We start from the raw sequence: 72,089 nt of genomic DNA on the forward strand, positions 1-72,089 counted from the left end.
GCGGTTAATCCAGAGAACCAGGAAATGTTCTGGGGAACTGGATTTGAATCACACCACAGGGGATGGTGGAATTTATATACAAATCAATCTGGAATTAAGAGTCTTATAGTGACTACAAACTCATTCCCACTTGTGAGGAAACACCCATCTGGGTCAGTAATGTCCTTATGGACAGTAAATGTCATCCTTACAGGGACTGCCCTCCATGTGACTCCTGATGAATTCCTGGTGAAAGGCTTTTTCCTGCTTTTCAGATGCTGCCTGACCTGCTGTGCTTTTCCAGCACCACTCTCATCTTGACTCTAATCTCCAGCATCTGCAGTACCCACTTCTGCCGACATGTAACTCCAGACCCACCGCGGTATGGTTTGGTTGCTCTCTGGGCAACTATGGATGGGCAATAAATGCTGGCCTGGCCAGTGATACACTCATTCTATCAATGAACAAAATAAATGTACAATTGTTGAGGTAAATGTTCCCCTTTGAGGTAATTCCCCTCAAACTGAAATTATAATTTTGAGCTGCTCTGATTTCTGTTTTATTACAGCCTTTCAAAAAACATTATTACCGTTATCACTGACCTGGAGAAGGAAGAGCAAGGATCAGCATTCTGATCAGCACAAGAATCATCTCAGCAGGTCTTGTGAACAGAGAACCATTGAAACTGTTTTATGTGGTTCCCCCCCTCCCCAAAGACCAGAGCTTAGCTTGTGTGTGTGTGTCTGTGTGTGTGTGTCTGTGTGTGTGTGTGTGTCTATGTCTGTGTGTGTGTCTCTGTGTGTGTCTGTGTGTGTGTGTGTCTGTGACTGGGTGTGTGTATATGTGTGTGTGTCTTTGTGTGCATGTATGTGTATGTGTATGTGTGTATCTGTGTGTTTGTGTGTGGGAGGGTGGTGGTGTGCATGTGTCTGTGTGTGTGTGTGTCGTTGTGTGCGTGTATGTGTATATGTGTGTCTGTGTGTTTGTGTGTGGGAGGGTGGTGGTGTGCATGTGTCTGTGTGTGTGTGTGTCTTTGTGTGCGTGTATGTGTATGTGTGTGTCTGTGTGTTTGTATGTGTGGGGGGGTGGTGGTTTGAGTGTGTCTGTGGGTGTGTTGGTGTGTGTGTCTGTGTCTGTAAGCCAGGGGATTACTCCAGTTTAACTGGAGAGTGTAGGAGGGCATGTCACAAGCAGCAACAGACACACCTAAAACTGAGGTGTTAGTCTGGAGAAGTGACCATACAGGTGTACTTGTGTACCAAACAGGACAAGCAGCAAGTGATGCCACAACCAATGGGTTTCCATGTAGGGAGCTGACCAGGCTCTTTAAATTATTATCTGAGCGATGGAGATGGAAATCCACCTTTAAATTATTATCTGAGCGATGGAGATGGAAATCCACCTTTAAATTATTATCTGAGCGATGGAGATGGAAATCTTCTCCTCAGTCACTGACCCTGGATGGATTCTTGGTCAATAACCATTTCCGATTCCCTGAATCATCTGGCTGAGTAACTGGCTCGGCCCGGTCCTTGCTGCCTCGAGCTGTTCACGGCCAGTCTGTCTGCTGCTTCGGTATGGGTCAAGGAAAACAGTCCAGTTGGGTGTCACACGTCTCAAATGACTCCCAGTAGCTGGGCTGCGGTGGGGAACCTGAGGGTCGGGTTCATGCTCTGGGGAGAGGGGTACAATTTTCACCATGGCAACTTGTAAAATTTACATTTAATTATTAAATCTGGAATTGTAAACTCATCTCTGTGATGGTGACCATCTGAATTAACATCAATTGTTGTTTCAAGATAGAAACTGTTTCACTAATGTCCTTCAGGGAAGCAAATCTACCAACTTTACCCAATCTGCCCGACAGGTGACTTCAGATCCCCATTTCAAACCTCAGTTGTCCTTTTAGGAGCGATTGAATGCAATGAGTCTGACTCTGACCTGCTGCCCTCTGAAATGGCCAAGCAAGCATCTCACTTCAAGGGTGTTCAGGGATGGGCAACAAACGCTGGGCTTGCCTGTGTGACCCATGTGCCTTGCAAGGATATGAAAACTACCTAATCTGTTCTCACCGTCTTCTCACTCCCTGCACCCTCTAATATTTGCTCCTGCCTCACCTCAACTCTCTCCTATCGTCCAATATCCTTCCTGCTCCAATCACATCTCTCATGAATGTTTTGGACAGTCTGTGTGCTCCTACCCAGAATGAAACACATGACCAGAAGAAATTGGGGCAGAGGTAGACCATTCAGCCCCTCAAGCCTGCTCCAATATTCAGGAAGATCTTGGCTGATTTGTTTGTGCTTCATATTCCACATTTTCACCTCGATTCCCTGGATTCACAAGAATCTGTCCATCACTACCTTTAAAAATATTCCATGATCCTACCTCCACGGCTTCCTGAGGCAAAGAATTCCAACATCACACAACTGTCTGAGAAAACTGGACACCAACATTGGTGGTGGAGTGGACAGTGAAGAAGGTTATCTCAGAGTATAATGGGAACTTGATCAGTGGAATGATGGGCCGAGGAACGGCAGATGGAGTTTAATCGGAACAAATGTGAGGTGTAACATTTTGGAAAGGCAAATCAGGGTAGGACATACACCCTTAATGGTTAGGTTCTGGGGAGTGTTGCCAAGCAAAGAGACTTTAGAGTGCAGACTCACAGTTCCCGAATGATGGAGTTGCAAGTCGAGCTGGTTAGTGATGAAGGTATTTGGTATGCTTTCCATTATTGGGCAGTGCATTAGGGATAGGAGTTGGGATGTCATACTGTGGCTATATAGTGCACTGATTTGGCCAATTTTTTCATGCTGCATTCAGTTCTGGTCTCCCTGCTATAGGAAGGATGTAGGGAAACTTGAAGGGGTTCAGAAAAGATTTACAAGGTTGTTGTCAGGGATGGAGGGTTTGAGGTTTCGGAAGAGACTGAGGAGGCCGGGGCTGTTTTCCCTGGACTGTTCAAAGCTGAGGGGTGACCTGAGAGAAGTTAAAATCATGAAGGGCATGGATAGAGCTCCAGCATAGTGGAGTTCAAAACTAAAGGGCATAATTTTAAAGTGAGAGGGGAAAGATTTAAAAGGGGTAACCTTTTCCCACAAAGGGGATTGCGTGTATGTGATGAGCTGCCAGAGGAAGTGATGGAGGCTGGTACAATTGCAACATTTAAAAGGCATCTAGATGGGAATATGAACAGGAAGGGTTTAGCAGGATATGGATCAAATGCTGGCAGATGGGACCAGATTAATTTAGGATATCTGGCTGGTATGGAAGTGTTGGACTGAAGGGTCTATGGTCATGTTGTACATCTCTATGACTCTGAAAATATTTACGATATTATACATTTCAATCAAGTGATCCCTGTTGCGTGTAAATTACTACCAGCTTTGTTTAATTTGAATACATTTTAAGAAATCTTTGAGACAATTTAATATTGAACCAGCTTCTCAAAGTTTATTGCATATAGCAATCAAATAAGACTCCTTAAAAAACAAGTTAAGCCTCATGATTCAACTGAGCTAGTCCCTGATATTTGGTGGAATTTAGTCTACAATTCTAACCAATAGCGTCTGTCTCTGGATATCCAAGGTCCAATCCTTTTGCTGAATTCTTCTCTGGAGTTCTGCTACTGAAAAATTATGAAGATGAATTCTTACAGGATTTTACTTCATGTGGAGTTTCTGATGTGACATTATTGAGTATCCATTAGATCCTTTCATCCACAAAATCCATGAGTGATCAAGTCTGTAACTTGCCTTCTTATCAGGAGTAGCTTCCTTGTTCCTTGGTACATTTGGTGTTAACTATCTCCTGTCTCCAGGAACAACATGTTGATGTTGCTTTGACTCTTTCTTCCTGGGGATGGATAATTATCATGTTGCTTTTAACTCCTTGATAACAGTTCCTCCTTGTCTCTTTCATCTCAGGACCAGTTTATTCCAGAGAGAGTCATGGTTTATTCTTTCAACCCCCGAACCGTTATTAAAGTTTGAATTTTATCGTCTCACAGTCCCTCATTATTCTAAACTCCAGTGGAAACAAACCCAGCCTGTCCTCCCTCTCCTCATGAGACAACCTGCTTCTCAATCTCAGAAACCTCCTTTGAGCCAGCATCAATATCCTTCATTATGTACAGCATTTGAGATATGGTCACAGAAATACTCTGTATAATTGAAACAAAACATTTATACACTTATATCCAATTCCTCCTTTATTCTAGGATAGAATGCTGTTAACCTCCCTGATGACATGGTGCAAGTAAGGACTGCAGGACTTGATTCTCCTGCTCCTCGGATGCTGCCTGACCTGCTGTGCTTTTCCAGCATCAGACTCCTGACTCTGATTACAATGGTGCATCTGTTGACTAACCTTTTGTGACCTATCTCCCACCAAACCTCAGAATTCTGCAGTCCTTCTTATTTGAATAATTCTCTCCTTTTCCCCGTGTTTAGTGTGTCTGCCCTGCCCAATGTCTGTCCTCTGTGATCAATACAGGCGAATCCAACTCTCCTGTTCAATCCTTTCACCAGATTATGCCAACATTATCACATTGTCTGTGACACCTTGCAGTAATGAATTAGTTGCCTACCAATATACAAATAATGATGTGGAGATGCCGGTGTTGGTCTGGGGTGTACAAAGTTAAAAATCACACAACACCAGGTTATAGTCCAACAGGTTTAATTGGAAGCACACTAGCTTTCGGAGCGACACTCTTAATCACCTGATGAAGGAGCGTCGCTCCGAAAGCTAGTGTGCTTCCAATTAAACCTGTTGGACGATAACCTGGGGTTGTGTGATTTTTAACAATATAAAAATAGAGTGCTTCATCTGCTGTAAGGGGTTAGTGAGTTTGGAAGATTTGTAGCTCAGGCTGAGGACAGAGGACCCCTGTCCAAAGAAATGGGCACAGAGGCAAAGGCAACGGAAGAAGAGATCAACATCATGTCGTGTCTGAACGTTGGTGAGGTGGGAGTGCAAAGTGATTAAAGCTGAGACCTTTGCTGAATTCAGAACACACACAAACAATGAAATGATTCAAAAATACAGAGGCAAAAGCTTTTGAAGTTTGTGTCTTGGAAGAACAGGGAATGTGTCCAAACACTGTTCAGTTTCCTGACCGTGAGGATGCAGTCACTGCATTCCTGTTCGTTACTGCAGTTACATGGGATCACCACCAGCTCCAAGTTCCCTTCCAAGCCAAACACTCTGTCTATTCTATCCATGCCTCCCATAATGGTGTAAACATCGACCAGGTTCCCCCTCAGCCTCTGACTTTCAAGTGTAAATAAACCAAGGTTCTCTCATCTCTCCTTATAGCTCAGGGACCCGGAAGATGCAGATCAGGCTGTAAGTGAGTGCTTTATGTCAGTGTTCAGCAGGGAGAGGGATGATTTTGGTGTAGAAATCAGGGAGATAGTCTGTGAAATTGTTAAAGAAATTAACATAGACAGAGAGGAGCTGCTGAGTGGCATGGGTGGCTGAAAAGTCAATAAATCTCCAGGGCAGCATGAAATGGATCTCAGGTTATTGAGTGAGGCAGGGGAGAAAATAGCAGGGGCTTTGGAAATAATTTTCCATTCCTCTCCGGCTGCAGGAGAGGTGCTGGAGGACAGGAGGACAGGCAGTCTGGTACCATTGTTCAAGAAGGGAGCAAGGGATAAACCAGGAAACTTCAGGCTAGTCAGTCTAAATTCTGTGTCAAAACGTGTGGCAGGTCAGGCTGATGAAGGACTTATGTCTAAAACGTTGACCCTCCTGCTCCTCAGATGCTGCCTGAGCTGCTGTGCTTTTCCAGTGCCACACTGTTAAACTCTGACTCTCCAGCATGTGCAGTCCTCACTTTCTCTCAGTCTATACTCAGTGGGGTGGAAACTGTTCGAGGTAATTCTGAGGGACGGAATGGATCTGCATTTGGAGAGACAGGGATCAATCATGAACATGAATTTGTTCAGGAGAAGTCATGTCTTAACAACTTCCCTGAATTTTTTTAAAGAGGTGACCAGGTGTGTAGATGAGGAGAATGAATTTGATGTTGTCTTTTGAATGCAAAGACAGATAGATTTTTGAACAGTAAAGGAATTAAAGGTTATGGTGAGTGTGCAATAAATGAAGCTGAGTCCATGAAAGGATCAGCCATGATCTTATTGAATGATGAACCAGGCTCGGGGGGTCAGATAACCCTCTCCTGCTCCTATTCCTTTTGTTCTTGTGTCTTCTTGGACTTCGGCAAGACTTTTGATCAGGTTCCACATGGGAGAACGACAGCAAAGGTGAGAGCCCATGGGATCCAAGGAAATTTGGTAAGTTGGATGAACAATTTGCTGACTGGCAGGAAACAGAGGGTGATGGGCGAGGGGTGTTTTTGTGACTGGAAGTGTGTGTCCGGTGGGATCCCACAGGGGTCACTGTTGGGGCCCTTGCTATTTGCGGTTAGTCGTAAATGATTTAGACTTGAATGAAGAGGGGTTGATCAATATGGTCCCAGATGATAAACAAATAGTGGGCGGCATGGTGGCACAGTGGTTAGCACTGCTGCCTCACAGCACCAGAGACCCGGGTTCAATTCCCGCCTCAGGTGACTGAATGTGTGGAGTTCGCACGTTCTCCCCGTGTCTGCGTGGGTTTCCTCCGGGTGCTCCAGTTTCCTCCCACAGTCCAAAGATGTGCCGGTCAGTTGAATTGGCCATGCTAAATTGCCTGTAGTGTTAGGTAAGGGTAGATGTAGGGGTATGGGTGGGTTGCGCTTCGGCGGGGCGGTGTGGACTTGTTGGGCTGAAGGGCCTGTTTCGACACTGTAAGTAATCTCAGTAAACTAATCTAGAAAAATAGTTGGGGTAGTAAATATTAAGGAGGATAGCCTTAGCCAACAAGAGGATCTATACGGGCTGGTCAGATAGACTGATCAGGAGCAAACAGTATCCAACATGGATAAGTGTGAGGTGATACACTTGGGCAGGACGGAAAAGGGAAGGGAAGATATAATGAGCAATAGGACCCTGGGAAACACCAAGGATCAGAGCGACCTTGGTGTGCATGTACACCAGTCCCTTAATGTATCGGGACAGGTGGATAACATGGGTAAAAAACCCTATGGGATACTTCCCTTTATTAGTTGAAGCATAGAGCTTAATTCAGAGCAGTGAGGTTATGTTGGAACTGTATGAAAAATTGATTAGGTCACAGCTAAAGAATTGTGTGAAGTTCAGGAATCCACATTATGGTACAGAGCAGATTTGCCAGGATGTTACCTGGGCTGGAGAGTTTCAATTCTGAAGAGAATTTGGATAGATTGTTTTCTCCAGGGAGGAGGAGCTTGAGAGAAGACATGATTGAGATGCGTAAAATTATGAGGGACATAAATACAGTTGAAATGAAAATGGTTTCCCCGTGATGGAGTGTTCAGTGACCATGGGACATTAATTTAAGGTATGGGGCAGGGTGTTTGTTTTTATTCATTCATGAAACATGCATATCACTGGCTGGCCAGCATTCATTGCCCATTCCTTGTTGACCTCTTGAGAAGATGGCGATGGGCTGCCTTCTTGAACCATGATTTGGATGCACCAGTGTTGGACTGGGGTGGAAAAAGTTAAAAATCACACAGCACCACATTATAGCCCAACGTTATTTGGAAGCACTTGCTTTCGGAGCACTGCACCTCCGTCAGATGACTGTGGAGTACAAGATTGTAAGACGCAGAAGTGTTCTCTGACTGTCAGGAGTGTTCCCTTCCAGTCGGAGAGCACTTCAACTTGGATGAAAAACTCCAAAAAATTGGAGAATTTTGTGAACTTCTAAAAAACTTCACCATTTTGGATGACACCAGGAAGAGTGAGGCTTGATTTCCAAACTGCTACCTCAGGGAGGTGTAACGATCTCCATCTATATGTAATATGGGATTGACGCATGTGTGTGGTATATCAATACGTTCTATATACAGTTTCTGTATCTCTGTCAATGTCTTTCCCTTGATGTGGGTCAGCTTTTATTGCTTATTCCTTGAGCAGATTGTGCTGGATATCCAGCTGTGTGGAGGGTGTTTTTAATAATGGTTTTCTGGATCACTCAGGGAACATGAAGAAATGGAAACATTCACATTTATATCATGTTAATGAGGTTGATCCTCAATCCCTCTGACCTAGAAAGGCAGTAATTAAAATCACTGAGTCTTATTTTGCAGATTTTAAATTGTTCCAGACAATTTGTAAACTTCCAATTTAAGTTTAAAAAAACATTTATTCCTTTCAGTCTCTTTCTTCTGTCTTCATTTCACAACAAACAGCAATATGCAAACAAGCAGTTATTAGTTTTATTGACAAAAGGGTAACTAGGGAGAGAACAGGGCCCCTCAAAGATCAGCAAGGCGGCCTTTGTGTGGAGCCGCAGAAAAAAGGGGAGATACTAATTGAGTATTTTGCATCAGTATTTACTGTGAAAAAGAACATGGAAGATATAGAATGTAGGGAAATAGATGGTGACACCTTGTAAAATGTCCAGATTACAGAGGAGGAAGTGCTGGATGTCTTGAAAATGCATAAAGGGGGATAACTCCCCAGGACATTATCAGGTGTACTCTAGAACTATGTGGGAAGCTAGAGAAGTGATTGCTGGGCCTCTTGCTGAGATATTTGCATCATTGATAGTCATAGGTGAGGTGCCGGAAGACTGGAGATTGGCAAACATGGTGCCACTGTTTAAGAAGGGCGGTAAAGACAAGCCAGGGAACTATAGACCAGTGAGGTTGACCTCAGTGGTGGGCACGTTCTTGGAATCCTGAGGGACAGGATGTACATGTATTTGGAAAGGCAAAGACTGATTCGGGATAGTCAACATGGCTTTGTGCTTGGGAAATCATGTCTCACAAACTTGATTGAGCTTTTTGAATAAGTAACAAAGAGGATTGATGAGGGCAGAGCGGTAGATGTGATCTATATGGACTTCAGTAAGGCGTTCGACAAGGTTCCCCATGGGAGACTGGTGAGGAAGGTTAGATCTCATGGAAGACAGGGAGAGATACTCAATTGGATACAGAACTGGCTCAAAGGTAGAAGACAGAGGGTGGTGATGGAAGGTTGTTTTTCAGACTGGAGGCCTGTGACCAGTGGAGTGTCACAAGGATCGGTGCTGGGTCCTCTACTTTTTGTCATTTACATAAATGATTTGGATGTGAGCATAAGAGGTACAGTTAGTAAGTTTGCAGATAACACCAAAATTGGGGGTGTAGTGGACAGCGAAGAAGGTGACCTCAGATTACAACAGGATCTGGACCAAATGGGCCAATGGGCTGAGAAGTGGCAGATGGAGTTTAATTCAAATAAATGCGAGGTGCTGCATTTTGGGAAAGCAAATCTGAGCAGGAGTTATACACTGAATGGTAAGGTCCTGGGGAGTGTTGCTGAACAAAAAGACCTTAGAGTCCAGGTTCACAGCTCCTTGAAAGTGGAGTCAGAGGTAGATAGGATAGTGAAGAAGGTGTTTGGTATGCTTTCATTTATTGGTCAGAGCATTGAGTATTGGAGTTGGGAGGTCATGTTGCAGCTGTATAGGACATTGGTGAGGCCACTGTTGGAATGTAGCGTGCAATTCTGGTTACCTTCCTATCAGAAAGATGTTGTGAAACTTGAAAGGGTTCAGAAAAGATTTTCTAGGATGTTGCCATCCTGCTACTTTGATGCTGCCTGACCTGCTGAGCTTTTCCAGCAACACATTTTTCAGCTCTGGTCTCCAGCATCTGCAGTCCTCACTTTCTCCATGGTGAATCCTCAGGTAAAAACAGGCTCTCTGCCTGTATTCCTGATGAAGGGCTTTTGCCCGAAACCTCAGTTTTACTGCTCCTCGGATGCTGCCTGAACTGCTGTGCTTTTCCAGCACCACTCTAATCTAGACCCTGAATCCTCAACATGGAGGACAGAGCAGGTACCTGGAGACTTCAGCTCACCGCTGGCTGTGAGGAGCCTCCACGCTGCTCAGCACCAAACAGCGTCTCAGGGAATGATCCACAGGAATCATCCACACACACACCCATCATCCACAGACATTGGCATCCCAACATTTACCAACCCCTCTCCATCTTCACAGCAGCTCACCGATACATTGACGGGTCACTTTGGAAGCACAGACCCATATTGAGGACAATTAACATTGAAAGGTTACTGCAGGCAGAGGGACAGGCACGCAGCTCCTTGATTGGACCAGGCTCCATCTCGGGCTTTAATCACCAAGCCTTGTTTGCAGATAGACTACGTCCACAAATAATCCATGGTCAGCCACTAGTCGTCCCCATTAGCAGCTGTTTATTCTTCCAGGCTGACCTTTACCATTCCCTTTGTCTGTCCAGCTTTCTCTCTCTCTCTCTCTCTCTCTCTCTCTCTCTGGGTTCTATCTTCAGCTATCATTTACTCCTTCTCCTTCCCTCCACCCCTTCTTTGACAGACATACCAACCTTTTCCCAGCTGTAATCAGTTCTGAACAATGATCACTGGCCCTGAAACATTAACTCTGCTTTCTCTCCACAGATGCTGCACCCTTCAGTCTAACACCTGCAGCATGTGCCAGCTGCCCACACAAGCAAACACACTGCATGTCTATTCAACTCGATGGCCTTGTCAGAAACTGGGTGGGGGCTGGACCTCAGGCCAGTTAAATGAAGGGGTCAACTGCTCAGGCCAGGCACCATCAGCAAATCTGTCTGCCTGCAGTTCAGGGAGAGGGCGACAGTCAGTGCTGTGGGGCCAGCAGCTTCAGTCAGGAGAACCTCGTGTTGTTAGTCTGGGAGTGGTCAGGGGTCTGACCAGTCATGTTCCAGGGGCTGTCAGTCAAAGTCACTCAGAGATTTGGGGTGAATACGGTCCTGGGGACCGGTCCATTGATTGTTCAGGAGGCACAGTGGTGGAATCGTTCCTGAAAGGGATGGGGGAGTTGAGGCCTGGTGGGGAAAGGCAGAGGGACTTGTGGAGGTTGGGACAAGAATGATGATCGGCGAGGGCATCTCAAGGAGTATGGGGGGCGGGGTGGGGGGGGGAGCTAGACATATCGATGTGGGTATTGCAATGTCTCTTTATACTCGTTGTTTTAAAATTATCAATATAATGTCATTGTGGTGGAGATAGTACCCTCCCACCTGTCACATTTAGCATTTTGCACAGACACAGGAAGCTTCTTACAGTTGTCAGCCATCCACAGTTGAGTCAGGGAGACAGCCTTTCTCAGGGGCCCCTGGTACACCCAGCCGAGTGCAGCCTCCGATCTGTCCTGGCCCTGCTCGGGGCAGTCAGAGTCAGGATGGTCTCCATATAAGGGATGAGGAACCGAATAATCAGCAGCACACTCTCCATCTAGACTCTTTCTGCCCCTTTGCAGGCTGTTTTTCTCCTGGAATGAGAGAGAGCCAGGTAACAATGCTCAAAAAAACTTAGTGCTGCTTGGACTTACCAAAAAGACACAAGATACAGCCCAAAGCGTCAGGGGTCTGAGAAGGAAAGTATAGAAACTAAAGAAATAACATGCAAACCACACACAGGCTTCAGCATCCACAACTGATTTCTTTGTTCTATTAAGACCTAAAGTCAAACCAGACTCACTGAATTTGTATCTTTCTCCACCCGGATTAGTGATTAACTCAGCAGGGATCTGTGACCCTGGCTCACCCCTTATCCCCACAATGTGTGCTCAGGACGGACAGTCCAGGATAGCAGCCTCCATCTGTGTCCCCAGTCACTGTCCCTTCAGCAATACAGGGGGATCTGGGTTACCAGAGAGAAGGAGCGAAACTCTTCATCTGATCTTGTGCTCTTCCTGTCCTGAGATTGTTAGATGGGGACATTTATAAGGGATCTTTATTTTCCATTTCCTTTCAGTTTTGAAAGAGTAGGGATTGCCTCATTCTGTATCAGACCTTGTGATGTTCCTGCCCTGGGAGTGTTTGATGGAGATAATGTCAAGGGTGCTTTCCTTCAGGTTATTTTCAGTTTTAAAAAGTAGAAGGAACATGACTCTGTATCCGACCCTGTGCTGGGTGTGTTTAAACAGAATTATAAAACTTTATAATAAAGACACTGAGAGAAAACATTGAGGAAATGCTTGGCATATCTTGTCTCATTCGCTAAAGAGTGTTACCAGGAGGAGGAAGTACAACATTTAATATTGCAAATTTTATAACAGAATCAACTGTATTTTATCGAAAAAGAAGAATAAAATTTGATAGAGATCGCAAATACAATGAACAATAGAATTCAAGGAGTTCTCAGAGATAAACAAACCTGGGACATGACCAAAAGAGAACAGCTATTAACTTTGGAATACAACATTGAAAAATCCCAAGCCTAGAGAAAACAATGATTGCTAAAAGACAAAGGAAACCCAGGATTATCTATAGGAATGCCCATCATTGATCAGGTGTTTTACAGGAATGGTCCGATGGAGGGGAAAGGGAGGGCACAGCAACTATTTTGGGTATGATCATTGTAGAAAAACATTGTATGAAAAGACTGTTTTTGACTGCAAAAAATCAGAGTGTGTCATTGATCTCTCTTCTGGCCTGAGCTTCAGGTTCAGGGATCGATTGTGTTCTCATGTTGAAGCCAGATTCGGGGATGATCCTTTGGCCCTCTCCGTGCATTCACCAGTTTCTGATTGAATAAAAGTCAGAATTACAGGTCGGGGTGGACTGGGGGTGCCTGGCACGCGACAGCGTGAGACAAAGAGACACCAAGAGACTCGGGTGGGAGAATGCAAGATAAAGAGAGACCAAGAGTCTTCAGCAAGGGACAATGTGAAAACAAAGAGAGCAAGGGAGACCCTAAGGCATGAAGAAGTAACAAAGAGGATTGATGAGGGCAGAGCGGTAGATGTGATCTATATGGACTTCAGTAAGGCGTTCGACAAGGTTCCCCATGGGAGACTGATTAGCAAGGTTAGATCTCATGGAATACAGGGAGAACTCGCCATTTGGATTCAGAACTAACTCAAAGGTAGAAGACAGAGGGTGGTGGTAGAAGGTTGTTTTTCAGACTGGAGGCCTGTGACCAGTGGAGTGCCACAAGGATCGGTGCTGGGTCCACTACTTTTTGTCATTTACATCAATGATTTGGATGCGAACATAAGAGGTACAGTTAGTAAGTTTGTAGATGACACCAAAATTGGAGGTGTAGTGGACAGTGAAGAAGGTTACCTCAGATTACAACAGGATCTTGACCAGATGGGCCAATGGGCTGAGAAGTGGCAGATGGAGTTTAATTCAGATAAATGTGAGGTGCTGCATTTTGCGAAAGAAAATCTTAGCAGGACTTCTACACTTAATGGTAAGGTCCGAGGGAGTGCTGCTAAACAAAGAGACCTTGGAGTCTCCTTGTCATAGCTCCTTGAAAGTGGAGTCGCAGGTAGATAGGATAGTGAAGGAGCGTTTGGTATGCTTTCTTTTATTGGTCAGAGTATTGAGTACAGGAGTTGGGAGGTCATGTTGCGGCTGTACAGGACATTGGTTCAGCCACTGTTGGAATATTGCATGCAATTCTGGTCTCCTTCCTATTTGAAGGATGTTGTGAAACTTGAAAGGGTTCAGAAAAGATTTATAAGGATGTTGCCAGGATTGAAGGATTTGAGCTATAGAGAGAGGCTGAACAGGCTGGGGCTGTTTTCCCTGGAGCATCAGAGGTTGAGGGTGACCTTATCGAGGTTTACAAAATTATGAGGGACATGGATAGTATAAATAGACAAAGTCTTTTCCCTGGGGTCGGGGAGTCCAGAACCAGACAGCGTAGGTTTAGTGTGAGAGGGGAATGATATTAAAGAGATCTAAGGAGCAACGTTTTCACACAGAGGGTGGTACGTGTATGGAATGAGCTGCCAGACGAAACGGTGGAGGCTGGTACAATTGCAACATTTAAGAGGCATTTGGATGAGTGTATGAATAGGAAGGGTTGGGAGAGATATGGGCCAGGTGCTGGCAGGTGGGACTAGATTGGGTTGGGATATCTGGTTGGCATGGACGGGTTGGACCGAAGGGTCTGTTTCTCTGCTGTACATCTCTATGACTCTATGACTCCAAATGGAATCAGACACAGCCCGAGATAGAGTCGAGGACAATGGCAGAACAGAACTGAAAAGATAAACCCAGTGGGTTCCAGACCAGTCTGTGTTTGAGAAAAATAAAACCTTAATTAAAGATATGATAGAGGATACTTGGAATAAGGAGGGAACTGAATCAGAACAGGAAGCTTGTTGGCTGGGTCAAAGAAAGAGAAATCGACCAATGAGTTAATCAGCTTTGTGGGTCTGTTTAAGCAGAATACAAAAGAGGAACAGAATTAAGCTGAAATAGCTGCAGTGTTCATAACTGAAAAAGTGACAGAGGAAGACTGAATTTCTGCACCGGGCTGGTTCACTGAACCTTGGAGAAGGGTTAACTCTTTGTGGTTTGGTTTGAATGCACGAGTGTTGTTTGCAAAATGTTTTCTTGTGCAATTTATGTGTTTTTGTTTCTTGGAACTTTAGATCTGGGGATATGTTGAAGTTAGTTTGCATTTTGGAAATGTTGGGTGATTTAGAAGTGTGATATGTGCCATATGTGAGCCAGTCTGGTTAATATAATGTCCATTTAAGAAACTATCAGTGGTTGTGCATGGCAGAAGTCTGCCACAAAATGTTGATTAAAGAAGTTGGTTCGTCAGGCTTGGTAAAAGCTTTTGGAATTGGCTCCGTGCTGTGTTTGGACTTGGGTAAAATTTTCATTCCAGAAATTACCAATATTTGGGATTGCAGTTTCTTGCCAGAATGAACTTCCAAACACTGTTCTAACACATGAGTGAATCTTTAATTCCAGATGATAAGATTTGCTCATTGTAAAGGTACTTTGGTGTGAGACAATTAAAAAAAAATATGAAATGTGGAATCTTGGAAATACAATTCTCTTTGATCAAAATTCTGATGGTCTGTTCTAAAATCTGATAAAGCTGATAAAATAATTAGGAAAGGCAAATTTAACAAAGGAGGTGGGTTTTTCCTAAAGTGTAACATTTATTTTGGAGGAGGAGGAATGATGGATGATTTAATTACCTGCAAGAGATTGTGCCCCCCTCCCCTTTTTGCATCGTTGAAAACTAATTAACCCATTCTACTTCTCATTGAATGGATGGATACTTCCTTTAGGAATTTTGAATCCATGGATGATGTTATTTTATTGCTACTGGGTGAAGGGACCTGTAAATAGAGACTGGAGGATAAAAATATTAAGAAATTAACACAAGTTAAGAGAGTACTCAATTGGGCTAGGAAGGAGCTAGTACACAGTGGCTGAGTGGTATTATCGCTGGGTAAAATGGGCTTTGGGGAGGGAATCTGCTCAACACCAATATTGTCAGTACAGTCTCAATCAATGGGTGGGCATCAGATAGCTTCCCAGTCAGATCTGGAGTCAGGCAGGGCTGCCCCCTCTCTCTCCTGCCTTGTTTGTGCGCTGCATAGAGCCATTTGCCGAGTCCTGAAGATGCTGGGTATTTGGTTCGGGGGGACTGGGTCGTGCACCAAGTCTTGGAAGGAGCGTGTCAGCAAAGTGAGGCAGAAACTGGGCAGATGGAAGCTACGGTCACTCTCCATTGCAGGAAAAAACCTGGTCATCAGGTGTGAGGCACTGTCATTGCTGTTGTACGTGGCACAGGTCTGGCCTATTCCCAGAACCTGTGCCGCTGCAGTCACCCGGGCCATCTTCCAGTTTATATGGAGTTCAAAGATGGACCGGGTCCGAAGGGACTCGCTGTACAAAGATCTGGGCAACGGGGGAAATAATACACCCAATGCCATCCTCACTCTGATGGCCACCTTTGTGTGTGGCTGCATCAAGCTGTGCGTGGATCCCCGGTACGCAAACACCAAGTGTCACTACGTACTGAGATTCTACCTGTCCCCGGTGTTGTGAAGGATGGGCCTGGCCTCGCTGCCGCGGAACGCTCCGAGTAGTTGGACCGTTCCGTATCACCTGTCATTCGTGGAGAAGTTTATGAAGAAAAACACCTTTGACCACAAGTCCATCAGGAAGTGGTCAGCACGTAGTGTCCTTGAGACCCTTCAGGAAAAGGAGAGGGCGGATCCTATCGAGCGGTTCCCTGAGCAGACTGTCAAAGCCATTTGGCAGAATGCCTCATCGCCAGAACTTTCCAACAAGCACCAGGACATGGCTTGGCTGGTGGTGAGAAGGGCTCTGCCTGTGAGATCCTTTATGCACACCCGGACTCTCAGCCACACCGCATGCTACCCTCGAAACGGCTGCGGGGGGGACGAGACTGTCACACACCTCCTTCTGGGATGTGCCTACGCAGAAGATGTCTGGAGAGGAATGCAGTGGTGTTTGTCGAGGTTCATCCTGAGCAGCGCCGTGACGCGGGACTCCGTCCTCTACGGCCTGTTCCCCGGGACTCACACCGAGACGAACATTAACTGCGCCTGGAGGATCATCAACTCAGTGAAGGACGCTCTCTGGGCAGTCCAAAACCTGTTGATCTTCCAGCTGAAGGAGTTGACCCTGACTGAGTGTTGCAGAGTGGCACATTCCAAGATCCAGGACTATGTGTTGAGGGATGTGCTGAAGCTTGGGGCAGCAGCCACCAAGACGCGGTGGGGAAAGACCACCGTGTAACATCTGCCTGCCTAAGAAGAACAGGGGGCCCGCGCAGTCAGTTGGGCTCCACTGACGCCTCAGCTGAATATATGGACATATAATTGATAAACGTACAGACCTGTATATAAAAATGATAAATTCGGATCTCTGTATGTAAATGTTTACGTATGTATGGCACGACCAACTGTACAGACCATCAAATTATTTTATGAATAAAGTATATTTTTGAAAGAAAAAATAAGTTAATCCAAAGACCCAGGTAAGGTTCTGGGTGCTCGGGTTTGAATCCCACCGTGGCAGACAGTGGGGTTTGAATTCAATAAATATCTGGAATCAAGATTCTAATGATGACCATGAAATCAATGTTGGTTGTTGGAAAAACCCCTCTGGGTCATAATGTCCTTGAGGGAAAGGAACAGCCATCCTTACCTGGTCTGGCCTACATGTGACTCCAGACCCAATGCGGTTGACTCTTAACTGCCCTCTGGGCAATTAGGGACGGGCAATCAATGCTGGCCCTGTCAGTGATGCTATCATTCCCTGCATGAATAAAAAAGAGAAGTTGGTACAGGAATACACACAGACAGGGAGCCTGCCCGAAGCAGCTGAAGGAAAGAGTGTGATTTGTGTGCAATAACTTCACCATGAACTGCCACAATAAGAAATGTGAGAATAGTGGAGAACTAGGACACAACAGAGAGAACTGCTGGTTCCCCAGGGGAGGCAGGCCCGGACAGGGACCAAGGCAGAATCAGGGAAACACCCAGCCGGTTGCCAATGGCAACAGCAGTGAGAGGACTGTCATACAATTTACAGCAAGAGAGCTGCAGAAACTAATCGTGAACAAGTGATGGCTTGTGGTGCTCGGACAAATAGAAGGGGATAACGAGATGTATAGAAGCACGCTGTTAGGGGGCCGGCCGTGCAGTATGTTCATAGGCACTGGAGCCTCTATCTGTATTACAGATTTGGATTGACCATTATCAAATAAAAATTTAAAAGTACAGGGAGGGAGTAGTGGGATTCAACCAACCACTCTCAGCTACCTGCTTGAAATAAAAATAGCTGATTGTGTAATTAATTCTCGTATTTATGTGTGTAAAAATACTGAAGGTGGTGTCCTGGGGATGGATTTATTGGAATAACTTGGAGCCATAATTGATGTGCGAGAAGCCAAAATGGGCTCACCAGTTTAAATTTGGAAAGACAAGGATTGCCTGCCTCCTTAAGAGTATCCGTGCTGTCACAATAGAGTGGGAATGGGATTCCGAGAACCCCTACCACAAATTGGTGATGATGTGTCCCAAATTATGAGCAACCCCCAAAACCCAGTGAGGGAGATTGGACATAACACCGACTGAAATTCCTGGGAATGTACATCCATCTGAAAGACAGTACCCCATCAGACCTGAAGCTGTTGAGGCAATTAAAGAGATTGTGAACGGTTTGGAGAAACAGGGAATAATAAAAGAAACTTGTTCCACCACAAACTCCCAAAACTGGCCAGTGAAGAAACCCGAAGGATCATACAGAATAATGACTGACTATAGCAGTCTAAAGAAATATGCAGATAAACTGGGGCCTGGTGATGCAGATCCCAACACGATAATAAACAATATAGGGTCAGAAACCAAGCCCTTTATAATCCTAGACATAGCAAACGGGTTCTGGACTCTGCCTCTCGACCCCAAACACCAATATACATTTCCCTTTCCCACAGGTGACTGACAGTACACCTGGACAAGAGGACCACAAGGGCTCTTCATTAGCTCTGCAATGGCTGATGTAATCGCAAAAGGTCCCAAAACAGAGTGTGTAAGATTATAACAGGTTGACGAGATGCTGATTGCTTCTACTACTGAGGGAAAACACTACAAGACAGAACTGAAAACGTTAAAAACCATTGGAGCTTCTGGATTAAAAATAAAACCAAAGAAAGCACAGCTCAGCAAACTGGAAGTGTCTTACATGGGACAAAGTTAAAAATCACACAACACCAGGTTAGAGTCCAACAGGTTTATTTGGAAGTACGAGCTTCCGGAGCGCTGCTCCTTCATCAGGGAGCTGTGGAGCAGGATCAGAATTTTTTTTAATTTCAAAATATACTTTATTCATGTAAATAAATCTCTGGTACTTGTACAATTTTCCATGTCGTTAATAGTTATATACATTGCCTGTCTTAACATTACAAAGAACAAATTGAATTAATCAAATTCACAGTTATCCTATTAACAGTTACCTTTATTAACTATCCATTCTCTTGGTATTTGGCTGTGGCTTCAGCGGAACCCACCTACTGAGTGGGTGCCCTGTTTTATGAAAGCAAATGAAACTTCTTTAACCCCCAGTTTATGGGGTTACCATTGTCCATTTGACTGTCCTGTCTCTGGGGTGGCTGTCTACATCCCCAAGGTAAGCACGAACTGCTGGACCTTCGCTGGGCTGAGGTGGCTATCCAGCTCCTCACTGGGGTCATTTACCCGCTCTGGTGTCATTGAGCCAAGGCAAGGGTCCTCCCTGTCCAGTTCTGTGTCTGACAATGGGACTGTCAGAGGATCACAGCTCTCGGTTGCCTGTAGTTGTGGGGCAGTGGGTACCTCCTGGTTCTCACTGGGTGGAGGGTGGACTTCGGGGGGTCCGTTGTTTCCTGGTTGGGAGGAAATGCCCTCCTCTTTACCGACGGCGCTCTGTCTCTTCTTCTGGTGGTGATGGCCTTCTTTGCGTCCATCTTCCCCCTCCGAAGAGCTGGCCATCCCTCCCTCGTGCAGCTGTCTTTTCCCCTTTTGCTGGGAGGCTTTGGGAGCCTGGCAAGATTTCCTCTTCCTGTTTTTAACAGGTATCCACTCCTCTGCCTGCTTGATTACCTCCTCCTCCTCCATTTCTTCCATCTGCCCGGCTAGAGCTAGGATCAGCTGCTGTGTCTCTCCGCTGGCTGCCGCCTCCTCCACTCCAGCCTGTTCTTCTTTCTGGGTGCCACCAGACTCCGTTTCCCTGCTGTCCGGGTGGACCTTACTGGTCTTTGGGGGTCCACGGCTCACATTGCCACCTCCAGCCATCTGTGCGTAAGTGGGGCCTCCCCGTCTTGGACAGGTCTTATACATGTGGCCCGCCTCTCCGCACAGGTTGCAGCTCTTTTCTTCCTGACAGTCCTTAGTCAAGTGACCCTCCTGTTTGCAGTTCCTGCAGATGGTCACTTTGCAATCCACCGCCACGTGTCCCGACTTCCCGCAGGTTCGGCACGCTTTCGGCTGCCCTGCATATGTCAGGTAGCCTCTGCTCCCTCCAATTGTGAAGCTCGAGGGTGGGTGGAGGATGTTCCCACTGTCATCGGCCCTCAGAGTTACCCTGACCTGCCGCTTACTGGTCCAGATCCCAAAGGGGTCGATCACATCAGTGGCTTCTCCCTTAACTTGGACGTACCTTCCCAGGAAGGTCAGGACATCAGCCGCTGGAACGTAGGGGTTGTACATATGGATTGTAACAACCCGATTCCTCTGTGCAGGAAGCACACACAATGGGGTCGCCGACAAGATGGAAAACAGCAGCTCCCCTTCCTTCTCCTTGAAGACCTTCAGGAGCTGTTCTCACTGCTTCACGCTTCTGAAGGTCACATCGAAGTAGCCTGCCCCAGGGAAATCCTGCAGGCAGTACACATCCTTTTTTTTTTATATTTCAAAAATATACTTTATTCATAAAATGATTTGATGGTCTGTACATTTGATCATGCCATACATATGTCCACATTTACAAACACAGATTCGAATTTATCCTTGTCATTTACAATCCTGTGCATTTTTCAATCTTGTACATATATTTGGCTGAGGCATCAGCAGAGCCCAAAAAAAAATGTCTGTATGGGCCCCCTGTTCTTCTTTCGGCAGGCCGATCTTACACGGTGGTCTTTCCCCACCGCGCCTTGGCGGCAGCTGCCCCAAGCTTCAGCGCATCCCTCAACACGTAGTCTTGGACCTTGGAATGTGCCAGTCTGCAACATTCGGTCGGGGTCAACTCCTTCAGCTGGAAGATCAACAGGTTTCGGACCGCCCAGAGAGCGTCCTTCACCGAGTTGATGATCCTCCAGGCGCAGTTAATGTTCGTCTCGGTGTGAGTCCCGGGGAACAGGCCGTAGAGCACGGAGTCCCACGTCACGGCGCTGCTCAGGACGAACCTCGACAAGCACCACTGCATTCCTCTCCAGACTTCCTCTGCATAGGCACATTCCAGAAGGAGGTGTGTGACAGTCTCGTCCCCCCCGCAGCCACTTCGAGGGCAGCGTGCGGTGCGGCAGAGAGTCCGGGCGTGCATAAAGGATCTCACAGTCAGAACCCTTCTCACCACCAGCCAAGCCACGTCTTGGTGCTTGTTGGAAAGTTCTGGCGATGAGGCATTCTGCCAAATGGCTTTGACAGTCTGCTCAGGGAACCGCTCGACAGGATCCGCCCTCTCCTTTTCCCGAAGGGTCTCAAGGACGCTACGTGCTGACCACTTCCTGATGGACTTGTGGTCAAAGGTGTTTTTCCTCATAAATTTCTCCACAAAGGACAGGTGATACGGAACGGTCCAACTACTCGGAGCGTTCCGCGGCAGCGAGGCCAGGCCCATCCTTCGCAACACCGGGGACAGGTAGAACCTCAGTACGTAGTGACACTTGGTGTTTGCGTACCGGGGATCCACGCACAGCTTGATGCAGCCACACACAAAGGTGGCCATCAGGGTGAGGGTGGCATTGGGCGTGTTTTTTCCCCCATTGCACCGGTCTTTGTACATTGTGTCTCTTCGGACCCGGTCCATCTTTGATCTCCAAATGAATTGGAAGATGGCCCGGGTGACTGCGGCGGCACAGGTCCTGGGGATAGGCCAGACCTGTGCCACATATAGCAATACTGAGAGTACCTCACACCTGATGACCAGGTTTTTTCCCGCGATGGAGAGCGACCGTTGCCCCCATCTGCCTAGTTTCTGTCTCATCTTCCTGATCCGCTCCTCCCAGGTCTTGGCGCACGCCCCAGCCCCCCCGAACCAAATACCCAGCACCTTCAGGTGGTCAGTCCTGACGGTGAAGTGGATAGAGGATTGGTCGGCCCAGTTCTCGAAGAGCATGGCCTCGCTCTTGCCTCGGTTTACCTTGGCCCCCGAGGCCCGTTCGAACTGGTCACAGATGCACACGAGTCTGTGCACGGACAGCGGATCCGAGCAGAAAACAGCGACGTCATCCATGTACAGGGAGGCCTTAACCTGCAGGCCCCCGCTGCCAGGAATAGTCACCCCTCTCAGGCTCGCATCCTTCCTGATGGATTCGGCAAATGGCTCTATGCAACACACAAATAAGGCGGGTGAGAGGGGGCATCCGTGCCTGACTCCAGATCTTACAGGGAAGCTATCTGATTCCCACCCATTGATTGAGACTGCACTGACAATGTTGGTGTAGAGCAGTCTGATCCAATTTCCGATTCCCTCCCCAAAGCCCATTTTGGAGAGGACATCCCTCATATATGTATGCGATATCCTGTCAAAGGCTTTCTCCTGGTCCAGGCTGATGAGGCAGGTGTCCACCCCCCTGTCCTGCACGTAGGCGATCGTATCCCTGAGGAGTGCGAGACTCTCAGAGATCTTCCTGCCCGGTACAGCACAGGTTTGGTCCGGGTGGATCACCGATCCCAGAGCAGACCTGACCCGGTTGGCGATGACCTTTGACAAGATTTTGTAGTCTGCATTTAACAGTGAGATCAGTCTCCAATTTCTAATTTCCTCCCTCTCCCCCTTTCGCTTGTAGACGAGGGTGATGATGCCTTTCCTCATGGATTCACTCATGGTACCTGCCCGAAGCATAATGACATACACCTCCAGCAGGTCCTGGCCGATCAAGTCCCAAAGAGCGGAATAAACCTCGACCGGTAAGCCGTCGCTTCCAGGAGTTTTATTCTTTTCGAAGGACTCGAGGGCCTTGGTCAGGATCAGAAGGCACAGAATTTATAGCAAAAGATCACAGTGTCATGCAACTGAAACGATAGATTGATCAAACCGAGATTGGTGTTAAGTCTTTCACCTTTTAGAATGGGTTACGGTTTTAGGTTCATTATGATGTAAATCCCAGAACTTCTCTCAAAGGAAAGGAGTGAGTATAAGTACTTACCCTTCGACACCAGCGACCTTTTAGAGTGAGAGCAGCAGCGGAGGTAAGGCAAACCAGGGAGGCTCCAGCTAAGGTAAAGGAGATTTTTACCATTACTTACCTGGAGTCACCAGCGGTGTTTTTCCTCCACAGTCGGTGTGGGAGCAGCGGGGGAAGTGACCCAGACCAGAAGGGCTGTCGGGAAGGAAAGTAAGTGACCATATATATTAGCAAGGCGGCTTGCTCCTCCTGCAGAACGTGGCAGGTGAGAGACATGACACATGTCTCCGCTGGCTCCATCTGTGGGAAGTGCACCCAACTCCAGCTCATTGAAAATTGTGTTCGGGAATTGGAGCTGGAGCTGGATGAACTGTGGATCATTCGGGAGGCTGAGGGGGGGAATTGAGAGGAGTTACTGGCAGTTGGTCACTCCTGAGGCTCAGGATAAGGATAGATGGGTTACAGTCAGGGGGAGGAAAGGGGACAGACAGACAGTGCAGAGATCCCCTGTGGACATTCCCCTCAGCAATAAGTATATCGTTTTGGATACTGCTGGGGGGATGACTGACCAGAGGAAAGCCATAGTGGTCAGTTCTCTGGCACTGAGCCTGACACTGTGGCCCAGAAGGGAAGGGGGCAGAATAGAAAAGTGCTCGTGGTAGGAGACTCGATTGTTAGGAGAATTGACAGGAGATTGTGTGGTCAGGATCGGGATTCCCGGAAGGTATGTTGCCTCCCTGGTGCCAGGGTCCGGGATGTCTCCGATCGAGTGTATAAGATTCTGAAAGGGGAGGGCGAACAGCCAGAAATCGTGTAAAATATTGGCACCAATGATATAGCCAGGAAAAGGATTGAGGATATAAAAAGTGATTTCAGGGAGTTAGGGTGGAAGCTGCAGAGCAGGACGAACAGAGTAGTGTTCTCAGGTTTACTACCGGTGTCACGAGTTGGAGAGGTGAGGAACAGGGAGCTGGCACAGCTTAACCCATGGCTTCGCAGCTGGTTTAGGAGGGAGGGCTTCAGATATGTAGATAATTGGGATGGCTTCTGGGGAAGGTGGGACCTGTGAATGTAGGACGGGTTGCACCTGAGCTGGAAGGGAACCAATGTCCTGGGCGGAAGGTTTGCTCGAGTGGTTCAGGAGGGTTTAAACTAGTATGGCAGGGGGGGTGGGAACCTGAGCTATATACGGGTGGTGAGAGTTGATGGAGATGAGGCAATAGCAAGAGGTAGCGCAGCCAGTGGGAAGGAATTTCCTGGGAAAGAACCAAGGGATTGTTTAAAGTATGTTTGCTTTAATGCAAGGAGTATCAGGAACAAAAGTGATGAGCTTAGAGCATGGATCAGTACCTGGTGCTATGATGTTGTGGCCATAACAGAGATGTGGGTTTCTCAGGGGCAGGAATGGTTGCTGGAAGTTCCAGGGTTTAGAACATTTAAAAAGAATAGGGAGGGGGGAAAAAGAGGAGGGGGTGCAGCACTGCTAATCAGAGAGGGTATCACAGCTACAGAAGTTACCATTGTCGAGGAGGGTCTGCCTACTGAGTCAGTATGGGTGGAAGTTTGGAACAGTAAGGGAGCAGTCACCTCATTAGGGGTTTACTACAGGCCCCCCAATAGCAGCAGGGAGATTGAAGAAAGCATAGGTCAGCAGGTTTTGGAAAAGTGTGAATGTAGTAGGGTTGTTGTAATGGTGACTTTAACTTTCCCAATATTGATTGGAACCTCCTTTGAGCAGATGGTTTGGAAGTTGTTGTTTTTGTAAGGGGTGTTCAGGCGGGTTTCCTAACTCAGTACATTGACAGGCCGACATGAAGAGAGGCCATTTTGGATTTGATGCACGGCAATGAGCTGAAGCAGGTGTCAGATCTTGCGGTGGGAGAGCATTTTGGTGATAGTGACCACAACTGCCTCACATTCTACATAGCTGTGGAGAAGAAGAGAAGCAGGCACAATGGGAGGATATCTAATTGGGGAAAAGGAAACTATGATGCTATCAGGCGTGAGTTGGGGAGCATGGACTGTGAGCAATTGTCCCATGGAAAGGGCACGATAGACCGTGGAGACTGTTTAAGGAACAGTTGTTGCAAGTAATGCATAGATGTGTTCCTCTGAGACAGGCAAGAAGGGCTAAGATAAAGGAACCTTGGATGACGAGAGCGGAGGCGCTTCTCATCAAAAGAAAGAAGGCAGCTTACATAAGGTGGAGGAAGCAAGGGTCTTGCTCAGCTCTAGAGGATTACATTCTGGATTAGTGATGCTGGAAGAGCACAGCAGTTCAGGCAGCATCCAAGGAGCTTCGAAATCGACGTTTCGGGCAAAAGCTTTGTTGATTTTTACCTCTAGAGGATTACAAGCAGACAAGGAAGGAGCTCAAAAAAGGTCTGAGGAGAGCCAGGAGTGGGCACGAGAAAGGCTTGGCAGGAAGGATTAGGAAGAATCCAAAGGCATTTTACACGTATGTGCGGAATAAGAGAATTATCAAAGAAAGAGTAGGGCTGATCAGGGATAGCATAGGGAACTTGTGTATAGAGTCTGAGGAGGTAGGGGAGGCCCTAAATGACTTTTATGCTTCTGTCTTTACTAAAGAAAAGGATCTTGTAGTGAATGAAATCATTGAGGAGCAGGTAAGCATGCTGGAACAGATAGAGATCAAGGAAGCTGATGTGCTGCAAATTTTGACAAACATTAAGATTGAGAAGTCACCAAGGCCAGACCAGATTTGTCCTCGGCTGCTTTGGGAAGCGAGAAATATGATTGCTTCACCGCTTGCAAAGATCTTTACATCTTTGCTCTCCACGGAAGTTATACCTGAGGACTGCTGAGAGGCAAATATAATTCCTCTCTTCAAGAAAGGAAACAGAGAAATCCCCAGCAATTATAGACCAGCCAGTCTCACGTCTGTGAGGTGTTAGAAGGGGATAGGATTTATGACCATCTGGAAAAGCATGGCTTGATTAAATGCAGTCAGCACGGCTTTGTGAGGGCAGGTCATGCCTCAAAAAACTTATTGAGTTCTTTGAGGATGTTACTAGACAAGTTGATGAGGGTTGAGTGATGGATGTGGTGGATATGGACTTCAGTAAGGCATTTGATAAGGTTCCCCATGGTAGGCTTGTTCAGAAGGTCAAGAGGAATGGGATACAGGGAAATTTAGCTGTCTGGATACAGAATTGGCTGGTAGTGGAAGGAAAGTATTCTACCTGGAGGTGAGTGGTGTTCCACAGGGCTCTGTTCTTGGGCCTCTATTCTTTGTAATTTTTATTAATGATTTGGATGAGGAGAATGAAGGATGGATGAGTAAGTTTGCAGATGACACAAAGGTTGGAGGTGTCTTTGACAGTATAGAAGACTGTTGTAGGCTGCAGCGGGACATTGACAGAATTCAGAGATGGGCTGAGAGGTGGCAGATGGAGTTCAACCTGGATAAATGCGAGGTGATGCATTTTGGAAGGTCAAACTTGAAAGTTGAGTATAGGATTAAGGATAGGATTCTTGGCAGTGTGGACGAACAGTGGGATCTTGTTGTGCAGGTACATAGATCCCTGAAAATGACCACCCAAGTGGACAGGATTGTTAAGAAAGCATATGGTGTTTTGGCTTTCATTAACAGGGGGATTGAGTTTAAGAGTCATGAGATCTTGTTGCAGCTCTATAAAACTTTGGTTGGACTGCACTTGGAATACTGTGTCCAGTTCTGGTTGCCCTATTATAGGAAAGATGTGGATGCTTTGGAGAGGGTTCAGAGGAGGTTTACCAGAGTGCTGCCTGGAATGGAGGGCTTATCTTACAAAGATAGTTTGACTGAGCTCGGACTGTTTTCATTGGAAAAAAGATGGAAGAGAGGGGACCTAATTGAGGAGGACAAGACAATGAAGGGCATAGGTGGAGTTGATAGCCAGAGACTTTTTCCCAGGGCAGAAATTGTTAACACAAGGGATCATAGTTTTAAGCTGTTTGGCGGAAAGTATAGAGGGGATGTCAGAGGCGGGTTCTTTATGCAGAGAATTGTGAGAGCATGGAATGTGGTGCTAGCAGCAGTTGTGAAAGCGAGGTCATTGGGGACATTTAAGAGACTGCTGGACATGCATATGGTCACAGAAATTTGAGGGTTTATACATTAGGTTTGCCTTACATGAGGATCAATGGTTGACACAACTTTGTGGGCTGAAGGGCCTGTTCTGTGCTGTACTGTTAAAAAAAAAATCACATTCTGTAAAATCACATAGTGTAAAAAGTGACATCTTAGTTCAGTGAAAGCATTAAAGGTGTGAGGTTAGAGTTTGTATGTATTCCAATCTTGAGTCAGACTGGTTCTATTTCCAAAGTAGGAATTTATAAAATGTTACATTGATTGGCTGCCTGCATTGACTGCCTGCAGGTTGTGGACGTTTTGACAAAATGGAATGTCCCTGCACTTTTGCAAATTCACATTCACTCAATATCAATGTGTGTGAGCATGTGAGGGACAGAGAGAGAGAGAGAGTGTGTATGTGTGTGAGTGAGGGAGCGAGAGAGTGTGAGTGTTTGCACTTGAGTGTGTATGTATGGATGTGAATGTGAGTGCTTGAGAGTGTGTGTTTGCATGTGTGCGTACTTAGTACCGTGTGTGTGTGAGTGTGACGGTGTATAAGCCTGTGAGAGGTTTTGTGCTTGGGTGTGAGTGTGGGGAGTGTATGTGTGTGTGTCTGAGAGAGAGCGGGTGTATGAGAAAGGGTCCTTTGGTCGTCTCCCTGCACTAACTGGTTTTTACTTGAATAAACGTTGGCCACGTGCCTGAATCCTGTCTGCCTCCTGAGTCTTTGTACCCATTCGGGGGGACAATGTCAAGGTGCTTTCCTTCTGGTTAATTTCAATGTTAAAAAGTAGAAGTAGTTTTACTCTGGATCCAACCCCGAGCTGTTGCTGTCCTGGGAGTGTTTGATGGAGATGGTGTTGAAAGAGCTTTCCTCTGTCTCTAACACTGTCCTGCCCCAGCTCTCAGAGTGTTTGATGCTGAAGCTGTTGATTTAGAGATTTGTGTTGGAAGCTGATGGAACATCTCCCTTTCTCAACGGTTGCTGTGGTTGGTGCCTCAGTTTTATAATAGCTTTGTCATTCTCTCAGCTCCTATTGGCCGTACACAGACTTCCCATTTGTTGTTCGTATCGTGTATGATTGCCTCACATTTATTTGGCAGGAAGTCAAGTAACTTCTGTATTTTTCTGTAAAACGACAAGAGTAAGCGAGTGAGAATGATGAAATGGTGAAGTATTAACGATGAGGTCTCTCTATGTTTGTCTTTCTGCAGTCCTGCTGTCAGTCTCAGTACGGGGTCACAGTAAGTACTTTCTAATACTGACCTTTCAAATCCACTTTGTTCATCATGGAATTGCCTCCTCCTTGATGGTCTGTTTACTGTCTGGTATTTAGTTCCCAAACTGTTCCTGCTCAGCACGATGTGCCTTTTCCTTCACTGCGGTTTCTACATCAGGGAGAAATCATTTGTTTTATCAAAAATGAAAGCAGTGACAATTGACTATTCTGAACGTGATGATTTATTCCTTCATGTTTTCCTTGGAGATTCATGAATCTTAGACATTTACAGCGTAAAAGGAGGCCATTTTGGGTGATCATGTCTGTATCAGTCAACAATGATCTCACTTTCCTTCTCCCATTTTGCAGCTCTCCATCTAAAAGCCTTCTTAACCAACTTATTGAGGGATTTAATGTAATTAGTGGGGTGGAGATCGCGGTGGGAGGTGGGATTCAGTTGGAGGGAATTTTGAAAATCAAAAAGGGATGCTGTTCAGAGGGTCAATGTGGATTTGTTGGGTCAAATCTCCTGTTTTCACACTGCACAGGATTAGGAAAAATAGAAATGACAGAGTAGACGTGCAGGCGACTGAAGAGGCAAACAGAAATGCAAATGAACATCGAAGTACAAATGTTACCAGTGTTTATAACTCAACCGCCCTTTCAGGCAGTGTGTTCCAGAGTCGGATTAACCTCGATCTGAGGAAGAATCTGTTCAAGTCTCCTCTCACCCTCTATCTCCGACCTTAAATCTATATTCCCTGTTTACTGACCACAGTATAAATGACGAAAGGACCTTCTTGCCTATCCTATCTGAGCACTCATAATTATCCATATTTTATTAGTTTTCCTGTCAACCAATCAAAAAAAATGAGAGAGCAGAGAATGCAGGGTAGTGAAGAGGTGAATGATAATCAAAGTGTGATGGGAAGGGGTATGAGATGTACGGACAAAGATACAAGAGGCGAGGCCACATTGGATTTGGTACTGGGCAATAAACTGGGCCAGCTGTTAGATTTGGTGATCGTGACCACAATTTGGTTAAGTTTACTTTAGCGATAGCAAGGTGCAGGTATATACTGCAGGGCAAGAGTTATAGCTGGAGGAAAGGCAATTATGATGCAATTCGGCAAGATTTACGAAGCATAAGATGGGGAACGAAACTACAGGGGATGGTCACAATTGAAATGTGGAGCCTGTTCAAGGAACAGCTCCTGCGTGTCCTTGATAAGTATGTACCAGTCAGGCAGGGAGGACGTGGTTGAGTGAAGGAACCATGATTTACGAAAGAAGTTGAAGCTCTTGTCAAGAGGAAGAAGGAGACTTATGGAAAGATGAGACGGGAGACTCAGATAGGGCACTTGATTGTTACAAGTTAGCCAGGAAGGACCTAAAGAGAGAGCTAAGAAGAGTCAGGAGGAGACATGAGAATTCTTTGGCAGGTAGGATCAAGGAAACCCCTAAAGCTTCCTTTTGGTGTATCAGGAATAAAAAAATGACTAGAGAAAGATTAGGGCCAATCAATGACAGTAGTGGAAAGTTGTGTGTGGAGTCTGAAGAGATAGGAGCGACGTTAAATGAATATGCTTCATCTGGGTGGCACAGTGGCTCAGTGGTTAGCCCTGCTGCCTCACAGCGCCAGGGACCTGGGTTCAATTCCCATCTCGGGCAACTGTCTGTGTGGAGTTTGTACATTCTCCCCATGTCTGTATGGGTTTTCTCTGGGTTCTCCAGTTTCCTCTCACAATCCTAGGATGGAGAGGTCAGGTGAATTGGTCATGCTAAATTGCCCATTGTGTTCGGTGCATTAGTCAGCAGTAGTATAGATTTTGATGGTCCAGTTTTAATGGGCTGAAGGGCCACTTCTGCACTATCTGATTCTGTGATTCTGTGATTCTAAACCAACAGCAGATACAAGAAATAGAAAAACTAACAGCAATCGATGCTCTGGGCATATACAGAGAAAGAAAATAATTGTGGAACTATGTGAGGGAGAGAGTTGGGAATTTAAAACATGGAAAAGGGAAATGGTAGATAATTTAGATTTACATGGTGATCAGCTCATAGAAGTTAACAGCACAGAAGGCCATTCAGCCCACTGAGTCTGTGCTGGTCACCTATCTATTCTAATCCGATTATCCAGCCCTTGCCCTCACATACCTCATGACCAGCCTGTCCATATTTTCTTTCTGCCTAAGGCTATCCTCCTCATTATTGATCACCCCACCAAGTTGTTTATCCTCTGGGAACTTGTTGATCAATCTGCCGACATATAAGTTTATATCATTGATATAAACCACAGATAGCAAGGATCCCAACACCTACCCCGGTGAGCCCCCAGTGGACACGAACATCCAGTCGGAAAAGGGTCCCTCATCCTTCATCTTCTACTTCCTGCTTGTCAGCAAATTGTGGATCCAATTTCCCAAATGTCCTTGGATCCCATGGGCTCTGACCTTTACTATCAGTCTCCCATGTGGAGATTGATAAAAGCCTTGCTGAAGTCCAAGTAGACAACATCAAAATCATTGCCTCATCTGCACACCTGGTCTTTGCTTCAAACAAATTCAATTATGTTGGTCAGATATAAGACAGTAGGATATTGGAGTAGAGCTAAGCCATTTGACCAATCAAGTCTGCTCTGTTTGTGATCATGGCTGATATGTTCCTCAAACACATTCTCTGCCTTCTCCCCATAACACCCTTGAACCCCTGACTAATCAAGAACCCTGTCAGAAATACACTCAATGACTTGGCCTCCACTGCCCTCTGCAGCAATGAGTTCAACAGAATTCCCACCACAGGCTGAAGAAATTCTTCCTCGTCTCAAATCTAACCCTGCTCTCTATGGCTGTGCCCCTGGGTCCTCATCTCTCCCCCGAGCAGAAACATCTTCACGTTCATGATATCCAGGCCTCTCAGTATTCTGTAAGTTTCAATCAGATCCCCCTCATCCTCCTAAACTCCCTTGAGTACAGACCCAGAATCTGTACTCATCATAACAAGTCTTCGCCCCCTGGATCATTCTTGTAACTTCCTCGATCTCTTCCAATGTCAACAGCTCCATCCTCAGATATAGGGCCCAAAACTGCTGTCAATATTCCAAATGTAGTCTGGCCAGATATAGCCTTATACAGCATAGGCCATACACCCCCTAGCCTTGAATTTACACCCTCTCGAATGTAATGCTAACATTGCATTTGTTTTCTGAACTGCCAACTGTACTTAGAACTTAGAACATAGAACATAAAAAAGTACAGCACAGAACAGGCCCTTCGGCCCACGATGTTGTGCCGAGGTTTAATCCTAATGTAAATTATAGTAACTTCACATACACACCCCTCAACTCACTGCTATGCATGTTCATGTCCAGCAGTCGCTTAAATGTCCCTAATGACTCTGCTTCCACCACCACCACCGCTGGCAATGCATTCCATGCATTCGCAACTCTCTGTGTAAAGAGCCTACCTCTGACATCTCCTCAATACCTTTCTCCTAATATCTTATAACTATGACCCCTCATACCAGTCAATCCTGCCCTGGGGAAAAGTCTCTGGCTATTGACTCTATCTATTTCTCTCATTACCTTGTACACCTCGATCAGGTCTCCTCTCTTCTTCCTTCTCTCCAGAGAGATATATCCGAGCTTTTTCAACCTTTCTTCATAAGGCAAGCTCTCCAGTCCAGGCAGCATCCTGGTAAATTTTCTTTGCACCCTCTCCAAAGCCTCTGTATATTTCCTATAGTAGGGCGACCAGAACTGGACACAATATTCCAAGTGTGGTCTCACCAGGGACTTGTAGAGCTGTAGCAAAACCTTACAGCTCTTAAACTCAATGCCCCTGTTAATGAAAGCCGAAATACCATATGCTTTCTTAACAGCCCTATCCACTTGGGTGGCAACTTTGAGGGATCTATGTACACCGACCATACCAGAAGAGAGCAGAAGTGAGAAGACGATGAGGAAGGCAGATAGGATACAGGTGCAAGAGACCGCGGGGGAAGTACCTGTCAGGAACAAGTTGAATCTTTTGGAAACAGTAGAGACAGATGATACTGCCAGTCTGCGAGGCGGTCAGGTCTGTCAATCAAAAGCTGGAGTGGAGGCAGAGCCGAGGAGTCAGACATCGCACAGAGCCGTGGTAATACGGGACTCCATAGTGAGAGGAACTGAACGGGGTTTCTGTGGAAACAGGTGGGACTTAAGGATGGTGTGTTGCCTTCTTGGTGCCAAGATTAAGGACATCGCAGACAGAGTGCAGGAAATCCTCAAGGGCGAAGGTGAAGAGCCAGAGGTGGTGGTACATGTCGGCACAAATGATGTCGGGAAGAAGAGGAGGAACATACTACAGTGGGACTTCGGAGAACTAGGAAGAAGGCTGAAAAGCAGGATGTCCAGGGTGGTTATCTCCGGTTTGCTTCCAGTTCCTCAGGTTGGAGAGGCCAGTAACAGGGAGATAATGGACTTGAACATGTGGCTGGGGAACTGGTGCAGGAAGCAAGGATTTAAATTCTTGGATCTTGGGGTATGTTTTGTGGTAAGCATAAATGACACAAAAGAGACAGTTTGCACCTTAATAGGTTGGGGACCAGCATTCTGGCAGGCAGGTTTGCTCCTGAAACACAGCTGCGTTTAAACTCAATAGCGGGGGGTGAGGGGGCAAACTGGAAGTTTAAGAAGGAAATTGAAGGGAAAGTTAGAACAAAGGAAGTCAAGAAAGACAACAGTATCAATGAGGCAGAAAATTCTAAAAGGGATCATGCCGTAAGGTTGAGTGAAATAGGAGTTGATGGGAAGGGTGAGAGCAGTAACAAATTAAAAATACTATATATGAATGCACAAAGTATTAGAAATAAGATGGATGAGCTTGAGGCTCTTTTGGAAATTGGCAGCTATGATATTGTGGGGATAACTGAGACGTGGCTTCAAGTGACAGGGCCTGGGAAATGAATATTCAAGGCGATACGTGCTATCGTAAGGACAGACTGACGGGCAGAGGGGGTGGGATGGCCCTGTTGGTAAAGAATGATATTCAGTCCCTTGCACGGGGGTACCTAGAATCAGGGGATGTAGAGTCAGTATGGATAGAGCTGTGAAATTCTAAGGGTAGAAAGACCCCCAAAGACAGGCCCCCAAACAGTAGTATGGATATAGGGTGGAAGTTGAATAAGGAGCTGAAATTGGCCTGTTGCAAAGATGTCATTACAGTTGTTATGGGGGATTTCAACATGCAGATAGACTGGGAGAATCAGGATGATATTGGACCTCAAGAAAGAGACTTTGTGGAGTGCCTCCGAGATGGATTCTTAGAGCAGCTGGTGCTGGAGCCTACTAGGGAGAAGGCAATTCTGGATTTGATATTGTGCAACGAACCAGAATTGATCAGGGACCTCGAAGTGAAGGAGCCATTAGGAGGTAGTGATCATAATACAATAAGCTTCAATCTGCAATTGGAAAGGGAGAGGGTACAATCAGTCATGACAATATTTCAGTTGAATAAAGGGAACTATGGAGCTTTGAGGGAGGAACTGACCAAAGTTCAATGGTGCAATACCTTAGCAGGGATGACAATGGAGGAACAATGGCAGACACTTCTGGGTATAATGCAGAAGATGCAAGATCAGTTCATTCCAAAAAGGAAGAAAGATCCTAGGAAGAGGTATGGGTGGCCATGGCTGACGAGGGAAGTTAAGAAACATATAAAGTTAAAAGAGAAAAAGTATAACATAGCAAAGAAGATGGGAAAACGGAAGACTGGGAAGCTTTTAAAGAACAACAGAGGATTACTAAGAAGGAAATATGCAGAGAAAAAATGAGGTACGAAGGTAAACTGACCAAAAATATAAAGGAGGATAGTAAAAGCTTTTTTGGTATGTGAAAGGGAAAAAAATGGTTAAGACTAAAATTGGTCCCTTGAAGACAGAAATAGGGGAAGATATTATGGGAACAAAGAAATGGCAGAAGAGTTGAATTGGTACTTCAGATCTGTGTTCACTGGGGAAGACACAAGCAATCTCCCAGAGGTAACAGTGGCTGAAGGACCTAAACTGAAGGGAATTCATATTTGCCAGGAATTGGTGTTGGAGAGACTGTTAGGTCTGAAGGTTGATAAGTCTCCAGGGCCTGATGGTCTACATCCCAGGGTACTGAAGGGGGTGGCTCGAGAAATCGTGGATGAGTTGGTGATTATTTTCCAGAGTTTGATAGATTCAGATCAGTTCCTGCAGATTGGAGGGTGCTTAATGTTGTACCACTTTTTAAGAAAGGAGTGAGAGAGAAAGCAGGAAGTTATCGACCAGTTAGTCAGACCTCAGTGGTGGGAAAGATGCTGGGGAGTCAATTATAAAGGATGAAATTACTACGCATCTGGATAGTAGTAACAGGATAGGTCAGAGTCAGCATGGATTTATGAAGGAGAAATCATGCTTGACTAATCTTCTGGAATGTTTGAGGATGTAACTCTGAAGATGGACGAGGGGGATCCAGTGGATGTAGTGTACCTGGACTTTCCGAAAGCCTTTGATAAAGTCCCACATAGGAGGTTAGTGAGCAAAATTAGTGCACGTGGTATTGGGGGCAAAGTACTGACTTGGATTGAAAGTTGGTTGGCTGACAGGAAACAAAGAGTAGTGATAAACGGCTCCCTTTTGGAATGGCAGGCAATGACCAGTGGGGTACCGCAGGGATCAGTGCTGGGACAGCAGCTTTTTACAATATATATTAATGATATAGAAGCTGGTATTAATAGTAACATTAGCAAATTTGCTGATGATACAAAGCTGGGTGGCAGGGTGAAATGTGAGAAGGATGTTAGGAGATTACAGGGTGACCTGGACAGGTTAGTTGAGTGGACAGATGCATGGCAGATGCAGTTTAATGTGGATAAATGTATGGTTATCCACTTTGGTGGCAAGAACAGGAAGGCAAATTACTACCTAAATGGAGTCAACTTAGGTAAAGGGGCAGTACAAAGAGGTCTGGGTGTTCTTGTACACCAGTCAATGAAGGTAAGCATGCAGGTACAGCGGGTGGTGAAGAAGGCTAATAGCATGCTGGCCTTCATAACAAGAGGGATTGAGTATAGAAGCAAAGAGATTCTTCTGCAGCTGTATAGGGCCCTGGTGAGACCACACCTAGAGTATTGTGTGCCGTTCTGGTCTCCACATTTGAGGAAAGTCAATCTGGCTATTGAGGGAGTGCAGCGTGGGTTCACGAGGTCAATTCCTGGCATGTCAGGACTACCTTACGCTGATAGACTGGAGCGACTGGGCTTGTATACCCTTGAGTTTAGAAGACTGAGAGAGGATCTGATTGAGACATACAAGATTATTAAAGGATTGGACACTCTGGAGGCAGGAAACATGTTTCTGCTGATGGGTGAGTGCCGAACCAGAGGACACAGCTTAAAAATAAGGGGTAGGCCATTTAGGACAGAGATGAGGAGAAACGTCTTCACCCATAGAGTGGTGAGTGTGTGGAATGCTCTGTCCCAGAGGGCAGTGGAGGCCCAGTCTCTGGATTCATTTAAGAAAGAGTTGGATAGAGCTCTCAAGGATAGTGGAATCAAGGGTTATGGATACTGATTGAGGATGATCAGCCATGATCATAATGAATGGTGGTGCAGGCTCAAAGGGCAGAATGGCCTTCTCCTGCACCTATTGTCTATTGTCTATTCTTTGCATCCTCTCCAAAGCCTCTGTATCTTTCCTGTTGTAGGGTGACCAGAACTGGACACAATATTCCAAGTGTGGTCTCACCAGGGAATTGTAGAGCTGTAGCAAAATCTTACAGCTCTTAAACTCAATCCCCCTTGTTAATGAAAGCCGAAACACGATATGCTTTCTGAACAACCCTATCCACTTGGGTGGCAACTTTGAGGGATCTATGTACTTGCACACCCAGATCCCTCTGTTCCTCTACACTGTCAAGAATCCTGTCTTTAATCCTATATTCAGCATTCGATTTTGACCTTCCAAAATGCATCACTTCACATTTATCCAGGTTGAACTCCATCTGCTATTTCTCAGCCCAGATCTGCATCCTGTCTGTGTCACGCTGCAGCCTGCAATAACCCTCAATACTATCAACGGCACCTCTAAACTTTATGTCATCTGCAAATTTACTAACCCACCCCTCAACCTCCTCATCCAAGTCATTTATAAAAACTACAAAGAGCAGACCCCTGCAGGACCCCACTCATCATTGTCTTCCAGGCAGAATACTTTCCATCTACAACCACTCTCTGCCTTCTGTTAGCCAACCAATTCTGACTCCAGATAGCCAAATCTCCCTGTATCCCATACTTCCTGACATTTTGAATGAGCCTACTATGGGGAACCTTATCAAATGACTTGCTGAAGTCCATATACACCATACCAACTGCTTGACCTTCATCGACCTGTCTTGTGACCTCCTCAAATAACTTGTTCTTCTCCACAATCTCATTCTTAATGATGGACTGTAAAATCTTTCAAATAACCGAGGTCAGGCTAACATGCCTATCGCATCCCATCTTCTGCCTCCCTCTCCTGAACAAAACCATTCTGTCTGCTTTTGATCCGTCTCCACCTCTGAAGTGTAGATGAATTCTGCCCCTCAGAATTGCTTCCATAGTTTTCCTACCACCGAGGTTAGACTGACTGGCCTGTAGATACCTGGTTAATCCCTTGCTCACTTCTTGAATCATGGTAAGACATTTGCTTTCCTCCTGTCTTCTGGCACCTCTCCATCTGCAGATCTAAGCTCCAACTGTATAACCTGAAGTCTTATCTTTAAGCTTTTCTACAAAGATAAACGGATTATAAATAGCAAAAACTATTGTCTCATTAATTCCATATCAGAATTTCAAAATGTTGAAGAGCTGATAGCAATATTTCCTTTTCCATCGTTAAGCAATGTGAACCAACCAGATAAGAATAACAAATTTCCTTCCCAAGAGTTTATGGTCATCATGAGATTCTTAATTCCAGATTTTAAAAAAAATGAAACTCTACTATGGAGGGTTTTGAACTCCATTACCCCAGAAAATGACCTGGATCTCTAGATTTATAGCCTCCTTACAAGACAACTCCGCCATTGCACCCCCAGTATTGGCAGTCCCCTGTTTTGAGTGAACCACTCAGAATCCTCACTTTTCAGTACAACACTGAGCAATGACCTTGCTCCTGTCTTTCTTCACTGCTTCAATATGTGGTTTTGTAGCAATAATCTTCCCTCATGGAATCTCCTAGTAAACCCCTGCAACCTCGTACAATTCATGTCAATCTTTTTTTGAAGCTTTTCCAATGTCGTTGGGTTTAGCTGCCTCTGGCTTCAGCACTGTAACCTATCGGGCCGTAAGGGAGGGAGGATTGCTGGGTTGTCACGGGGAGTCAGTATTCTGGTCTTGGTGAGCGAAGTGATCTTGACATTGAGCTTATGTCCTGTTCAATATGTAGGACATTGTTGTGGTGCAGTGGGAAGTGTCCCCACTTCAAGAAGCTCTGGGTTCAAGTCACATTAGGTTTCGCCTTCAGCCTACTCAGGACTCTACCAGAGATTGTCATCATTAATGGATCCTAATTCACTGGATGGCCCTTTAAGAGAAAGTTGGGAGTCAATTAAAACACTTTATTACATGGGAGATGTTGTGACAACATACACCTTAAACTGCTGTCAATCATTACCTACTTCATCAGCATATGATGGGTCAGCCCCATGACTTGTTAGAAAGTCTGAAGCAGCAAAATCGAAGTCAGATTGACAATAAACATCACATCCCAGTAAATCAAAATATTCCCTTCACATAAAAACACACATTATTGTTTCACATACACACTGACCCTGTGTGTGCCTGTTATTTTTGCATCAAAGAGAAGAACATAACAAAGGGATAATTGAACAGAGATATTTCAAATCATGCAATCTTTAGATAGAGTGGATAGAATGTTTCCCCTTGAATTTCACAATTGGAGATATCAGAATAACTGAGGTCAGAATGGATGTGGGCCAAAGGGAAGGCTGAGGGAAGATTTGATTGAGATGTTCAAAATCATGAAGGGTCAGGATAGTGTCAATAGAGAGACAGTACCCACTCATGAAGGGTCAGGATAGTGTAGATAGAGAGAGACCGTACCCACTCATGAAGGGTCAGGATAGTGTAGATAGAGAGAGACCGTACCCACTCATGAAGGGTCAGGATAGTGTAGATAGAGAGAGAGACCGTACCCACTCATGAAGTGTCAGGATAGTGTAGATAGAGAGAGACCGTACCCACTCATGAAGGGATCAAGAACTAGAGGGCACAGTGGGATGGTAGTTTATAAAATATTATTGTTCATTCAGAATGTGGATTCAAAAGTGGAGTGAAAAGAGATTTTAGGTTTCAGTTCCGTGAAAGTGACTTGTTCATTTGAAGCAAAGGGTCAGAATGTGATCTGGAACATTGAAGTAAAGACACTGAGAAAGTGTCCTGGAGATAGGTGACCTGGAGAGTTCATTGCTGAATATTTACCAAGGTGAGTTTTACAGTCAATACAAACAGATTTTTCAGTACCACCAGTCAGCTGAGTTCAGAAGAACAGAAGTCAGAAGAGTAGTTGTTTTAAAAAATTCCGAAAGTCTCCAGGTTGAGAGTTGTAATAAAATCTCCAGATTATCAACATTGAAAATAAGTCTGAAGCTGCTTCAGTTCTCAAAGGAGGAGGGAGAGAAAGAGTCAATGAGTTAGTTTATGTTAATGCATTTCATAGAGAGACAGAGAGAATCCTATCTGGTGAAAATGCTGAGATTCAGTTGAGTGAGACATCCTTAAGTGAAGCTTACTGAAGTCAATGTAGATGACATCAACTGTATTATTCTCATCTTCATACCTCGTCACCTCCTCTAAAATTCCATCAAATCCAACTCAATCAAATTCCTTTACAAATTCATGCTAAATATCCTGGATTAACCTTTGTCTCTCCAAGTAATGATTCATTCTGTCCCTCAGAATTGTTTCCAATATTTTCCCCACCATTGATGTTGGCCTCACTGGCTTGTACTCTCCTGGTTTATCACTACCACCCTTGAACAATAGGGTAACAGGTAAAGGGATAATTGGCAAGTGAAATAACAAGGGTTCAGAGACACTGTCCTCCTGTTAGAGTGAAGGGTAACGCCAGTAAGATTAGGGAACAATGGATGAATAAATATATTGAGGCTCTGGTTAAGGATATGAAAGAGTCATGTATTAGGTGTTGACAACTGGGATCAAGTGAATATCTTGAAGATTATAAGGGCTGTAGGGGCATTCTTCTGTGGGATATCAGGAGGGCAAAAAGTGGACATCAGAGAACCTCTGCAGATAAGGCTGAGGATAAGCCAAAGATATTCTAGAAAGTCATTAGAAGCCAGAGACCAACCAGGGAGGGAATAGGGCCTCTTCAAGATCAATGAGGTCATCTATGGGTAGAACCAGAGGAGAGGGGGGAGATATCCTCAACAAGTATTTTGCATCAGTTTTTACTGTGGAAAGAAATTGATGCAAGGGAACTCGGGCAAATAAATATTAATGTCTTGAATTCAACTCACTTTACTGAAGAGGAAGTGTTGGAGGTCTTGAAAAACATAAAAGTGGCTTTGTGCAGGGAAAATCATGTGTCACAAACTTGACTGAGCTTTTTGAAAATGTCACCAAAAGACCAGTGAGGGCAGAGGGGGAGATATTGTTTACATGAACTTGTGTAAAGCTGTTGTCAAAGTTCCACATGGTGGGCTAATTAGTGAAGTTAGGTGGCATGGGATTCAGGGAGAGAATGCCAGTTGGTTACAAAATTTGCTTGATGGTAAGAGACAGAGTGTCGTGATGTTTTTACATTGTACCATGTGACCTCATTTGAGGAATATTCTAAGATATCATCCATCTTATGTCAGTGATTAACTCCTTCATCAATGTTGCAACACCCCTTCCTCTTTGACATTCCCCATACCCCTACATGTCTCATCTCACAGTTCGATAGCCCAGAACATTGTGCTGTCAATCCTGTCACACCCTCAACCATGTCTCTGTGATAACAACAATATCTCATCCCCACTCATTAATCTATACCCTCAGCTCGTCTGCCTTACTCACAAGTAAATGCCATCCAGCCATGCCACGCTCCCTTATGCCCTCACTTGACAATATTCACACTGCCTTCTGGATTTACTTGGATTGCCTTCTCATCGTCCATTAGCTCAGTTGGCTGGACAGTTGGTCTGTGATGTGGAGTGGTGCCAACAAGGGATGTTTAATTCCCATATTGTCTGAGGTGACCATGAAGTTCCAATCTTCTCAACCTTGCCCCTTGTCTGAGGCAGAGTGACCCTCAGGTTATATCTTCCTTTAACGAGACAGGAGTTCTCTCGCACAATGATGAGTTTACTTTTTTACTTCAGTTTACTTTTTTCCATCTTCATGTCTCTCTGTATCCCCTCCCCCCCACCCCCTCAATGCTTCCACTGCATCCCCCATCCCTCTGCTATGACTGATGAATGAGTCAGGTTGCTGAAGGCTGGCTGGGTAATCAAGTAGAATGTGATGTGAAATAGAAAAGGTTCTGCAGGGAGGGCCCTGAGTCCTGCTCTTCAGATCACTCTGGGTCTCCTGGAACAATGGAGACTTCAGATAACTCTCAGGCACCAAACCCTCTCTTCAACCAACAGCGACAAACACCCACAGTCTAACCTCAGGATGTTTACAAACCACCCGAAGACCTCTCTTGTATCCAGCCCGGAGCTCATTCCACACTGTCACTGGTCTGTTCAGAAACCACAATTGTATCATATTATATCTTTTCTCACTAAATAACAGATTCCGTGTTTTACCTCACTGTTTGGTGTCTGTGCTGTGTTCATATCCTCTCTCTCTCTCTCCCCTCACAGCGGATTCTGCTAATGGTTGGTCAATGACAATCGCGGATGAAGTGAGGGCTGAGGAAGGAGGCTCCGCTGTCTTACCCTGCAGCTTCACCCACCCTCACACTAACCTCACACTCACCGGCTCCATCTTATGGTACAAGGAGGAAACACGGGCTTTTATCTTTAAGTGTACGTATCGTGGTCCAGACCATTCCCAGGGTGAGCTGTGTGAGAATGTGATACAGTGGGACGGTGGGAACCGATTCAGATTCGTGGGGAACCTCAGCAACAAAGATGCCTCAATAATGATGGAGGGACTGAGCCAGGAGGATGCTGGTTCCTATTGGTGTCGTGTGGAACTCAATATTGGCAACCTTGGATCTGGAAAAGGAACACGCCTGGAAGTGGAAGGTGAGGAACAATGTTCTGATGTGTCACTGCCCTGACAGCTCAATGGGGACAGGCTCCACCTGGTCTGGGAGCTCACGGGTTGGATCCTTCTCCTGGGCTCTTCCAGTTGATCTAAGGCAGGAGGCAGTGAGAAGGACAGAGACAGAGAGGCACAAAGAGAAAGATAGAGAGAGAGAGAGAGTGAGAGAGAGAGGCATGACTGGGATTTAGAGACCATTCCATAATGAACTTTGAAACCTCCCACAGTCACCTTCATGCATTATCACATTCAATTTGGCTTCATTGCTCTGGGATGGGAACAGAGAAAACATCACTGACAATCCAAGCTCCAAGATCCCCACCAATGATGGTCCAGCTTTATCAGCATTGGTTGAGGACAAGAGAGACCTGGCACCTCCTGAAACCTCATTGGATGAGCTCATCTCAGGGTGAAGGAACCCTCAGTTCACATGAGCTGAGAACCTCACTGTTGCTATCCTCCCCCTCTATTGGCTGAGGAGAAAATGGGGGTAGCTGTCCTTGCCAGAGGCTAATGTCCTGTGGATTGTGGCAGATTGTGAAATTTGAATTTGAAAATACCTAGAACTGAAAACTAGTCTAATAATGACTGTGTAATCGTCACCATTCAAAAACAATCTGGGTTAACCATGTCCTTTTGGGAGGGAAATCTGCTATCCTTACCCGATCTGACCTACATGTGACTCCATACCCACAGTTATGTGTTTGACTCTTAACTGCCCCTCAGTTGTGGATAAGGAGTGAACCCAGGACTGCAAATGAAACTGTGGCTGCAAGAGCAGGTCACAGGCTAAGAATCCTATGAATTAACACACCTCCTGATTCCAAAGCCTATTGGCCAGTCAGCAGTGTGATGAAATACTTCCCACTTGCCTGGAACAGTGCAGGAAAATATGTCACTGCTCTGTCATTATTACTGGGTCAAAGTCCTGGAAATCCCACCCTAACATCATTGTGGGAATAAAAATAACTATAAAATGCACTGCAGCAAGTCAGCAACATTTCCTCCACCAGCACCTTCCAAAGTGGGGACCTTGAAGAGCTCAGTGAACAATGACATCAGATACAGGCCATCCTGACTTGGAACTATCTTTTCATTGTCCAAGGGGATGTGGGTGTCCCATGCACAGTCAGCCTTTATTGGCCAGCCCTGGAGAAGGAATGGTGAGCTGCCTTCTTGAACTGCTGTATTCCCTCAGCTGCAGAGACATTCACGATACGGTTGGGAAAGGATTTCCAAGGCTCTGTCCCAGTGACACTGAAGGAATGATGAAATATTCCCAAATCAGGATGGTGAGTGCCTTGGAGGGAAGCTTGTAGGTGGAGATGTTCTCCTGTATCCCATGTTCATCAGTGAACAACCATCCCCACTTCTGACCTTATGGTGGAGGGAGGGTCATTGATGATGCAGCTAAAAATGGTTAGACCAAGGACACACTAACCTGAGGAACTCCTGCAGAGATGTGCTCTGGAGCTGAGATGACTGATCTCCAAGAACAACAACCAGCTTCCTCTGTGCCAGGTCTGACTGAAACCCATGGAGTCTTCCCCCCCACGGCTTCCCCCTGGATTCAGTTTTGCTCAGGTTCCTTGATGCTACACTCGCTCAAATACAGCCTTGATGTTAACAACAGGCACATTCGCCTGTACCTGTCTTTTTGTTTTTTCTGTTGTTTACCTATTATTTACTATCTATGCTACTTAACTCTGTGATCTGCCTGTACTGCTCACAAGACAAAGCTTTTTGCCGTGCCTCGGTACATGTGACAATAAATTCAATTCAATTCAATTCAATTCAGTCACTGACAGCTTCCAGCAGTTTAATTGCCAAATTGAAAATATGTAACATTTCACTGCAAACGAGATACCTCAGTTGTTTTGAGAATGATTTGAATCTAAACAATCAGATTAAATTATCCTCCAGAATACTAAAACCCAATTGAGTTTGAATTTATTGTTTTTCCAACATCAAACTAATGAGACAATCTGATGTTTGGGGTATTAAAAAAAGCAGATATTTTGAAAGTTAGACAGAGAGTAAATGCCATTGAGAGACTGCTGTACAAAACACTCTCAATCAAAGGGACCTTCTTCATATGAAACATTTTTGCAGTGAAAGACAGAAGTCGACCCAGGAGATCTTTAGCCGAAAGAAGAAACACACTGACAATGACAGCCACTGGGTGGTTTTGTAATGAAGCTGATGTAACTTTAATACAGGTGGTTCTTGGAACAGTATATTGTTATAGAGTTGGAGGCAGATAGCAAGCAGTTAATGGAAAGTTAAAAATCACACAACACCAGGTTATAGTCCAACAGGTTTAATTGGAAGCACACGAGCTTTCGGAGCGACGCTCCTTCATCAGGTGATTGTGGAGGGCTTGATCATAACACAGAATTTATAGCAAAAATTTGCAGTGTGATGTACCTGAAATCATACATTGAAAAATTGATTGTCTGTTAAGCTTTTCATCTGTTAGAATACAGTGGTAGTTTCACCTCTTTCATGTGCAAATCACAAAACCCTTTCTTTACAGTTGCATTCTCAGGTTAGCTGTTAACAATGGTGATAGCTAGACAATATGTTGAAGGTGTTAGCCCCCTGTGTTCTCTGTCTATGACCTGATGTTTAGATTGATTCTAATCTAAAAAGTGAGATAACAGAGTTTTACATAAATTCATGCAGTTCTTGAGCTCAGAGTTCTACATGAATGCATGCAGTTTTTGAGCAAAGTGCAATGTAACTCTGCAAGTACAAATTCACCCCACAAAATATATGTGTGCATGTGGGTCTTTGTCTGTGTGTGTGTGTGTGTGTGTCTGTCTGGGGTGGGGGTTGTGAGTGTGAAAAATTGTGTGTGTGTGTGTGTGTGTGAAATCAGTTCAGGGAAAAGAAGCTTAGAGTTGGAAATAGTTGTTGTTTAATGTTCACTTTGAGAGTTAAAGAATAATTTGATTTTTTTGTTTAAGTAGTGGAATTTGGGAGTTCTCTCTCACTCAGACTTTAACAGATTACGATGTGAGGTGAGCTTTTCTGGGTGTTTGGTTTAATTAGCAGAGGGGTTCACCACCATGTCGTTACAGTTTGGGGGCTCATCTGCGATTTGGACGGGTTTAGACAGATCCAGTCTGAGATTTGGAAAGATTTGGGTACAAAAGATCCCAGCAGATTTAAACACTTGCCGATTAGTGTCTAAGATTTTTAAAGAAAATGTAGGTGAGAGAATTGATTTATTTTCTGTTATTTGTGGTTGGTTAAATTAAAAGTGAGAGAAATGGCTCTTAAAATTGCTGAAGACGTTCTATGATTTGAAAATGGTTCCAAATTTGCCAAGAAAGTTTAGAAAGACAGCAGAAGACCATCCTTTTAGAATTAGCATTGAGGTTAGAACACAGAACATAAAACAAAGAACAATACAACACAGAACAGGCCCTTCGGCCCTCGATGTTGTGCCGACCTGTGAACTATTCTCAGTTCATCCCCCTACACTTTCCCATCATCATCCATGTGCTTATCAAAGGATTGTTTAAATCTCCCTTCGAATTGGATCGAACCAGGGACATGGGAAAGCTGAAATTGTAAGGGAGTTAGTCAAGCACTTTGGTGTGTCAGAGAAACAGAGAAGTGCAGGAGAGTTAGAAAAATTTAGTTTACAATTGAGGAAAATGGAGTTACAAGATAAAGAAAAGGAAAGAAGAGCCATGAGAGAAGAAAAGAAGAGAGAGAGAGAGATAAAGAGAGATAGAATAAATGGAGGGAAAGAGACAGAGAGAGAGAAAAAGAGAAGGAAGGGAGAGAGAAAGAGAGAAGAAAGAGAAAAGAAAAAGAAAGAGAGAGAGACAGTGAAAAAGAGAGAGAATGTTGTTAGCAGAGCAAAGAGAGAGCGAAGAAAGCGAAAGAGAAAGGAGAGAGAATTTGAACTTCGGAAGTTGTGAATTGGTCAGGAAAGCCAAGTTAACAGGAAGGAGATGAAGAGTGAAGGTCGTGATATATACAAATACGTCAAAGCTCTGCTACATTTTGATGAGAAAGATGTTGAAGCCTTTTTTATTTCATTAGACAATTTGGCTCGGCATAGGGAGTGGTCAGGGACCCTCTGTGTAATGCTCGTTCGGAATACGCTGGTAGGCAGAGCTAGTGAGGTATTTGCAGTGCTGTCAGATGAGGGGTCAAGAGATTATGAAGATGTCAAACATGCTATTTTGAGTGCTTATGAATTGGTGTCAGAAATGTATAGACAGTGGTTCAGAAATATAAAGAAGGAACCAAGTCAGACTTTTACTGAGTTGAAAGAATCAATCAGTCATTTTGCAGATGGGTACGTGTTTTAAAGATCGATAGGACCTTTGAGGCTCTAGGAGAGGTTATTCTGCTGACGAGGTTAAAAACTCACATCACTCAACTTCCACCAGATTGTGTTGCTGGTCGTATACAGACAGGAGATGTTCCATGGAGCACATGAACTACCAGTAGGAGGTCACCTCAGTGTAAGGAAGACTCAGATTCAGGTACAAAAGCAGTTGTATTGGCTGGGATGCACAAAGATGTTGTTAACTTTTGCCATATGTGTCACACAGGAAAAGTGGTTGGTGAGCCAAAGCAATAAACCCAACACCTTTGTTGCCAGTTCTCGCATTTGAAGAACCTTTCATGTGGGTTATGATGATTGTGTAGGTTCCCTGCCTATAACTATAAGTGGGAACCAGTACTTGCTAACCATAATGGGTGTGTCTCCCAGATTTCCGGATCCAATTCCATTACAGAGCATTATGACAAAATGGGTGGTAGAGGAGTTAGTAGCTTTCTTCACTTGGTATGAGCTACCCAGAGAGATTCAGTCAGACCATTGCCTCATTTTATTGCTCAGCTGTTTAAAGAAGTCATGGATAGATGAGGCATACAGCACATTAAACCAAGTGCATATCATCCTGAAACTCAGGGAGCTTTGGAAAGGTGGCATCAGACCCTGAAGACCATGTTAAGAGTGTGCTGTCAGGATTACCTGAATAATTGGGATGAAGGTATCCCATTCATATTGTTTGCCATTAGAGATGGCTCAAATGAATCTACTCAGTTCACTCCCTTTGAGTTAATATTCGGACATGAAGTGAGAGGTACTTTGAAATTAATTAAAGAGAAATTGACAGGACTGAAGTTGGAGGTCACACACTTGGATTATGTATCAGAGGTGAGAGAGAGATTAAATCAGGCAGGTGAGTTAGCTAAACAGCACTGAAAGAGGGTGCAGTGTAGATTGAAGTAGGTGGCAGATAAAAACTCTGGAATTCAGACATTTTCCAGTGGGGATGACGTGTTAGTATTGTTATCAATGGCAGGATATCCTTTCAAAGTCAGGTTCTGTGGTCCCTGACAAATTGAGAAAAAAGTTGAGTCAGGTAAACTATCTGGTAAAGATGCTGGACAGGAAAAAACTATATTGGGTGTGTCATGTGAATATGTTGAAACATTATTATAATAGAGAGAGGGGGAACTGGAGGAACAGTGTTAGTTACTGGCCCACAGAGTGAGGAATCAAATCTCATGCTGTGCAGTTTGATTGCCTTAAACTACATTAAACAATGAAGAAGTCCTTGAGGAGTGGGATAGGTTAGTGAACAATCTGTCCCTGGAACAATGAACCAGTTGAAAGGATTGTTGCAGCAGGACAAGGACATATGCAGGAATAAGATGGAGAGGCCTGATCCTCTTGTGCATGAGGTAGAAGTAGAGAATGCTGTTCCAATAAAACAACACACCTACAGGCTTAATCCTTTCAGTGCCACACAGGTCCAGAAGGAAGTGGATGCAATGCTCAATGAAGCTATCATCGAACTGAGTCAAAGCAAGTGGAGTTCGATGATCGTGTTAGTTGCCAAAACTGACGGGATTCAGCAATTTTGCGCGGACCATTGGAAGGTTAAGGCCGTTACAAAATCAAACTCAGATCAATACTAAATTCGGAGGACTGTATAGAGAAAGTTGGTCAAGCCCCTTACATCACAAAGTTGGACTTACTGTTTGGGTATTGTTATCCCTTTATCAGAGAAAGTGAAATAAATTTCTGCGTTTGTCACCCCAAATGGGTTATGTCAATTCAAAATGCTGCCCTTTTGAATGAAGAACACACCAGCCACATTTGAAAGGCTCGTGAACAGAGGTTTGGCTGTGTTAACAAACTGTGCAGTGTATCTGGATGATGCAGTGATCTTTAGTGAGTCATGGAAAGATCACATGGTACAGTTGGCACACAGCTCTTTGAATGATTAAGAGAAGCAAAGTGGTAATAAAATTAAAGAAAATACAATTTGTGAAGGCAGAGGAGACATTATTGGGACAATACATCGGGCATGAAATGTTGACCCTCAGGAATGCAAAGACAAAGACCATCGAGGAATTTCCACAAACAACCTCAAAGAAAGAAGTGCTTTGATTTTGGGGACTAAGTGGATTCTACTGGGAGTTTGTTCCAAATGTCAGCAGGGTAGTGACTTCACTCACGGATTTCCTGAAGAAAACCACAACATATTGGTGGATGGAACAATGCCAGGAGGCACTTGACAATGTAAGAGTTGTATTAACTGTGGCACCAGTTTCAGCTGCACCAAATGTTGCAATAAAAATTTCAATCGATGCTCATGATATTGGACTTGAGGCTGTACTGCTACAGGAAGATGATGATGGAATCGAATAGCCAGTTGGTTACTTTTCAAAGAAACTTAACACCCACCAGAGAAAAATATTCTACCATCGAAAAGGAATTATTGAGTTTGGTACTGGCCAAACAACATTATCGCAAATTTAATGGATAAATTTTAAATAAGGTTGAACAGATAACAATGTTATACATATGTATGCGGAAATTAATATGAACTTCAATTAATATCCTATGAATTTCATTGTCATGGGGTTAAGAATTAGGCAAAAAATGGAGACAGCTTTTCATTATGATGGTCCATTTTTTTTCTTCGGGGGGTGGTTGTTATGAAGTTGAAGGTGTGTACTGTACCTTTAAGCGAGAGTGAAAGCTGTTCAGCACTGAGAACATGCAGGCACCTGTCACGTGACTGACGAGCAGTCTCAGAGTGTACTGGAAAATTGAAAATATGTAATATTTAGCTGTAAACTAGATACTTCAGTTGCTTTGACCATAATTTAAATCTAACCAATCAGTTTAAATTATGCCCCAGGATACTAAAACCCAATCGAGTTTGAATTTATTGTTTTTGCCAACTTCAAAACAATGAAACCACCTGATGTTTGGGGTATAAAAAAAGCAGACATTTTGAAAGTTAGACAGAGATTAACTGCCATTGAGAAACTGCGATTCAAATCATTCTCTATCAAAGGTACCTTTCTCATATGAAACATCTTTACAGTGAAAGACAGAAGACAACTCAGGGAGATCTTGAGCTGAAAGAAGAAACACACCAGAAATAACAGCCACTGTGTGGTTTTGTAATGAAGCTGATGTAACTTTAATCTGGGTGGTTCTTGGAATAGTAGATTGTTATGGAGTTGGAGACAGATAGCAAGCAGTTTAGGGAAAGGAGGTTAAGAGTTGGAAATACTTGTTGTTTAATGTTCACTTTGAGAGTTAAAAAATAATTTTTTTTTAATATAAAAGTGAATTTTGGGAGTTCTCTGTTCCTCATACTTTAACAGATGGCGATGCGAGGTGAGCTTTTCTGGGGGTTCGGTTGAATTAGCAGAAGGCTTCACCGCCGTCTCGTAACAGCAGCTTCACCTGGGCAATCAGGATGGACAATACATGTACATCATCTGGGCCAGCGATACCCATGATGGAATAAAACAAAAGTAGAAATTAATGAAACAAAGAACATCCTGAGGAAAAAACCAAAAACAAAGCTGCAGATGCTGCAAATCAGAAACAAAAATGGAAATTGTCAGAAAAGCTCAGCAGGTCTGGCAGCACCTGTGGAGAGAAATCAGAGTTAACGTTTCAGGCAGAGTGACCCTTCCTCAAGATGCTGAGATGTTTGACAAGACAGATTCTGAGAGGATATTTGTTCTTGTGAACAGAAGTCAAACAGGGGAATAATTGCAAAATAACGGATTTTCTATGTAAATTGAGATGAGGAAACATTTAATCTCTCAGCTCCTCTTTTAAGTTCATGAAGCAAAGAACCACATGACTGATTATCCCCCTCCTCCTGCACCCAAATATCTGACGAATGTAGAAAAGTTTAATCTGGACTCTGAGATTAAATTAACCTGTGCTCATTTCAAAGGTCACAGGTTGGAGCTGGTGAATGGTTACATTAGGAATGACACCAGGGGGTTCTCCTTCACACAGAGTGTGGTCAATACTTTCAATGTGTTTGCTGGACAGAGTGAGGGGGAAGGCTGTAAAATCCTTGACTTCGTTTAAAGAAAATTAACTTTGAGCAATGGGTGGAGGGTTCTGTATGAATGAATTCAGGAGGGTTCAATGGATCTGATATGTAAGTACCTTCAGCAGTCACACGGCACCAGGTTATAGTCCAACAGGTTTATTTGAAATGACAAGGTTCAGAGTACTGCTCCTGAATCAGGTGAAGTCCTGGTGTAGTGTGACTTCTGACTTTGTCCACCTCAGTGCAACACTGGCATCTCCACATCATGGAAATATCTTGTAACCAAGGTTTGGAGATGCTGGTGTTGGACTGGGATGTACAAAGTTAAAAATCACACAACACCAGGTTATAGTCCAACAGGTCTATTTGGAAGCACTAGCTTTTGGAGCACTACTCCTTCATCAGGTGGTTGTGGAGCGTAAGATTGTAAGATACAGAATTTATAGCAAAGATTTATAGTGTGATGGAACTGAAATTATATATTGAAAAAGATCTGGATTGTTTGTTAAGTCTCTCATCCGTTAGAATGACCATGTTGATTTCAATTCTTTTATATGTAAATCACAAAACTTTTTTTTAAAAGTTCCATTCTCAAGTGAGCTTTAACAATTGGTGTCTGTGAGCCCAGATAATGTATTGAAGGTGTGAGCTCCCCTGGGTGATACTGTCTGTGCCACAATGTTTAGACTGATTCTAATCTAAAAAAATGAATTGCATGAATCTTATATGGATTTTTGAGCAAAGTAAAATGTAACTCTGCAAGTACAAATTCACCCCCACAAACTTATATGTGCATGTGTGCGTGTGTGTGTGTGTGTGTGTGGGGGGGGGGGGGGGGGGGCGGGGGTGGGGAAGGTGGGGAGGAGGTGGTTGTGAGTGTCTGTGAGGAGTGTGTGCCTGTGTGTGAGTGTAAGTATACAGTCTGTGAGAGGGGCATGTGTGAGTGTGGCAGTGAATGTGTGAGCGTATGAGAGAGGGTCTGCATCAGTGTGTGCATCCGTAGGAGTGTGTGTGTGTGTGTGTAGGAGTGTGCATGTGTGTGTGTGTGCGTGTGTGTGCAGGACAGTGTGTGGAGGAGTGTGTGTGTGTGTGTGTGTTTGTGTAGGAGTGTGCGTGTGTGTGCAGGACAGTGTGTGTGTGTGTGTAGGAGAGTGTGTGTGTGTGTGTGTGTGTGTATGTGTGTGTGTGTATGTATGTGTGTGTGTAGCGTGATGGGGTCACCTGTAGTGTGACATGAACCCAAGATCCTGGTTGAGGCCATCCCCATGGGTACCGAACTTGGCCAAGAGCCTCTGCTCGGCCAAGTTTTGTTGCTGCCTGTCCCGAAGTCCGCCTTGGAGGATGGTCTCCTGAAAGTCCAAGGTTGAATGTCCCAGACTGCTGTATGTGGCAGGTACTCATGCAACTCAGCCAACGTTGTCTATCCCATTCGCTGCAGGCAAGGATACCCTGAGGCATGCTACATTGGTGAGAGCAAGCAGAGGCTACGGCAACGGATGGATGGGCACTGTACAACAATCAACAGACAGGAGTGCTCCCCCCACCCCCCCCGCACCCCCACAGTCAGAGAACACTTCAATGGTCCTGCACTCACAGACATACACACAAATATACAGAGACACACACATATACAGACACTCTCACACACACACATACACACTTGTGGGGTGAATTGGTACTTTCAGAGTTTCATCATACTTTGCTCAAAGAATCCATGTAAGTGTCAATAAAGTCAATTTTTATATTAGAATCAGTCTAAACATTGTGGCACAGACAGTATCACTCAGGGGAGCTCACACCTTCAATACATTATCTGGGCTGACAGACATTGTCTGGGCTGACAGACACCAATTATTAAAGTACACTTGAGAATGTAATTTTTAAATGAAAATTGTGATTTACACATAAAAGAACTGAAACCAACATGGTCACTCTAACGGACGAGAGACTGAACAAACAATCCAGATTTTTTTCAAAATATACTTTCAGTTGCATCACACTGTAAACATTTGCTGTAAATTCTGTGTCTTACAGTCTTATACTCCACAATCACCTGATGAAGGAGCAGCATTCTGAAAGCTAGTGCTTCAAATTAAACCTGTTGGACTATAACCTGGTGATGTCTGATTTTTAATCTTGTAATCAAGGTTTTCAAATTGAGTGGTGAGGAGACATTTTGATCAGGGTGACTCTTCTTGGGGAATGTCCAGCACAGACCTGTTAGAGATATGAGTGGAGTCTTTAATTGTTCAGTTTATTGTGAAGTTGAAAGGAATGTAACATATTGAAATAAGACCTTCTGCACACTGACCTCATCCATTCTGATGTTTGTCCTTTTCTTTGATGCTCAAGGAGACGTCTCAGTGGTGAGTGGGACAGAGGGAGATTCAGTTACTTTACCCTGTATCTTCAAGACCAGATCCTACCCTCCCCTGACCACTGTTACCTGGCTGAGGAAGGAGCCCTACCAATGCATCGTTACCTTTACAGCCCAATCACAGGGAACTTGGACAACTGGACACAGTGGAAATCGGTACGAGCTCATCGGGAACCCAGGGGAGGGAAACGCCTCGACCAGGATAAACCAGCTGAGTGTGAGGGACAATCACACTTACCTGTGTCTGGTGGAATACAGATCAAGAGTCAATCTTTTGTATCTGATCCAGAAAGAGACTCGGTTGCAGGTACATGGTAAGAAACCGTTCACACATTCTTCAGCCTGTAGAAGGTGCACAATGAGAGTGGAACAGATTCTGTGAATGTTTTGTGATTTAATATTCTGCTGAAAGGACATGGAACTAAAACATTAACCCTGTTTCTCTCCATCGGTATTGTCTGCCCTGCTGAGTGTTTGCAGCATTTTGATGTTTAATTAAAATGTCCAGCATCTGTAGTATTTTAACTTTGGGTTTCAAATTTAATTTTTTTCAATATTTAATGTACGATGATGTGCTGATATTTTTAGGTGCTTCTGATGTCAGTATTGAAAGACATTGACACACTCAGAATATTTAGTTCAATCTCCAAATGACCCAAAGTTATACTGACATTAAGATCATCTCCTTGAACAGGAAGGTGCTACAGACTAATGTGTCCCTCTTGGTTCCAACCTTCATCAGGAATAGTTCCATCAATGCAAATACATTCCCCCAGTGTCCATCTGACTGTGTGAGGCATAACAGCCATGTGGGACCTATCCTAGCCCTGCATTCCCCCATGGGCTATAACAGGAGTTGGTGGTGTACTGTTATTGTCACTGGGTGACTAATCCAGACACCCAATTCTGGGGCCATGCGTTCAAATCCCAGCAGCAGGTGAATTTTTTGTTGAATCTGGAATTTAAAAAAAAGCTAACCTAATGGTTGCATGTGACCATTGTTGAGATTTACAAAAGCTGATCTGATTCAATCATACACTTTAGGGAAGCTGGGTTTTGGATCAGTTAGCTGGATGGTTGGTTTCCAAAGCAGTGTGATGCCAACAGTGTGGGTTCAATCCCCACATTGTCTCAGGTGACCATGAAGGACCCTCCTTCTCAACTCTCCCCTCACTGAGGTGTGGTGGCCCTCAGGTTAAACCACCACCAGTTGTCTCTCTCTCTCTCTTTGTCTCTCTCAAGAGAAAGCAGCCCATGGCCTGGTTATATGATGGCAACTTGATTTAGGGAATGAAATCTGCCATTCACACTCAGTGTCATGTGTTGCCATATGCACAATCTTGAGCCCTCTCTCTCCATCAGCACCACCTCACACAGACTCAGGGCTGCTCATAATCCACCAACTCTGCACAGTCCACTTCTAACTCTGTATTGGGAAAACAAAACACTGACTGGGTGATTACTTTGCAGAACAGAAATGTTCTGCCCACAAAAATGATTCTCAGCATCCAGTTGCCTGCCATTTCCACACCCCACTTTTTGGGGACCCATTGACCTTCTGGACTCAATATTGAGGTGAATAATTTAAGGGTCTCAGCACCTTCTCCTACCTCCTTCCCCCAACCCCCACACACCAGGCCTTGTCATCACATGGGCTACCACCAAAACAATCCATTGTCAGTGATGAATGGTCCCCATCAGCAGCTGTTCATTCTCCCAGGCTGACCTTTCCCCTTTTGTTTGTCTGTCCAATTGCTTTTCTCTCTGTCTGGGCTCTGTTTCCACTGAGTGTTTACTCCTGCCCCCTCACCCCCCTCCCCATCTTCAGCCTCTACACCAACCTTTTCCCAGCTATAATCAGTTATAGAATCATACAGCACAGGAGCAGACCCTTCAGTTCAACGAGTCCATGCTGACCATAATCCCAAACTAAAGTAGTCCCACCTGACTGCGCTTTGTACATATCCCTCCAAACATTTCTTTTTCATGAAATTATCTAAATGCCTTTTAAACGTTGTAACTGTCCCCACATCCACCAATTCCTCTGGAAGTTCATTCCACATAAACCACTCTCTGTGTAAAATAAAAACTGCCCCTTAGAGGCATAGAGTCATAGAGATGTGCAGCATGGAAACAGACCCTTCGGTCCAACCCGTCCATGCCGACCAGATATCCCAACCCAATCTCGTTCCACCTGCCAGCACCCGGCCCATATCCCTCCAAACCCTTCCTATTTATATACCCATCCAAATGCCTCTTAAATGTTGTAATTGTACCAGCCTCCACCACTCCCTCCGGCAGATCATTCCATACACATACCACCCTCTGTGTGAAAAAGTTGCCCCTTAGGTCTGTTTTATATCTTTCCCCTCTCACCCTAAACCTATGCCCTCTAGTTCTGGACTCTCCGACCTCAGGGAAAAGATTTTGCCTATTTATCCTCTCCATGCCTCTAGTAATTTTGTAAACCTCTATAAGGTCACCCCTCAGCCTCCTTCCTTATGTCTTTTTAAAATCTTTCTTCTCTCACCTTAAAGATATGCCTCAGTCTTGAAATCTCCCACCTGAGCAAAAAGACACCTGCCATTCACCTGATCTATATTCCTCATGCTTTTATCGATCTTGATAAGGTCACCTCTCAACCTTGTACGCCCCAGTGAGAAATGTCCTCGTCACTCCGGTCTCTTCCGATAACTCAAGGCCTGCTTTCTTTGCAACATCCTGGTAAATCTCTTCTCCAGCTAAATGATCTCCTTGCAATAACAGGGTTACCAGAACTGGACACAATAGAGGCCTCACCAGCATCCTGTCCAACCTGAACATAACATCCCAACTCTGATTATCAAAGGTCTGAGCAATGAAGGCAAGTGTGCTGAACCACCGTATATATATATATATAATATATATATGATGCAAATTTGGAAGAATTCTGTACCTGAATCCCTCGGTCTCTGTTCTACAGCACTACCCAAGGCCCTACTTTTAATTGTGTAAGTCTTCCCTTTGTTTGTTTTCCCAAAGTGCAACACCTCACACTTATCTTAAACTCCATCTGTCACTCTTCACCCCATTGACCCATTTGACTAAGATCTTTTTGTATTTTAAGATAACCTTCTTCACTGTTCAATATTCTATCAATTTTGGTATCAACCACAAACTTGCAAAACATGCTTTTTGTATTCTCATCAAAATTGTTCATATAAATGACTGACAAAAGTGGGCCCAGCACTGATCCCCGTGGAACACTGCTGGTCACAGGCCTCCAGAACAAAACCCTCTCTCCACCGTCACTCTCTGTCTTCTGCCTTGCAGCCAATTGTGCATCCACTTCCCAAGCTCACCCTGAATCCCATGGGATCTAACTTCACTAATTAGTCTACCATGCGGAGCCTTGTCAAAGGATTTACCAAAGTTGAAGTAAACAATGTTTACCCCTCTGCTCTCATCAATTTTCTTGTTTACATCTTCAAAAAACTCCAGCAACTTTGTGAGACACGATATCCCTCGCACAAAACCATGCTGACTATCCCGAATCATTCCTTGCCTCTCCAAATGCATATAAATCCGAAATTTCAGAACAACTTACTCACCACCGAAGTCAGACTCCCAGCTCTGAAGTTCCCAGGCTTCTCCTGACATTCCTTCTTGAACATGAGCCACTCTCCAGTCATTCAGCACCTGACTGTTATTTATGGACGATACAAATGATCCTGCAGGGGGCCCAGCAATTTCCTCTTCACTTCTGACAAAGTCCTGGGATTGAGTAGATCACGTCTCAGAGATTTATATTTATATTTTTGAAGACCTCTAACAATTCCTCTTCTGTAATACAAGCTGTTTTCAAAATGTCAAGGTTTATTTCTCAGAGTTCTCTAGCCTCCACTTCTTTCTCCACAGTAAATACTGACACAAAATATTCATTTGATATCTCTCCCATCTCCTGAGGGGTAGCATGACAGCTCAGTGGTTAGCACTGGCACCAGGGACCTGAGTTCAATTCCAGCCTCAGGCAGCTGGAGTTTGCATGTTCTCCCTGTGTGGTGAGGGTTTCCTCCCACAGTCCAAAGATGTGCAGGTTCGGTGAATTGGCCATGCTACGTTGCCCATAGTGTTAGGTGCATTAGTCAGTGGAAATGGGGTCTGGGTGGGTTACTCTTTCAAGGGTCAGTGTGGGTTTGTTGGGCCGAAGGGCCTGTTTCCACACTGTAACTAATGTAATCTAATCAAATGTGGAAACAGGCCCGACGGCCCAACAAGTCCACACTGACCCGCCAAAGCGCAACCCACCCAGACCCATTCACGTACATTTCCCCCTTCACCTAACACTACGGTCAATTTTAGCTTAGCCAATTCACCAAACCTGCACATTTTGTGGACTGTGGGAGGAAACCGGAGCACCCGGAGGAGACCCACGCAGACGCGGGGAGAATGTGCAAACTCCACACAGACAGTCGCCTGAGGCATAGAATTGAACCCGGGTCTCTGGCGCTGTGAGGCAGCAGTGCTAACCACTGTGCCACCATGCCGCCCACATTATAGGGAATCTAAAACACAAAGGCAATCTCTTTATTTTTTTAAGGAGACTTACACTCTATCTCTTGTTGCTGTCTTGGTCTTAATGTACTTACACAATCCCTTTGGATTATCCTTAACCTTATTTGCCGAGGTTATCCCATATCCTTTCTTTGACTTCCTGATCTCCCTCTTATGAATGGCCTGACACTCATTATACAGAGCAAGAGATCCATTTGGACCCAGTTGTTTATATTTAGTATATGATTCTTTTTTATCCCTGACTGGAACCTCCATTTCTTTATTCACCTGTTGTTCTCGAAAGCAGTACAGTTGAAACCGTTCTTTGTGAACGGTCTTTTCTGTCTCAGAAGAGATCACAGTGATCCAAGAATCTGAATCCCTGAACATTACTCCACCTCTTCAGTCATTGATTTGTCTCCTTTAACCTTTTGTTCCCTGATCTGAACTTGGCTCTCGGAGTAAACCAGAGATTACTACTTTTGAGTGTCTTTTTTTAAAACTTCGACCTAACCTTTGATATTACTTTGTAAAGCCTTAATCCTTTCCCTAACTATGTCATTCCCATCAATGTGTACAAAAACGTCCAGTATCTCACTCTTCCCTTTAACAGTATGTGTCAATTATTTTGCAATGTCCTTAATCCTAGCACCAAGAAAACAGTATAATATCCTAGATTCATGCTCACTGCTGCAGAACCTCCTGTCTGTGTCCTTGACAGGAGAATCACCGACAACAATTATTCTTTTAAATTTTGTCAAACCCCTTTGAACATAAGATTCATTCTAACAGCCCAAGATCTCTGTCCCTTCGAATTTCCTCTGAGAGATTATCCATTCAACAGTATGAGAGATTTCTGAACTACCTTCTTACCTTTCGTAACAGTCATCCTTCTATCTGACTGATCCTGCTGTGTTATCACCTCTCGAAATCTACTGGCCGTCTAACTCTGCGTCTCTTGTATGCCCTCAATGTCATTAAGTCTAAAAAGAAACAACTTACACTAACATCTTAACTCTAAAATAAACTACATTTCTTTATCCAAAGAGTTAATATTAAGCACAAGTGGTCCAGCAGACAGCTATCAATGTTCTGATTAAACATAAAATCCCACGTGTCAGCCTATCCAAGAGGTATGTAAACACAACTTGGTTTGAAGCAAAACATTCCTCAGCAATTTAAAAAAAAATTGCTTCAGTGAGTTTAAAAACATCTCTCTCATAATTTCATAGTGGAAAAAGACTGAACAGTCCACATGTGGGCCTGTCCAAAACTTCCATTGAGAAAACTCCATTTCATAAAAAATTGTGTCAGTTTGTTTTGCTTCTTTTGCATTTTTGACGAGAAAAGAGCTAAAAATGAATCAAATAAAAAGCTTATATTACTGAAATTTAATAAACGTAAGAAATCTGAAAGTAAATCTGGAAATAAATCTGAAACTCAGGAGCAGCTGCAAGATCCACACTCCTCTCGGTCAACTGTTTTTGATCATTTTATTTCTGAAGAAGTGTCACTGGACCCAAAACATTAACTCTACTTTCTCTCCACAGATGCCCCGATACCTGCTGGGTTTTTCCCGCAATTTCTGTTTTTGTCTCTGCCATCCTTACTTGGTCAGGTCTCCAGGACAGGGGTTGACAGTACATCAGTATTGAAGAAGGGTGTTCACTGTGTCAGGTCAGTGGAAGCGAGTGTGGGTCCTGGAGGTTGGGTCAGGGGCTGTGTGAGGAACAGCACTAGGTCCCAGGATATCTGTCCCTAGCCCTATCTACATGTGAATGCTGACCCAGTGAATTATATTTGGCAGCTGGGTAAGGAATCATCTATGATGCTGGGGACATCTTCTGGGTCAAGTTAGTTGGGAATGCTTCAGCCCCATCATTTGCACTGGTGAGCAGGGCTCCCCCTCATTGAGGATGGGGATATTTGTGGAGGCACATATTCCTGTGAGTTGCTTAATTGTCCTCAACCATTCGTAACTGCATGTGACAGATCTGCTGAGCTTATATCTGATGCACTGACAGTGGAATCACTTATACCCCAGAGCATCAATTGCGGTTTATGCTGTTTGACACGGAAGTAACCCTGTTTTATAGCTGACATCTCATTTTCAGGTTTGATGGTGCTGTTCCTGGCGTCCCCTCCTGCATTGTTCATTGAACCAGGATTGGTGTCCTGACTTGATGTTAATGGCTGAGTGGGGGAATATTACAGGCCATGGGTTTACAGGTTGTGTTACAGCCCAATTCTGCTGTACTGATGGCCCACAGTGCATCAGGGATCCCAGAATTGATTTGCTCGATCTGTTCAAAGTCTGTCCTATTTAACACAGGGCTAGTGCCATACATGATGGGGATGTACCTCAATGTGATGATGGGACTTTGTCTCCATGGGACTGTGTGGTAGTTACTCCTCCCAATCCTATAATAGGCAGATAGACGGCTGAGGACAAGGTCAAGCTTTTCTCTCTTGTTGGTTCCCTCACCACCCGCCACAGACCCAGTCCAAGAGCTATGTCATTTCAGATTCCACCAGCTCAGGCAGTAGTAAAGCTGCTGAGTCTGTCTTGGTGTTGGACAGTGACGTCTCCCACCCAGAGTAAGTGCAAGTGTTGACCTCAGTGCTTCCTCCAATTGGTGATAAACATGATCAGAAGCCTGGGAGTGGGGGGATTGTGGCAGTGGATAGTCATCCGGAGATTCCCTTGCTCATGTTTGTCCTGATGCCATTGGACTTCATGATAATGTTTCGAGTTAAGAAAATTCTGCTTAGCAACTGCTGTCTGATTGGTTGAACTGTGCTGTTACAAAACTATACGTTCCTGGAGTGTCTGAAAGTGTAAAGTATCTCGAGCCGACAGAGAGAAAGCAGCCAGCTCTGCCTCTCCCCCATCACTGTCGAGAAAAGCAGAGAAACCACAAGTAATCTGGAAAGAAAAGTTCTGAGTTCACCTGATTGGCCATTGGATTTGAAGTATGCCCATCACTGTCCAGAACACAGCATCTCATTGCTGCGAAACAACACAAGGACTGTGAGAGAGAGCGATCCTTCCATCTTGTGGTCAGGACTTTTATTTTCAGCGTTCTGTTTAGCCTGTTACCCTGTCTACATTCTTTTTTCACTCATGGTAGAAATATAAATGATTTATCTTTTCTCTGTCTTAATTGTGATTGTGTGTTGTGTGTGTGTGTGTGTGTAGTTTTAACGGGGCGCAGTTCAGGAGCATTAATTAAAAATCATTTACTTTCACTGTTCTTATTACTGGAATTATTAATTAATGGAATTATTTTAACTGTTACTGAAGAATCCTGGTGTGGCTCACTTCTGTCCTGAGGAGCAGTCTGTCAGGCACTTTGGGTGTTAGGGTGATCCTACTGGGATTCTTGTCCATTTGTGTAGCTCCTGATAATGTGTCGAGCAGTAGGACATGTTCAGACAGAGCATGACTCATTGAGTTTTATGAAGGAGTGATGAAGATGATTGATGAATGGAGAGTGGTGGACATGGCCTCAATGGGCTTCAGCAAGGTCTTTGACAAGGTTCTGCATGATAGACTGGTTAACAAGGTTAGATCACATGGAATACAGGGGGAACTAGCCATTCATAGAACATAGAACATAGAAAAATACTGCGCAGTACAGGCCCTTTGGCCCTCGATGTTGCGCCGATCCAAGCCCACCTAACCTACACTCGCCCACTATCCTCCATATGCCTATCCAATGCCCGTTTAAATGCTCATAAAGAGGGAGAGTCCACCACTGCTATTGGCAGGGCATTCCGTGAACTCACAACTCGCTGAGTAAAGAATCTACCCCTAACGTCTGTCCTATACCTACCACCCCTTAATTTAAAGCTATGCCCCCTCGTAATAGCTGAGTCCATACGTGGAAAAAGGTTCTCATGCTCAACCCTATCTAAACCCCGAATCATCTTGTACACCTCTATCAAGTCACCCCTAAACCTTCTTTTCTCCAATGAAAACAGCCCCAAGTGCCTCAGCCTTTCCTCATACGATCTTCCTTCCATACCAGGCAACATCCTGGTAAACCTCCTCTGCACCCGTTCCAGTGCCTCCACATCCTTCCTATATTTTGGCGACCAAAACTGCACACAGTACTCCAGATGCAGCCGCACCAGAGTCTTATACAACTGCAATATGACCTCAGGACTCCGGAACTCAATTCCTCTACCAATAAAAGCCAGTGCGCCATCTGCCTTCTTCACAGCACTATTTACCTGGGTGGCAACTTTCAGAGATCTATGTACATGGACACCAAAATCCCTCTGCTTATCCACACTAACAAGTATCCGACCATTAGCCCAGTATCCCATCTTTTTGTTACTCATACCAAAGTGTATCACCTCACACTTACCCGTATTGAACTCCATTTGCCACCTTTCTGCCCAGCTCTACAGCTTATCTATATCCCGCTGTAACCTGCCACATCCTTCCTCACTGTCAACAACTCCACCAACTTTCATATCATCCGCAAACTTGTTCACCCAACCTTCTAGCCCCTCCTCCAGGTCATTTATAAAAATGACAAACAGCAATGGTCCCAAAACAGATCCTCGCGGAACACCGCTAGTAACTGCACTCCAAGATGAACCTTTACCATCAACTACTACCCTCTGTCTTCTTCCAGCCAGCCAATTCCTAATCCAAACCTCCAACTCACCCTCAATGCCATACCTCCGTATTTTTTGCAGTAGCCTACCATGGGGAACCTTATCAAACGAATTGTGGTCACTGTCCCCAAAGTGCTCACCTACCTCCAATTCTAACACCTGGCCTGGTTCGTTACCCAGAACCAAATCCAGTATGGCCTCACCTCTTGTTGGCCTGTCTACATATTGTGTCAGGAAACCCTCCTGCACACATTGGACAAACACCGACCCATCTAACGAATTCGAGCTATAGCTTTCCCAGTCAATATCAGGAAAGTTAAAGTCCCCCATAACAACCACCCTATTACTTTCACTCTTCTCCTGAATCATCTTCGCAATCCTTTCTTCTACATCTCTTGGACTATGAGGAGGCCTGTAGAAAACTCCTAACAGGGTGACCTCACCTTTCCTATTCCTCACCTCAGCCCAAACTACCTCAGATGGTGAGTCTTCATCCATCGTCCTTTCCACCGCTGTAATACTATCTTTGACAAGCAATGCCACACCTCCCCCTCTTTTACCCCCACCTCTGAACCTACTAAAACATTTAAACCCTGGAACCTGCAACAGCCAATCCTGTCCCTGTTCTACCCATGTCTCCGTAATAGCCACAACATCGAAATCCCAGGTACCAACCCACGTTGCGAGTTCACCTACCTTATTTCGTATACTCCTTGCATTGGAGTTTACACACTTCAAGCCACTTTCCTGTTTACAGGCACCCTCCTTTGAGATTGATGCCATGTTCCTAACCTCCGTACACTCCAGGTCCTGCACTCTAAAGCTACAGTCTAGGTTCCCATGCCCCTGCAGAGTTTGTTTAAACCCCACCCCCCCAAGAGCACTAGCAAACCTCCCCCCAAAAGATACTGGTGCCCCTCAGGTTCAGGTGTAGACCATCCTGTTTATAGAGGTCCCATATTCCCCAGAAAGAACCCCAGTTATCCAGATACCGGAATCCCTCCCTCCTGCATCATCCCTGTAGCCACACATTTAACTGTTCTCTCTCCCTATTCTTTGACTCTCTAATACGTGGCACGGGTAACAAACCAGAGACAACAACTCTGTTTGTTCTAACTCTGAGCTTCCAACCTAGCTCCCTGAAAGCCTGCCTAACATCCTCAGCCCTCCTCCTACCTATGTCGTTGGTGCCAATGTGGACCACGACTTCGGGCTGCTCCCCCTCCCCCATAAGGACCCGGAAAACACGATCAGAGACATAACGTACCATTGCACCTAGGAGGCAACATACCAAACGTGAGTCTCTTTCGCCCCAACAAAACCGCCTATCTGTGCCCCGAACTATCAAGTCCCCAATAACTATTGCTCTGCTCTTCTCCACCCTTCCCTTCTGAGCAATGGGGACAGGCTTCGTGCCAGAGGCCTGAGCCCCATTGCGAACCCCTGGTAAGTCATCCCCCCCACAAGTATCCAAAACGGTATACTTGTTCTTGAGGGGAACGGCCGCAGGGGGTCCCTGCACTGGCTGCTTCCTCCCAGTCCCTCTCACTGTCACCCATCTGTCTGCAATCTTTGGAGTTACTACTTCCCTAAAGCTCTGAACTATGACCCCCTCTGCCTCCCGAATGATCCGAAGTTCATCCAACTCCAGCTCCAGTTCCCTAACAAGGTCTTGGAGGAGCTGGAGATTGGTGCACTTCCTGCAAGTGTAATCAATAGGGACGACCATGGCATCCCTCACCTCAAACATGTTGCAAGAGGAACATTGCACTGCCTTCACTGCCATCCCTCTCAAAGTAACCTTTTAAAAAAAAAACTAGGTCTAAAGAATAGAACAAGCAAAATGCAGCACTTACCTGCTTACCACAACGGGTCTTATTATTAGGTTAGAGGAGGAGGGCGGGCGGGAGACACTACCTCTGTAGTGCCTCGGGTTCCTCTCCTGCGCGATTTTATTCAAAAAAATACCTACCCAGGTAAGCTTGCACTACACCAGCTTCCGGGTCCTGGCTGCCCCTCTGGTCGTCGTCACTTCCTCCTGCTGCTTCCGCTCTTTCTGTGAAGAAAAAAAAACACCGCTGCCCGCTAACGGTAAGTAATTTTAAAACAAATTGTCTTACCTGAGCTGTAGCCTTCCGGGTTCATTTAAACTCAGCTGCTGCTCGCACTCAAAATCAGATACATAACTGGCTTGAAGATAGGACACAGAGTGTGGTGGCGCAGGATTGCTTTTTGGACTGGAGGCCTGTTCCCAGCGGTGTGCTGCAAGGATCGGGGCTGGATTCACTGCTTATTGTCATTTATATAAATGGCTTGGATGGGAATATCAGAGAAATGGTCAGTAAGTTTCCAGATGACACCAAAATTGGAGGTGGAGTTGACAGCAAAGAGGGTTATCTCAGTGTAGAATGGGACTTGGATCAGATGGGCCAATGGGCTGAGGAGTAACAGATGGAGTTTAACTTAGATAAATTTGAGGTGTTGCATTTTGTTAAGGCAAATTAGGGCAGGATTTATACACTTACTGGTAAAGTACTGGGGAGTGTTGCCAAACAAAGAGAACTTGGTGTTCAGGTTCACAGTTCTTTGAAAGTGGAGTCAAAGGGTAGACTGGTTCATGAAGGAAGCATTTGGTAAATTCACCTTTATTGTTGAATGCACCGAGTATTGGGATGAGGAAGTCTTGTCATGGCTGTACAGGATGCTGGTTAGACACTTTTGGAATACTGCATTCATTTCTGGCCTCCCTGCTGTAGGAAAGATGCTGAGAAACTCAAAAGAGTTCAGAAAAGATATTCAGGATATCTGATGGGCATGAACAAATTGGACTGAAGAGTCTGACTCTATGCTGCACATACCTATAACTTTCATTTCACATTTTGTACTGGTTTTGTCCAACTCAGTGTCTCCCTTTGCCATTGATGTGGGAGATTCAGAGGTGAATCTGTTGTTGTGGGACTGGAGTCACATGCAGGTCAGACTGGGTAAGGACGGTATTTCCCTTCTCTAAAGAACGTCAGTGAACCAGATGGATTTTTTCCAACAATTGATCATAGAACATAGAACATAGAACATAGAACAATACAGCACAGAACAGGCCCTTCGGCCCACGATGTTGTGCCGAACTTCTATCCTAGATTAAGCACCCATCCATGTACCTATCCAAATGCCGCTTAAAGGTCGCCAATGAATCTGACTCCACCACTCCCACGGGCAGCGCATTCCATGCCCCCACCACTCTCTGGGTGAAGAACCCACCCCTGACATCTCCCCTATACCTTCCACCCTTCACCTTAAAAAATCATGGTTTCATGGTTCCCATTAGACTGGTGTTTAATTCCTGATGTAATAACTGAATTGAATTTCCAGCAGCTGCCATGGTGGGAACTGAAACTCTGTCCCCAGTGTATTGGATTGCTCATGAATTTACATTACTATGTGTTCACTACCTCTCATTATAGCTGCGAAACCTGTTCTCACTAAATAACACACTCAGAATAGAGTCTCCAAGTTTCAGTCCCACACACTGATATCCTAGTTAATCTCCTCTGCACCCTTTCCAAAGTCTCCACATCCTTCTTATAACATGGTGACCAGAATTGTACACAATATTCCAAGTGCGGCCGCACCAGAGTTTTGTACAGCTGTAGCATAACCTCATAGTTCCGGAACTCGACCCTTCTATTAATAAAAGCTAAAACACTGTATTCCTTCTTAACAACCCTGTCAACCTGTGTGGTAACTTTCAAGGGTCTGTGTACATGGACACTGAGATCTCTCTGCTCATCTACACGACCAAGAATCTTACCATTAGCCCAATACTTTGCATTCCGGTTACTCTGACCAAAGTGAATCACCTCACACTTGTCCTTATTAAACTCCATTTGCCATCTCTAAGCCGACCTCTGCAGCTTATCTGTGTCTCTCTGCAATCTACAACATCCTTTGTCACTATCCACAACTCCACCTTAGTGTCATCTGCGAATTTACTAACGCACCCTTCTCCGCCCTCATCCAGGTCATTTGTAAAAATGATGAACAGCAGTGGACCCAACACCGACCCTTGCAGTACACCACTAATAACTGGACTCCAGGATGAACATTTCCCGTCAACCACCACCCTCTGTCTTCTTTCACCAAGCCAATTGCTGATCCAAACTGCTTTATCTCCCACAATCCCATTCCTCCACATTTTGTGCAATAGCCTACTGTGGGGAACCTTCTCGAATGCTTTGCTGAAATCCTATACACCACATCAACCGGTTTACTGTCATCTACCTGTTTGGTCACCTTCTCAAAGAACTCAATAAGGTTTGTGAGGTGCAACCTAGCCTTCACAAAACCGTGCTGACTATCCCTTATCAAATTTGTTCTTTTCTAGATGATTATAAATCCTATCTCTTATAACCCTTTCCACCACTTTACCAACAACTGAAGTAAGGCACACTGGTCTATCATTACCAGGGTTGTCTCTTCTCACCTTCTTGAACAGGGGAACCATATTTGCTATCCTCCAGTATTCTGGTACTATTCCTGTAGACAATGACGATTTAAAGATCAATGTCAAAGGCTCGGCAATCTCCTCCCTGCCTTCCCAGAGGATCCCAGGATAAATCCCATCTGGCCCAGGGGACTTATCTATTTTCACACCTCTTCCTTGTGAACCTCAATCCCACCTAGTCCAGTAGCCTGGATCTCAGTATTCTCCTCGACAAAATTGTCGTTTTCTAGAGTGAATACTGTTAAAAAATATTAATTTAGTGCTTCCCTGTCTTCTCTGACTCCACACACAGCTTCCCACGACTGCCCTTGATTGGCCCTTGATTGGTCAATGACTGTCGTGGATGGAGTGAGGGCTGAGGAAGGAGGCTCCGCTGTCTTACCCTGCAGCTTCACCCACCCTGACACTCACCTCACACTCACCGGCTCTGTCATATGGATTAAATCTGGCACAGGTGCTATCTTTTCCTGTACAGATCCTGGTCCAGACCATTCCCAGGGTGAGCTGTGTGAGAATGTGAGACAGCGGGACTGTGGGAATCGATTCAGATTCGTGGGGAGTCTCACCAACAAAGATGTCTCAATAACGATGGAGGGACTGAGCCAGGAGGATGCTGGTCCCTATCTGTCGTGTGGAGCTCAATATTGATAGTTTTCAAACAAAGCCTCCACAAAGCTGGAAGTTGAAGGTAAGGAACAATGTTTGGATGGTGTCACTGTCCCGATAGCTCAATGGGAACAGGGTCCACCTGGACCGGTGGCACTCAGGTTGGCTCCTTCTCTTGGGTTCTTTCAGTTGGTCTCAGGCAGGAGACAGTGAGAAGGAGAGAGAAAGAGAGAGAGATGCGGCTGGGATTTATGGACCATTCCATCACTGTGTCTGAAACTTCCAACAGTCTCCCATCAACTCCCTAATTTGTTGTGTTCAAACTGGCTTCAGTGTTCTGATGTAGGGACCAGAGAAAACATCACCAAGGATGCAAGCTCGAAGATCCACCTGGTTCCATGTTCCCTATGGGCAATATGGAGTCAATGACAGGGATCTCAAGGATGGATCTGGATAAAGGAAGTCGGTGGTCAGAGTGCATCGGTTTTTGAAGATGTCAGGACATGTTGAGAATGTGGTTGGAAAAGCAAATGGGATTTACAGGTTTCAGAAATGGAGGTGTTGAGAACTGAGGCAGGTAGCCCATAAAACATAGGAACAGAAGAAGGCCATTCAGCCCATTGAGTCTGTTCCACATTCAATGAGATCATGACTGAGATGATAAACATCAATTCCCCATTCTTTCTTTATCTTCACAATCCTCGATTCTGTGAATGATTAAAAATTTGTCCATCTCAGCCTAGCCTATACTTAATGACCCAACATTAACTGCTGTCTGTGGGAAAGTAGTCCAGAGATTCAATACCCTCTTAGAGAAAACATTCCTCTCATCTGAAATGTGTAACCATCATTCTGAGCTGATGCTCTCTGTTAGGGAAGCATTCCATTGACCTTCCCTACTCTCTGCTGAATGTTTTTGTGAAACCTCCATATTCTTCTGTTCTGTAACTTTCTGCAGGCTTTCTCTGTTTTACGAATATTCAGCCTCTCTATTCTTTGTGCCAAATGTATAACCTTACATTTTCCACATTATATTCCAATTACTAAGTTTTTCCCACTTATTTAACCTGTCGACATCTCTCTGCAGCTTCTTTATTTCATCCTCATCACTTGCCTTCTCACTTACATTTTTGTCATCAGCCAACTTGGCTACAGTACATTCACTGACCTCATCCAAATCATTAATGTATATTGTAATAAATGTGGCCCCATCTCAGATCCTGTGATACACCACTAATTACAGTTTGCAGGCTGGATATCACTCCTGTCTTATCCCAACTCTCTATTTTCTATCAGTTAGTCAATTCTCTATCCATGTTCGTGTACTACCACCAGCACCATAGAATCTAATCGCATTACGGAGCTTAATGTGTTGCACCTTCTGAAATATCTTCTAAAAACATATGAAACATCCACCAATTCCCCTTTATTTATCCAACTAGTCACCACTCAAAGAATTCAAGATAATTTCCCCTTTATGAAGTCATGTTGACTCTGCTTGATCATATTATACATTTCTAAATGTTCTGCCAAGACATCCTTCGTGTTGATCTCACATTTTCCCAATAACAGACATTAACGAATTGGTCGAAGAGTCATAGAGATGTACAGCACGAAAACAGACGCTTCAGTCCAACTGGTCCATGCTGACCAGATTTCCTAAATTAATCTCGTCCCTTTTGCCAGTGTTTGGGCCATGTCTCTCTAAACCCTTCCTATTCATATACCTATCCAGATGCCTTTTAATTTTTGTAATTATACCAGCCTCCGCCACTTTCTCTAGCATCTCATTCCATACATGCACCACCTTCAGCGTGAAAAAGTTGCCCCTTATGTCCCTTTTAAATGTTTCCCCTTTCACCCTAAACTTATACCCTCTAGTTCTACACTTTCCCACACCAGGAAAAAGGCCTTGTCTATTTTCCTGATGAGATTGCCACGACTATGCCGTGGAAATACTTAATTTGCTTCAAACAGAACACTTGGAGCAACATATCTGTGCTTTACTCACTGATGGAAAGTTATTGGCCTGAAATGTTAACTCTGTTTCTTACTCCACACAGGATGCCAGACCTGCTGAGTTTCTCCAGCACTTTCTTTTTATTTCCAATTTTCTGCATCCCCATTTTTTCACTTTCATTTTTGCTGATGTCTTTATCTCAAATTACGCCCCCAATTCTCCCTCTCCTTCTCCCAATTTGCAGGGCATTCCATCATGTATTGTACTCAGCTATCCACACAGTGACCTGCAGAAGTCTAACCAGATGCTTGTTACTGTAGTTGATGGAAACCTTGGAGCAATGTGCCAGTAAACTATATCCAGCCTGCTGCCTGATGCAGTCCCTTCCTTTTTCCTGTCATCTTGAAAGGAAACATCCGCCATCCCCAGTGAGACCACATTGCTTCTGAACTCCAAGTGATGGACACATTGGGTAACTTTGTTTTCCGTCTCCTTTCCTTGAAAAACAGGAGTGTTACTTTGGGAGATTTCCAATTCTCTGGGAACTTTCCAAAGATTCTTGGAAGGTGAACACCTGTGTGTTTATTGTCTCTTCAAAAACTTCCTTTAATACCCTAGATGCATCCTGTCAGGTCCAGGGGACTAATTGGTCTTTAACTCCATCCATTTCCTTCGTGGTTTTTCTGTCATGATAGGTATTAGACATACAGACATGTACAGCATGGAAACAGACCCTCCAGCCCAACTCGTCCCCAGCAACCAGGTATTCTAATTAATCCAGTCTCATTTGACAGCACTTGGCCCATTTCATTCTAAACCCTCCTATTCATACAGGCACCACCCTCTGCATGTAAAAGGTCCCATTTAAATCTTTCCCCTATCCCCTTAAACCTCTGCCCTCTAGTTTTGGACTCCCGTACCCTGGGGAAAAGACCTTGACTATTCACCCCATCCATGCCCCACATGATTTTATGAACTTCTAAAAGCTCAGCCCTCAGCCTCTGATGCACCAGTGGAAACAGCCCAAACCTATTCAGCTTCTCCCTATATTCAAACACTCCAACCCTGGCAACATCCTTCCATATACTTCCTGAACCTTTTTGAATTTCACAAAATCTTTCTGAAAGCAGGGAGACTAGAAGTGAATGCAGTATTTCGAAAGTGGCCAAGCCAGTTTCCTGTTGAGTATCCACATGACCTCCCAACTCTTATACTCAATGCACTGACCAAGAAAGGCAAGTGTACCAAACACCCTCTTCAGTAACCTGTCTACCTGTGACTCCACCTTCAAAGAACAAGACCTCATTGTTCAGCAACACACCCCTGGACCTTACCACTAAGTGTAGAAGGCCTGCACTGATTTGCCCGACTATAAGGTAACATCTCACATTCTTCTAAATTAAACTGTATCTGCCATTCCTCGGCCCATCGTCCCATCTGATCAAAGTCCTGTTGTACTCTGAGATAACCTTCTTTGCTGTTCAGTATACCACCAATTTTGGTGTCATCTGCAAACTTACTGAACATAGCTCCTGTATTCAAATCCAAATCATTGATATAATCGTGGAACATGAAGCTGTCAGTCCTGACCATCCCTGCGGTATGTTTCTGTAATAGCTGTGATATCCCAGTCTCATCTTCCCAACCATGCCCTGAGTTCATCTGCCTCACATCTCAGTCTGCTTACATTGAAATAAGTGCATGCTAATTGATCAGTTCGATCTTGTTCTCTACTTTGCACCTCCCTGTACTGACTACTTGACATGTTCCTTTTCCCAAGTGCACCATCTCAGAATGATCCCTTTTCTCACTATCACCCTGTAACCCCCCACAACCCTCACCTTTCACCTCCGTCCTGGTTGGCTCCAGTAAATCTCCCCTTCCTGTCCAGCTCCAACTCGTCTTTCTTATACAGGGCACTTCTATCCCAGAAGAGACTCTAATGATCTGAAAGTTTGTATTCTTCCCTATACCAGCTCCTCAGACAATCATTTATCTGCTTTATCCTCCTATTCCTATGATCACTTGCACGTGGTACCAGGAATAATCCAAATATTACTGTACTCAAGGACCTCCTATTTAGTGTCCTACCTATCTTACTATATTCTCTCCTCACAATCCAATCTTTTTCTCTTCCTATCTCATTGGTTCTAATGTGTACAACGACCTCCTGTTGGTCCCCCCACTCCCTTTAAGAATATTCTGCACCCTCTCCGAGACTGTCTTGACCTTGGCACTGAGGAGGCAAAACACCATTCTGATATCTCACTGCAGGCCACGGAAACGACTATCTGTGCCTCTGACTAGAAACTCACTTGGAACCTGACTTACCCCCGTTACAGTCGAGCCAGGCTCAGTCCCAGAAAGTTGGCTGTCCGTACTGCCTTCCTCTGAGAGCCCAACACTCCCTACAATTTCCACAACAACATAATTGTAGCTATTGTCTTTATTCTTGTCCTTTTGCCCTTGAATAGTTATTAAGTTTGGGATGCTGTTCATGCCTTTTACTGTGAAAACTGCTCAAAATGATTAATTTAATTCCTCTCCCATTTCTTGGTTCCTGATGATTATTTCCCAGCCCTTACTCTCGAAGGGGCCTATGGTCACTCTGGCCCTTTTCTTCCTTTTTAGATATTTGCTCTCTCGCTCTCTCTCACTCTATCTCACTCTCTCTCACTCTCTCTCTCTCTCTCACTCTCGCTCTCTCTCTCTCTCTCTCTCACTGTCTCACTCTCTCTCTCTCTGTCTCTCACTCTCTCTCTCACTCCCTCTCTCTCTCTCACTCTCACTCTCTCTCTCTCTCACTCTCTCTCTCTCTCACTCTCTCTCTCACTCTCTCTCACTCTCTCTCTCTCACTCTCTCACTCTCTCTCTCTCTGTCTCTCACTCTCTCTCTCACTTCCTCTCTCTCTCTCACTCTCACTCTCTCTCACTCTCTCTCTCACTCTCTCTCTCTCATGATTTTACTTGCAAGTTTACACTCAGAGAGTATTTTCTCTGACCTTATTACAACTCGATCATCTTTCATTGGTTGTTAAAATTTCTTTGGTTTAACATGAGTATTTGTCACGTTATATGTTCCTTCTTTCAACCTGATACTATACTGAATTTCCCTGGTTAATCCTGATAGGCTTATCCACTTCCCAGAATGCTTCTCCTCACTGGATTGTCCCTTTGCTGTGGAGCCATGAACTATTTTGTTCCAAGTCTGCCATTGTTCCTCAGCTGTTTTTGCTGCTAAACTGCTTCTGCAGCCCACTCCAGCCAGTCCTGCTCTCATTCCCTTCGATAATCTAAGCACAGTAGCTGCCAACACAAGGTCCTCTCCCTCAAACTGAATACTCAAATCTATTGTGTTATGGTGACAGATTCCAGGGTATCCTTCACTCTGACATCAGTTATTAAACCTGAATCATGACACATCACCAAACCCAAACTAACCGGATCCCTGGTTGAATCCACATCACATTGTTCTCAGAGACTGCCTTCAATATGTCTCTGAATTCTTCCTCATGGCTCCCTTTGCTAATCTGACTATCCCAATGTGCATGAAGATTAAAGTCACCCATGGTTAACGTACTGCCTCTGCTACATGCCTTTACTATCTGCTGATTTATTCCCTTCCCCACTGTGACAATACTGCTCCTTTAACAAAGAAAATTCTGTCCTTGGTTTTTTGAGAGGGGTTGTAAACAGAGATGTTTTAGGGCCTATTTGATTATAGGTAACAGATACTGCCTCAGGAAATAGGCTTTCAAATTAAAACAGAAAAGAATTATGCAATGAAAGGGAATGGCCAGTTATTCCAGCTCAGCTTTTTCTGGTTTAGTTTGGTTTAG

This window comes from Chiloscyllium punctatum, chromosome 2, assembly GCF_047496795.1.
Source record: "Chiloscyllium punctatum isolate Juve2018m chromosome 2, sChiPun1.3, whole genome shotgun sequence".
NCBI classification, from domain to species: Eukaryota; Metazoa; Chordata; class Chondrichthyes; order Orectolobiformes; family Hemiscylliidae; genus Chiloscyllium; species Chiloscyllium punctatum.